At 42.1% G+C, this 72,089-nt stretch overlaps 5 protein-coding genes and 1 pseudogene across 6 annotated transcripts in view; 2 read left to right on the forward strand and 4 right to left on the reverse strand.

The window, feature by feature from the left end:
• Nucleotides 1–2,319, reverse strand: part of LOC139299399 (transmembrane protein 196) — a 6,019-nt gene extending 3,700 nt beyond the window's left edge. For both annotated transcript variants that reach the window (XM_070922298.1, XM_070922299.1), the window contains exon 1: nucleotides 2,155–2,319. In XM_070922298.1, the coding sequence (XP_070778399.1) occupies nucleotides 2,155–2,319 (165 nt within the window). The remainder of the gene's footprint in view (nucleotides 1–2,154) is intronic.
• A 2,482-nt stretch (nucleotides 2,320–4,801) lies between these two features.
• Nucleotides 4,802–5,623, reverse strand: LOC139299234 (4-galactosyl-N-acetylglucosaminide 3-alpha-L-fucosyltransferase 9-like; annotated as a pseudogene).
• Nucleotides 5,624–7,083: 1,460 nt separating this feature from the next.
• LOC139298821 (4-galactosyl-N-acetylglucosaminide 3-alpha-L-fucosyltransferase 9-like) lies at nucleotides 7,084–8,175 on the reverse strand. Its single transcript, XM_070921601.1, has one exon. It carries the CDS (start codon nucleotides 8,173–8,175, stop codon nucleotides 7,084–7,086), a length of 1,092 nt encoding a protein of 363 aa, XP_070777702.1.
• Nucleotides 8,176–31,295: 23,120 nt separating this feature from the next.
• itgb8 (integrin, beta 8) lies at nucleotides 31,296–46,002 on the forward strand. The gene is made up of 16 exons (XM_070922224.1): nucleotides 31,296–31,389; nucleotides 32,418–32,503; nucleotides 34,649–34,820; nucleotides 34,959–35,065; nucleotides 35,486–35,625; nucleotides 36,049–36,214; nucleotides 37,177–37,335; nucleotides 38,033–38,128; nucleotides 38,224–38,316; nucleotides 39,435–39,575; nucleotides 41,304–41,721; nucleotides 41,819–42,041; nucleotides 42,177–42,280; nucleotides 43,225–43,341; nucleotides 44,825–44,988; nucleotides 45,874–46,002. The coding sequence occupies exons 1-16, from the start codon at nucleotides 31,296–31,298 to the stop codon at nucleotides 46,000–46,002; spliced, it is 2,409 nt and encodes an 802-aa protein (XP_070778325.1).
• Nucleotides 46,003–48,961: 2,959 nt separating this feature from the next.
• Nucleotides 48,962–50,887, reverse strand: sp8a (sp8 transcription factor a). The gene is made up of 2 exons (XM_070922054.1): nucleotides 50,867–50,887; nucleotides 48,962–50,176 (listed from the first exon to the last, which is right to left on the reverse strand). Exons 1-2 carry the CDS (start codon nucleotides 50,885–50,887, stop codon nucleotides 48,962–48,964), a joined length of 1,236 nt encoding a protein of 411 aa, XP_070778155.1.
• Nucleotides 50,888–68,748: 17,861 nt separating this feature from the next.
• The window catches only part of sp4 (sp4 transcription factor), a 5,128-nt gene continuing 1,787 nt past the window's right edge, over nucleotides 68,749–72,089 (forward strand). The window contains exons 1-5 of the mRNA XM_070921940.1: nucleotides 68,749–68,848; nucleotides 69,117–69,187; nucleotides 70,179–70,544; nucleotides 70,623–71,829; nucleotides 72,087–72,089. The exon at nucleotides 72,087–72,089 is cut by the window's right edge and continues 196 nt beyond it. Of these exons, the coding sequence (XP_070778041.1) occupies nucleotides 68,842–68,848; nucleotides 69,117–69,187; nucleotides 70,179–70,544; nucleotides 70,623–71,829; nucleotides 72,087–72,089 (1,654 nt within the window). The 5' untranslated portion in view covers nucleotides 68,749–68,841. The remainder of the gene's footprint in view (nucleotides 68,849–69,116; nucleotides 69,188–70,178; nucleotides 70,545–70,622; nucleotides 71,830–72,086) is intronic.

Raw genomic sequence — 72,089 nt, forward strand, 5'->3', positions numbered from 1 at the left:
GGCGTCCAGCAGGAAGCCATGTTGTCCTGGATGTCAGCGATTCAGACTGAACTGGAACAGAACGTTGGTGTATTATTCTGGCAGAGTGGGACAGCACTATGAGCTGCGAGCTGCATTGTTTTGCTGAAAGTTGTTGGAAGCAGTAATCAGTGTGTGTGTGTGTGTGTGTGTGTGTGTAAAGGGAGGGTGTGATGTCACTCTTTGGCTTCCTCTCATTTTCAGTCTAAATTTCAGTTACAGTTCAGCTGTTGTAGTCTTAAATTCATTTATTGGTGTAATATGAAGTGGAAGCACCTTTAAATCTTTTTTTCAGTTAAGCTTGAAGGTTTATTCTTAACCTTTTCTTATTCATAACTCAAGGCGCACGGATTTCTTAATTTAAGCTACTTAAGTTAGTTTTCTTAATTGTATTGTTAGATACAAAATAACAGTTTAAATCTGTAGATATAATATATCACATAGTGTACCAAGTTTAAGACTCTATATGCCCTTAAAGGAAAACTGAAGGACTGACTGGTTTAAACAGAGACTGAGGTTTTGATTTAGATATTACACACTCAAAAAAATGGATCAATGAATGAATGTAACAGATGACCTTCCAGTTATCAAAAAGTTGCCCAGTAACTTGGAACAATAATAATAAAATAGTTAACTGGAGTAATCTCATGTGTAAGGAAACGAAATGTACTGACAAATAATCTGATATGAACTTTCCAGTTTCAGCAGGTTGGACATTCAATCTACTTCTAGGACAGCGGTCAGTCAGTCTTAATGACTCTCAGTCTCTGACAGGAGGTGTGAACCTTTGGGTAATCACGAGACTCGGGTGGCTGACTCAGCAGACAGCATTCAACAGCTGTGAGGTTGAACGCTCAGACGTCACGTTGCAGAACAGCTTTGCAGCAGCTTTATACACACTCTCTACATGCACTCACACTCAAATACACACCCTAATGTAAAAATCACTCATTGCTTTCTCCCTCTTTTAGAGTCTTTTAGATACTTCAAACTTTGCAATAATCTGACACAGATATGTTTCTTTATGACTCATATTGTCTGAGCTCCAGGCACTCACAGTAACTCTCAGCAATAAAAGACTGACTGTGTTTCTCCAGCTGGAGCAGCAGTCAAGTAGCTGATTCAAAATTATATATAGCTGCTAAAGATGTCCGAAACTCAACTTTTTATTGCTCAGCAGCAAAATCAAGACAATGAGGCAGAGAGTGGCACTGTACAAGGAAGGAGACATATGCAGAAGAGTGAGAGGATGATTGTGTGTAAAAGCTTTGACCCTCCCAAGACACAGAGCAACAATTCAAGCATGAATTAATGACAGCTATCTTAAGTTCCAGCACATCTAGAGGCCAAATGACTCTGTGTGTGTGTGTGTGTGTGTGTGTGTGTGTGTGTGTGCATGTGTATGTCTAACATCTAATGGACAAACACATGAAGTCCGATAAAGGACAAACTTAGCCAACATGTTTAATCCTCACCACCTCCCGGGGTGCTTCGCAGAGGGCTTTACACCATGCAACAAGCCACAACTTCCAGTTAGCGATTAATATCAGATAAAGAACCACCAGTATGAACAAAAATCAATGTATCTCAAACCAAAAGCTTTTACTGCGCCCTCATAAACAACAAAACATGTGATATGCATAACTTAACGCAGTCTTGGACCATATAAAAGCCCTTTATTAGGAAGACATTAGAACCCTTTAGAGGAAAAGCTGATTTTTAAGTGTTTTTAAATGATATTTGTCGAACCAAAAGGTTAGTTGAAGTTATAGCCTAGTCCTTATTAAGTATTAATATGAAGCATTTAGAAGAAAACATCCCAAAAAGAGATGAATTAGAACACAACTTCTACAGGTAGGTTCATATCTTCCAGTCAAATAGTCATAATAAAACAACAATGAACCTCTCTTCAAAGCAGGATAAATAAGGCCAGTTATATTCATAATACTTTCATACATGCAGCACACATACACTCTGAATGTATCTCAAAAACCTTCCTCACTGAGGTGGAAAAGTAAAAAGGCTGATAGTTGAGTTTTAGCTGTGTCTCTACCCTCCACAACATCCCTGGAGCTACTTATCCTCCCTGAAAGTAAATAAGGAAAAGTAAGGACAGAAGTTGTTGCCAGGACGTACACAGAGTCCGCTCCACACCGGGGACGCGTCGCCCTGCTGCGGCTTGTGTTGGCCCCGGACCCAGCTGATGCCCACCGCTCCCAGGACGATGCTCGCCACACCCAGGCCCACCTCCACCACGGACAACAGGAGCAGGCTCCACAGGATCTTGCGACTGGAGCACATCCTGCCCCGGGCATCTCTCCAGCTCCAGCAGGAGGAGGCGGCAGGAGGCGGGCAGAGGGAGGAGGAGGAGAGAGGAGTCCGCTTCTCGGTGCTCCGAGGGCGGCGCGGCTCTATACTGCTTCACACCCGGCTGGAAAACGGCGGCTATCCGAACAAGTAGGTCCAAGTGGAGTAGAGAGGTTAAAAGGAACCTGAGAGGCTCGCAAAGTACAAACAACTGGAGGAGGGAGACAGCTGGCTCTGCGGTCGGATGTTGTTTGTGAAGAGAGAGGCTCCGCTGAAGTTCCTCCGCTTGCTGAAGTGCGTGTGTGTCGCCTGGCGCTGTCCAAGGTACTTCAGCACCACTGCAAACACACACACACACACACACACACACACACACACACACACACACACAATGCACAAATTAACGCGCACGCACATGCGCCCAATCCAGGGCCGTAGCCAGGACACCAGCCTCCGCCCCCACGTGGAAACATTCAAACACCACAGGTATATACATTATGAGGAAGCAATCATTATTCAGTTGCTGATAAAGTGATAAATTGACTTACTCCCTGACTCTGGATCGGTTGAAGAAACTATGTGAGCTGCTGACGAAAGAACATGTAGGCAAGTTTATTTGTAAAGCACCTTTTAACAACAAGGTCATTCTTCTTCACATAAGACATAAAAAAGCTTGAAGTCTATTTATTTATAGGACTTTAAAAAATAAAAAAACGAACTTAAATGGAATAAAATACAATTACCAAAAGAATGAACAGTTACAGTGCAGCAGAGTGCAAGCAGTGACCAACAGAAAAACCTTTAAGTTTGAGAGTCAGAGCAGGTCTCAACTTCTCTGGGAGTTTGTTCCAGATACCGCAGTGCACAGAAACTGAACCCATTGATATTATCACTGCACTGAGATGATAAAACAAAGGGATTCACATGCAGATTTTAGGGATCAGGGCTTGGATTGCTTGGAGAGATGACAGATTCACAGATTGTTGTTATAGAAATGTGATTGTAATAAACATGTATTTCCAAAAGTGTCAATTGCAGCAACACATTTAGCCTTTCCTGGAAATGGAGGGATCCAAGCCTGATAGTCCAAATAATCTACAGCCTTTTATTGCTAAACAATGCATCATGTCATCCCACCCTGCCTCCTCCTATGAGCACATACAACCAGGAGCAAATTGCCAAAATAGAGCTCCACTGACTTGTGCATGTTTTCATTCATATTCATGTTCTTGTTTCAGGTGCTTGTGCCCTCCTTCCTCAACACTTACCTTTGAATCACATACTGACATAATTTCTGGCCCCTCTTTCCTGCTCTCACCTGGAGGGTGAAGTTTTGATATAATTATGTTAACTTGATGATGCTGAACACCAAATGAGATCCGGATGATGTGCTGATGTTTACTCTATATCACCTCGTAATAGTCGAGCCCACTGGGTCTTTATGAGTCATTGCTCTCATTCACAGTTGTGGTGTCACCAGGTAAAACAGGAAGCAGGTGACTTGAACTGTATGGCTGTAGATTAAACTTCAATTTGACAAAATATTGGACAAAACAAGTTTTATTAATCTCTGAAATGACCTCTGTTTGTATGTGAAAATGAAAAATAACACTAGCAGTATGGTTGAGGGTTACCATAATTAAATGCCTGTGTGGGTCTGCAGTATAAAATATATTTAGAAAAATCTAATTATCCAAGAAGCTACAAACTAAACATGAGGGGTACATCTAATGTACAGAATTCAATATTAATTAAAAAACAATAAAATATACAATAATATAAAAATACACACACTCACTTGTGAGCATGTATCATCTAGTAAGTTTAATAACATTTTAATTCAGTGACATATTGTGCTATAATAAGTATTTCTCATCATGCCAGCTATCAGTTACACATGAATGGAAACATCCTGATGTTTAACGGAGAGAATTCATTTAGTAAATCAGCTGTTCAGAAATGAGGCAGTATTAAAGGGTTTGTTCACTCAAAATATAAAACTTCTTCTAAAATTTCTTCTTTCTGCAAGTGATTAGAATACAATAGTCCAACGTTACAGAGAGTTCGTACAACATCACGATACAGATTCAATATCTATAGGTCATCACTTTCTTACACACCGATTGTCTCTGTCCAGTTGACACCGTATATCCTGAAATTTGGTGACTTTGATTTCTTATAGGTAAACTAAAGGATCAAGAGTTGATTTATGGGTTGAGAAAATGCTTCTACTTTGTAAGCAAAACAAACTATTTAGACAAATAAACCAAAAGATTTTTACAGGATTCTAATTCATCTTTTTAATAACTATATATACAGTAAATCAATAAAAGCATCACTGTAAAAACCACTTGTACAGATCAGGTACAACTCTGTACTCCTTGTTCATGCCCACATGATGACAGGCCTGGCAGATAGCGTGTGCAAACTCATGATTCTCCTCAGTAATATGACGTCTGGCAGTATAGAATCGCTGTCAATTAAAGTACCTCATATAAGCCTCATTATCCTTATCCAGCCTCAGGAGGAACTCAGCCAGTGTCGCGGCATCAGGAAGTCATTTACATGAATGAAGGAAGTACCCGGGGCAAAATCCTCATAGTTCCCTCTCGGTGGACCCAAAACTATTGGCACAGTGCCAGCTGTAAGAGGTCAGTTGAAAGTTTCTGTAATGTAATCTCTGTGAATTGAATTCTCGAAGGAAAGGTAGAATTTGCAGCTGCTGATAGTCTGGAAATAGTTTTCACCCTTCAAGAACTCGGTGGAGGAGCTGTTAAAGACGTCCACCTTGATGTGTTTTACAAGCTCTCTGTAGTAGTCGTATCCCACCCCTGATTTGTGGAGGTCTTTGCAATCCACAATCCAACAAAGCAGTTGTTTCTTCTTGGGCAGCACAAAGTCTTCATCTGTGTTCTTCTTGAGAGTCAGTTGCCAACGAATGTAAATGTCCGCATCCTTCCTGTAGCTCAAGGTTAAATTAAAAAGGCCTTGAATGCCTGCTATCCGCGTGAGTTGGTAGGTGAGTCCGTGTTAAACCAGATCCACCTCTGAAATCTGGCTCTAGGTGAGGTGGGAAGGTTGGAGAGGTCGTCCTGGATAGCTCTGTGAAATACCAAAACTGCATGAGCTCTGGAGTATAAAGATCTATCATCTGTGAGGTGGCAGCTGTCAATTTTGAAAAGCATCTTACAGTCTTGAAAATCAAACCTTTTGTTTTCCAGAACCACAGCAACATTGTAGGCTTGTCTGTTTGTTGGGTTGCCGCAGGGCTGTTTGGCTGTTTCCTAACCACTGACATGCTGTGAAAATTAGCCTGCTTTGCCAGCCGCCCTGAATGAGCCGGGGGAGGATGACATTTTGGAGATGGAAATGACTTATAGTACATTAAAGAGAGAACTATGATTCCAGCCAGGATAAAAATAACTGTCAGGGTGGCTCATAAAACACAAAAAATGGGAGCGGAAGCCATATTAAACCTGCAAGGAAAGAAGAATCCTGTTTCATGATCAGTGGCAACACAATCCCTCAGCAAGAGAGTTTGGTAACTACTAAATCAAAAGTAGCAGGGGAAAGTCATTTCAGAATTCATAATCTCAAGGTTGTCTAAAAATTCACTATAACCACATGTAGCATGAAAAACCAAACAGATGCTCATACAATGTTTGATTGGATCCAAAATGAGCATAATTTCTTCACTTTTGTCCCTCCACTAAAAAGTGGTGGCAATGATCATTTTCAAAGCAGCAAAGTGTGAAGCAGGTGGAAAATGAAGTCAAAATATTTGCTTGTCTCTTGGAGCTGAAAATGAAGTTGCTGCTTGGAAGGTGAGTGTGTTGATATTCTGCAGGATCCAAACTGAAACAGCAGGTCTGACGAGTGAACCTCAAGAACACGTACCAGCTTTTCTCTCATCCTTTGCAGGTTAGTCCCTTCAGGTGAGACTTTGACTGATGCCCCACCTACTCTTTAGCCCAACCAATACTGTGTCAGACTGGGCAGTCAAGCATATACAATTAGAAACAAAACAAAACTATTATTATCATTATTATTATTATTAGAGTAAAACAAATGTAAGATAATCACCTTGCCCCGATAAAATGAATAAAAGATATTGACATTATCAGCCAGTATCAGACATGCAAACTAATTTATTTATGTAGACATTACATGAGTAACTACACAGTCACAGTGACTCAGTCCGTTTGTATTAACCCATCTAAATAAATCATGTTTTAACCCGATATATTTGCATTCCCATCCATCTTCTTCAGCTGCAAAGCCAACCTTTTACCTACACGGGGGTGTGTTGATGAAATGCATAAAGAAAGCATGATGAATATATGACATGTCAGAAAACTGTCAAGAAGCTCCTTTGTCTCCAGGACAGGAAGACAGAGTAACCTGCGTGAGATGGACTTTCCTTCGGCAAACACTTCCGAACATTTGGTACAAAGAGTTCTTCTAAAAATATTGTTATATTATATTGTTACGAAGCAAACGCTGTGCTCCCTGCAGACCTTTTCACATAATAACAAATAAGACAAGAAGAAGACAAGACTACACAAATAGCAAATATTCACATTAGCAAAGTGGGAACCAATTCATTTTTGGTATTGACCTGTGGTGTGGTATTCCATTGACGCGGAAGATCGTCTTATCATGAGTATGTATACAGTATACAGTGTTCACATGTGCCAAGTTATAGGCAGAATATTCACACATTTTTTATCTGCACATGTGAGCCACCATCAAAGGTTTTCATGAAGAGTACCACTTATAAAGGTCATGAACTACGTGGAAATCCCTGTTTCTTGACATGTGGTCGCAAGCAAGGCAGATGGGCTGAATTAATTCATTGTTCATGGACAGGAGATGAGGAGTGGCTGTGAAGAACTTCCTCCACTCAAAGTAACACATGTATGCCTCATTATTCATGTCCAAGTAGAGCAGAAACTCTGCCAGTGACTTTGCATCAGGGAAATCATTTATGTGAATGAAGGCATCAGAGGGAAGGAATTGCTCGTAGTTTTCTCTTGGTGGACCCAAAACTACAGGGACCGTCTCTGCCACGAGGGGCCCGTTAACCTTCTCTGTGATGTAGTCTCTGTGGATCGAATTCTCGAATGAGAGGTAAAACTTACATCTAGAAATGGTTGAATAATAGTCTTCATATCTCAACTGGTGCTCAGCAAAAGCACCAAAGACGTGGATCTTAATGAGTTTGGACAGTTCATGATAATATCTTTCTCTCACTGCTGTTCCAGTGGCTGGGTTGTTGTTACTGACAATCCAACACACCAGTTTGTCTTTCTTGGGCAGAACAAAGCCACCTTTCATTTCCGTTTCCCTGATAGTGAGCTCATTCCTCACTGTGATGTCAGCGTCTCTTCTGTAGCTCAGTGTTAAGTTGAACAGGTGGTCCAGACCAGGTATCTTTGCCGTGTTAGTCGGGGATTCCACATTGAACCAAATCCACTTCTGAAAAGCTGGACGTGGACCCCGTGGCATGTTTCCCAAATGCCAGTCTATTTTTCTATGGAAGAAAATGACTCCCTGTGCTTTGCTGTAGAGGGATCTGTCATCTGTCAGGACACAGCTATCAATGTTGAAGTAGGTAGAGCACGCTTTGAAATCAAACTTCACACCAAGAGGCCAGAACCACAGCAGGACTATGGGCTTCTCATTTGAATCCATGCCTTCATAATGTTCCTCAACAGATAATGTAGATGTAGACGGGCAAACAGGAGAAGGGGGCTCAAAATATGGAAGGAATGCAAGAAGAGAGCAGATAAGGCCAAGAGCAGCTATCTTTACTAAGCACAGTGTTTTATTGGACGTTGTCGTGATCATCTGTGGAAGCAGAAAAAGAAACTGATGTGATCACTTTGATGAGTACATCATGAGTTGCAGCAAACAGAGTGGTGAAATGGGTGGAGTTTTTTTGGGCGCCCCTGGTTCCCGAAGGAGAAGTCCCATTCATTTTTCCCATAGACAATGTTACGTAACTCACAGCTGGAGCTTTTTTACAGCTTGGGTTATTAAACTAATGAAATCACTAGTCCAAGAGTAACAACTGCATAAGAAAATATCTGTTTCTTTGATTAGAAAGTCGAAGGTATAAGCTTGTGGACATAAAAACTTCATGGGTCTACTAACTACTCCCAAGGTGCATTTCGGCATGAAACATCCAATCACTGAGTTCATATCCAAGAACCTTTTACGGGTTCTCAGATGAAAATAATCACACAGGCACAGCATTTTCAAACAAGTCATGGAGCTAACATTCACTTTTTTAGCTTGCTAGCTATAGCTGATAAATCTGCCGTCAGTTCAGCCAGAAAAGTTGAGTGTCGTCAGATGAAAATAAGAACTGTTTGTCTCTGAAATCAAGGACCATAATTCAAAAACAAGAATATTGTACTGTGCGAGAGTGAAAAGCTTGACAGGCGTAAGAACAGTAACTATGGGGGGCGGAGCTTATCAAATGGTGAGTTATGTTGCATCTAAAATTATCCTTTAAAGAAATACATGAGATGTAATTATTGTAAGTAACATGCACAACAGCAGCTGCACATTATAATGCAATTCAATACAAGAGACTTTGTAATGCTAGAAACTTTACAATCAATATTCTTATTCTTTAGAGGAAATAAGATTATCACCACTGAAGAAAACATGCTGTTCTCATCTTTCCACAGAGTATAAGGCCTGGATGTTTCTTTCTGGTAGTCAGTAGACCAACTGTAGCGGGCTTTTGACACTTGAACACACATGTGAATACTGAGATATGGATGAGGCTAACCTCCGGAGCCCAACAGGAGAAACTTGTTGGGCTGTATTTGCTTACACTCCTAAACACGTTTTTTTAAGCTTAAGGCGGACCTGAAGATGGTGATCATTTTCTTTGTGTTGTACGCACAAATAAAATCAATGAACATACCAACATACAGTTTTCAAAATGAAAGGACAAACTTGTGGGAAACATAGCCATGATTTATGTTCACTGTTTTCCAATCTCCTCACTCTGCAGAAGCCACCCAACCCTGGTAAACAAACAACAGCCAACTCACAAAATCAATCAACCACAAGCTGGCACACACAAGCCAAACCCGAAGTATGAATGCATGCAAATGAAAGGACGTAAAGAAGAAAATGTTTACATTCTCTATTTTTGGACATTTGCAAGTCAAACCTGTAGTTCAAGGTGGAAGTCAAATGCACTTCATTGTCAGCTAAAGGAAGAAAAATGTTTCCATGACTTGTAGACAATGAAAGAGCAATGACATTAACACCGCACAGACCAAACAGGTCTCTCTCAAATATCCTATCCTGGTTAAATAATAATGAAAACTAATGAACAATGGAGGGTATCAAATCTGTGTTTGCATTTGATTTGAGCACTTGATAGGATGCTACACCACTGTCAGGGGTCCAAACAACTAAAATAAAGCTGGTATTGATTTTGTTTTCAATCACTTTCCATCATCTTGTCTGTTCTCGTTATTGTGGTACTAAATTCACTTTATTATATTATTATATATTATAACTTTCTCTGATGTACCATCTCTACCAGGAGCAGGATTTCCTCTCTGCTCCAATTAGAATTTCTTTTCCATTTCAGATAGTTTCTTATAATGTAATCTTTATTTATGAATCGTTACTTAAATAGTATAAATATATAACTTTTAATTAAATCCACATATATTTTACAGAATAACATATCACTGGATACCATATGAGAATTAAGAAAAAAGAAATGTAGAGTAAATCCTAGTCTCTGATTGGCTATTCCTGCTCTGAACATACCTGTGATTAATCATGTGATCACTTGAGAGTCGCTCTTAAAGGTCTCTCTTGCACTTTGCAGAAGTAGGAATGAGACTCTTGATGAATGTGTCTTATCCTTCACATTCAGTGAATAACTTTTTTACTCTTAAATTTGCTCTTTAGAGAATTCTGAAGTGTAATTCTTAGAGGTTGATAAATACAGTAATCATAGCTTCTTCTCTCCATGTGGACCCTTAGTTTCTTGAATAAAGCTCTCCACTGACAGCATGCCTTTCCCAGCCCTCACTAAAAAAAGGCTAAAAATAATCCAACATACGGTCTATTCCTCTCCTTTTCCTTTAATAAAATCAAAGCATTTGCACTGAGTGAACACAACCCACCAACATACACCAACTGATTCAGTGTGTGTGTGCATGAAGAGGTTTTTAACTGATCAATGATCAATCGACTTGCTGCAGAGTAAAAGCGGCTACTACAGGATACAAAATCATTGAGCTGTGTGTTACTATAAGCTTTACTGGTTCTTCAAGCTGCTGAAACCTTTTGGCTACAACAGAAACAAGGAGTGATGACCCACCAGATTAAAACCGACAAGAGTTTATTTGAACACACAGGTTAATGTGAGTTTTACCACTCTTTCACCTGTATGTATGATCAAGTAATGATCATATTAGACCAGTACACTAGTTGCTGAAAGCTCAAGTATGAGTTGTAGCACTGATCTCAACACAACATACAACATCAGCAGTGTTTACGTGCATGCAGTTATTCTACAAGGCATGTTTCAGCAAAGACATGCAACAACATTATGAAGGCAAGTTGTTCTGATTTGATTAAACTTAAACAAATGAGGGAAGTGAGGTAAAAATAAACACTAAATGAAATGTATTTCAACTCACCATCCATTGGGATCCTAATTTGACACCGTAAACAGATCAATCAGCAGCGGCTGCACCTGGAGATTCACATTATTATATATTTTTTTAATAATGTTTTTTATTTAACATTTTTGTTTTAAGCAGCCTTAAATGACACAATTTCCCACATTCCCGAGACCAGCATAGATGTTTTTGGACAGCATAGTTAGACATTAGATGTACAGTATAGTACGCTGTCGTTTCTGCTGACATGCTAACTGTAACTGTGTTATAGGATAAGGCTGGCATATTTTTCCTACTGTCAACGAATCCCATGAAAAGACCAAAACCAACAATGTGTTAGTCTGTCTCTCAATACTTTCTGACCTCCCTGTACTGACTGCAGCTCTCAGCTCCAAAGCCCATTTGTTCCTACTGAAGACATTAATCTTTAAAAGCAGGTCACAAATATATACTTAGTGCTTTCCTAAAACAGCTGGGCACTGTAGTTTTCAGCAAACGTTACACAAATAGGAGTAAATAATGCATTTGTTGGGGACTACGTTCGGCAGCGGATTACTATGTGTTAGCGAGTATTTCCAGCAGCAGGACGATGTATGTCTGGATGTATGGCACAGGGCAATAAGTTGTATCAGGGTTTAGACCCACAGACAATAATCGTTAGCTGGATCAAGTCATTGTTGATTCGAGTCTCTTTTACAGGATTCAAACATCACCAGACTTATCCTTAATATTTCTGTTTTTAATGGCCAAACTCAAGGCCGGCAGAAATGTTTTCTTAGATTAAAGCTAAAAAGTTGGAAAGATGAAACATTAGAAGTGAGTGTTGGTGGATTTCATGAATAAGGAAGAAACCAGCTGTTACAATATGACAACTTCACATGCTGCTGCATTGGTAAATCTTCATTGGAGATGGATATTCACATTCTGGGGCTTTCAATTTTCCAAGGTCAAGAATAACCGTCCTAAATTCATTGTTGTTTAATTCATGAAACATTAATATTCTAATAGCAAGAGCTGTAGTGGATACTCATTTATCTAGATGGACAGTAAACCCCAGAACATGTTTCACTTTGCTAGAAAACCTCAATGACAATCTGCCTGAAGTCATTTCTGGCCAGCCTGGATGTGGCGTCAGGAGATCTGCTCTTTATCATGTTTCTGGAACATTTGGTTACATAAGCATGTTTTATATCAGCAGCTTCAATAGAAAGTGGCTGTTCACTTGGCCCGACAGACTTTTATTAGTCTGGGATAAGATGCAGTCTTTGGCCCGTTGCCTGAACTGTACAGTGGCTTCTAATCAATGGCAGACTTGATGACACATTGGGTTTCTCTCTCTCTCTCTCTCTCTCTCTCTCTCAGCCTTTCAAACCAACAGACACCACCCATTCACCTCCTCCGTCTCCAGCATGTTAGCCCCTTTTTATTGTTTTAACCCTTAACAACAGAATTTTAAGTTATCTTCCATCATTGGCATTGTGGTAGGGCTGTAGCCTTCCTTTCCTGTAGACTGCAGTGAGTTAGAAATAAAAGTGCCTAATGTAAGGTCCTCTGCCCCCCCCCCCCCCCCCCCCCCTCGATGTCATTGGCGATAACTGCTCCACATAGCTGTGTGTGTGCGTGTGTATATTCGTCAGACAGGAACCCCCATGCTGAAACTAGAATATGTGAATAAAACTGTGCTGAGCTATTTTTCCCATCAGCCACTACTCTACAAAAAAAACCTCTTTGCATCCGCCTCAGTGTTTTTAGAGTGCATGTAAATTTCTGTATGTAGGTCTATCAATCTGCACTTAAAAAAGACCTGAGTTGACACCCAAAAGTTTTAAAAAATTTAAATATTGCAAAAAAGGTTTTTATGCTTGGTGAGGTGAAGACATTGTTGATAAAAGCAAAATATGTGTGGCGCGATGAGGATATTTTCAACATGTTTTCCACATGGTTTACCATTATTTCAGGTTTGACTGGTGCTCTTTTATGTCATCAGTTGCACCTTCTTCTTCTGCAATGGTTTAATGACACCCAACTGGAGAATGAATACGACCCGCTGTTTATCTCGATGAACTCACTCATATTTGCACAACAGTAGTGGATGGAAACATGTATTATTATGAATTCTCGACTCTAATTTGCACTACATTTGGATAGAAACCTGGCTAACCTGACTCTTGTGTCTGTCTGTTAAATATGAAGCCAGGAGACGGTTATCTTAGCTTAGCACAAAGACTGGAAACTGAAGAAAACAGCTAACCTGTCATTTTTACACTTTGGCTTTTGCAGAGATGAAACAAACAAGATATAATGTGTTAATCAGTGAGCTTGAGATGCTGGTTGGCCAATTGTGTTACCTTTGGACAGAGCCAGGCTAGCTGTTTCCCTTATTTCCAGTCTTTATGCTAAGCTAAGCTAACTGGCTGCTGACGGTAGCCTTATATTTGCTGTAAAGACATCAGAGTGGTTGTAAGATTAATAAAAAATTAATTAATTAATTCATAGAGAAGGGTTGACTTGAGTGTCTCTTGTCTTACTCTGCGTCTGTTTTAATAAATGAACAGACGGCAGAGCAGCATGGTTGTTTTGCTAATGTTATTCCCATTTTGGCTCAACACGTAAGGCAGTCTCCTGTCCCTCCTTCAGATGTGGTTATTATTGAAATAGAAGTAAGTGAAGAATAACAAAAGAACATTGCAAGATAGATAGATAGATAGATAGATAGATAGAAGGCAGCATTATGTATTATTTCACTCAGTGGTCTCTACATTCATCCTCTACTGGAGCTAATTTTGATAAATTAACTCCTATTAAAATCACTGACAGGACTGCAGTGTGTGTGTGTGTGCGTGTGTGTGTGTGTGTGTGTGTGTGTGTGTGTGTGTGTCTCACTGAATCACAGGGGAGGGCATCTTGCTCTTTATTGAGCCTCATGTACTATTTTTAGAGCCATAATGTTTTCTGTTTGGCTGTTGCCTTCTTCCTGAGCTCGAGGAGGTTGAAAGGAATGATTCAGATCTCAGACTCATTACAGCAGGTTTGTCATTTTAACTGTCGCAATCATTCCTTCATTTTACAGTATTGTATTATTACAATGAAGAAAAGATGAAACTCCTGGGAAAGAATGACACACAGCAGTCCTGCTCCTCCACACGTATCTCTGGCGTTGGCCCAAGGCGGCAGAGCAGCAATATATAGGATATATAAACTTTTATCCAGCTAAGTGGATAAAGAGAAGAGGAGGTGCCTGGGACTACGGTGTCCCCAGAGGCCCATTATAAGCTTCTCAGTGGTGCCATCCACTCTCAGCGTGGCTCTGAATCATTAGGGAGATATATGGCTGCAGTCGCACCGGGCAAACGTCAATCTGTCATCGCTCCCGGGAGGCGAGAGGAACGAGGGCAATCGAAGGCGCCGCGGGCCACTTGGAACTTGCCTTTGTATCGCAGATGCTTCAGTGCAGGTATGACAGCATTCAGGAACTTTTGAGATACACTCATACAGGCTAAATAATTGAAGGGCTTTGTCAGAATGTTTTCTGACGCCTGAGTGTTACATTTTTCAGTCTATTAGCAGATTGCACCAATTTCCCTTCGCTGTGCACAAAAAGGGGACAGAGACTAAACACCCACTCCTACAATAGTATTTCTACCACAGCGGTGTGTATTCCTGGTGATCAGCTCCAGGAGCTGATCCCAGCGTCTGCAGGGATGCTCAGGCTGACACCTGGGGCAGAGAAGACTGTTTTAAGACTTTTCATTTGAAAGAAGTTTTATTATGTAGTTAAAAGTGATTTGAATTTCACTCTGTCAACTTTAGATTCTTTTGTCAAACGTAATCCACCATTTAGTCATCTTAACATTGTCTATATCTCGTTCTGCTATCACTCTCTGCACTTTTTGAAACTTCGTGCACATCTATAAAATCTTTGTGCCGGTACCAATTTGTGCCAACGAAAAATGCCCACAGATTGCGATTTTGTTCCTGCTTCTACTTTTATTCTCCATGAACATGACAATGATTCAGTCATGACAGGTCTTCCTCTGTCACCATTCCTGGAAAATGTACTCATGTAAAATAAATACTGTTGAATGTTTCTGGAGAAAACAGAACTCCTCACTTTACTAATTTGTTCCCCTGCTCGTGTTGTCACCATCCTGACCTGCGGACAGGGAGCTTTTCCCTCCATGTCAGCTACATGTATAAAACTATGTGGTCATGTTATATTATTTTAGTCATCAGTCCACTTTGAGACTTGATTGAATGTACAATATATAAAAACATATTTGAGCGCAGTGGTGGAAAGTAAGTAATGTGCTGTGCTATGTACTATGTACTACATCTCAGCAGGAAATTTTGTACTTTTTACTCCACTACATTTATCTGCCATCTATAGTTTGCTTTCCAAAATTATTTCAGATAAAACTGAATAGGATCAGCTTCTAAAATTGGAGAAAAGTCCAAAAGTTGCTATAGACTTAAGTATAGCACATAAAGTTGTTCAAATTAGCTCCAAGTAAAATGCTGCCTACATCAAACTCTAAATAACACTCTGATCGTGTGTACTTTTACTTTTGATACATTAAGTACATTTTTTGATAGTAATTCTGTACTTTTACCCAAGTAAAATTTGAAATGCCAGACTATTGTATTGTAATTGTGGTATTGATACTTTTCTTAAGTAAAGGATCTGTGTATTTCTTCCACTACTGTTTGAGCATGGAAAAGTATGTGTTATAATCTAATAATCTAAGCTCAAAGACCCAGTCTCACAGTCTCCTTCAGCGGCTGTGAGATACAGCTTATAACTTATTGTGTGATAGTTGACTTTCAAAAAATAAAGGCACAAACACACATAGACACAGACACACACGCTTCAGTCAGTCATGTGAGAGGACCCTGTTACACATACGTCATTAACTCACAGTATCAAACACACACACACACACACACATACACACTCACACACACTCATGATCACACTGAGCAATTTTCAGGCCTTATTAACCATGCATTTGAGGTGCAGAATAAGACACACACACACACACTGTATATCTCAGAAAAGCCTGATAGTGTGTGTGTGTTGGTAAAAGTGTTTGAGTCCCACTTCTGTCCAGATGGTGTGTGGTCACGCCTCTTTCTGTTCCTCTGGAAATGGTTGAAGAGCATATGGCGAGCTGGTCATCCATCGCAATCCTGAGCTCCAGATGTTTCCGCGCACACACGTACACACACACACACACACACACACACACACACACACACACACACACACACACACACACACTGTAACTGCTTTGCTGTCCAACAGGAGTGTGTAGATTATTCATTGCATATTTCCTGTTGCATATTTAAAAAAACTAATTTGCTTCCTTTCTTCGGTGAAAGACTGAGAGTACGACAGGAGAGGTTGTATTTCACCTTCTACTGATGACTTGGGGAAAGTGCCTGAAGTGTGTGTCTATATGTGTGTGTGTGTGTGTGTGTGGAATAAGGTTGGGTTGGGTTGGCAGGAAAAGGAGGAGATGGGATGGGGAGAGTTGAAAAGCTACTCTGTACAGTAGAGAGGGATGGAAGGATGAGAGAGGACATGGGTACAGCAGAGGAATGAAGGAGAGAGGAGCTGAGGGATGGAAGAGGAGGTAGAGGAGGAAGAGATGAAGAGAGATTATGCAATCAATCAATAGCTTCTCACTGTGTGAGCTCTGACAAAGAATTCTAAAATCAATTCACCCTCTGGGGCTCACAGCAAAGAGGTGCTTCTCTCTCCCTCTTCCTCTGACTTTTTTTCAGTGTCTTCTTCTTTAAACTATATACAGTAGTAACACTCCAGCTCAAATCTCCACCCTGCTCTCCTCTCACCTCCCGACTCGGAGCTGCAGCCAGCACTCCCTCTGTCAGCTCTTGACAGGACGCCAAACTTGCTAAACACACGATGAGACAGTGTTGGTGATGGAAAGTCAAAGTTCACGTGACTGGCTCGCTTAATCAACGTCTTTGCAGTGAGAAAGGTTAACAAAAAGGACCAACTTGCTTGTAAGAAACCATGATGCCCCCCTCTGTATGACTAATTAGCGCTTGTGTGTGTCTGTAAGCGAGCGAAAAGCTGGAGAAGACAAGCGCTTCGTCCCTCCACCTTGAATGTAATGTGATGAGCTTTTAATCGCCTGTCACATCAAGAAGCACGAAGCAGAGCAATAATTTCCTGTTTCAGAACACAAAATCACCTACTCTGTGTGTGTGTGTGTGTGTGTGTGTGTGTGTGTGTGTGTGTGCTGGCTCCAAGCGATGAGCATGCAGCATGAAAATGTACATTTCTTCCGACTGCTGGGCATGTTGCTGTAGTCAGTGCCAAGAGACTGGTGGAGGAATGCCCTTGAACTCAGGACAAAAACCACACACACGCACGCACGCACGCACGCACGCACGCACACACACACACACACACACACACACACACACACACTAAACTACACATTACACAGCACATGGGCTGGCATCACTCCCAGTCTTCCAACAAACAATCTGAGTCAAAGAAAGAGAAAGAGAGGGAGAAAGCCGGTCAACAGTCGCTCTACATGGATAAACATGTGGGACTTTCGTTTTTGCCAAAACGTTTTCTCTCCTTATTTCTTGTTAGTGACCAAAGCACCGGGAGAGTGAAACAAAAAGACAGTGAGTGCATGACCAAGACAGAAACAGAAACTGAGAGAGGAAGAGGATATTGAAAAAGAAAGAAAAAGGACATAGATACAGTAAGAAAGAAAGTCTGACATTTTGGGAAACACTCATATTCATTGTCTTGCCAAAAGTTAGATGAGACGTTTGCCTCGTGTGTGTAGCACACACATGAGCAGCAGAGAGGCGGCTAGCTTAGTGGCTTAGCGTGTCTGTGTAGGCCTCTGTGTGTGTTTTGTATCTAATGATAGCATCTTTCCTCCCTGTGGACACACTTAGACAATGAGTTATGGATGAGGTCATTATAGCAGAAATCAATGTGGTGCCTTTCAGCACTGTATCATCCCACTAGTTAAGGTCAGATGTCAGAGATAAAAGGTGCTTGTAAGCAGTCAAATGTGTATTAAAAAGTCAAAGGTGGCGTCTAATGATGCTGCAGCGTCCTGCTGTGATCGATACTTGATGACAAAAAGTATTGTATCAGTATATGTTCTCTGTTCAGCACCCGGTTACGCTCATACTCTTATAGATCATCATTTTGTGATATTAAATGCATTCTAAATGTTTTTTAGTGATGAAGGACTGATTTGCCAGAGTATTATTTCCTTTGTTCCTTCACCAGAAATGTCTTTTGACAGCTCCACAGAATCAGAATGAATGTGTTTCCGTTAAGCCCACTTGAATAGAAGTGAAAACATCCCACACACATATCACTTTTGTACAAGTTCTGCTTTGTGTCATTCAGGTGTGCAAAGATACACATACAGTAGTATCTCAACCTCTAATCACAATTAAACGTAAGAAAATCCAACAATAACTGTGCAACATTCTGATAAATTCATGTCATAAAATTACAGTTTAATTTCCCTCATCAATGTAGACAACTTTAAATTAATTAGCCACCACCAAGGGAAATGCTTCTGCAAGAGATTTAAACAGCAGAGACATCATTTACCATGAAAAGTTCAGTGTTTCAATCCAGCTGCAGAGAGAAATATTAACAGCAGCAGCAGTAACGCATCAGCTGTCAGTTGGCTGTAAACCTTTTTTTTAATGCAGCTGAATCAGAGATACACAGTTCAACAAAGACCCAATTACAACTGAAGCCTCTTAAAACATTAGCATGTAGAATAGATGCAAAAGATAAAGACGGCTTCCATTATCATTACTCATAAGTAGATATTGTAATTACAGTAAAAGACAGCAGAATATATCGTTTGTCTACACTGAATTGTGAAGCTCTACACCAGCGCGTCTGTCTGCGAGCTTTTGTTCCTCACATTTTGTTTGTTTGTTTGGCTCCCTCTCTTCCATTCTCTCCCGACTCACCTGTCTGCAAGAGGTGGCTGTTTTGTCGTGGTCATGTTGTCACCTTTAAATTTTAAACGCCTATTCATGCGTTATCCATCTCTATAAAGCACACAGGAAAACAAACACACAGGGTGCCATGAGGCCATGGCTCTCACCTTATGCTTAAATGACCACACAGATGGCTTTCTGTGTTTTAGTACTTTTGCTATTGAACTGATCTTTATTTTGGTCTTTAAGTTATAAGAAATAAATAAAATGTTAAAAGACAGCTACAAAGTAATTAATATATTTAGTAATGACTGAAAGGATGACGGCTGAAGCCAGAATACGTTTTGTTTTTTTATTTGTTCAAGCTACACAGTACAATATTTATATTTGACTACAAATCAGATTTAGTTTTACATTACTGTTTTGTATTTTTGTGTTTTCCTCCCATTTGTTGTGTTTTCATCCCATCTGCATGAAATGAAAATCAAGTTGCAGACAACTGTAATGATATGTGCTTTGAGTCACAAGTTGATTTTCATAGCATAGTGAAATACATGAAATCATGTCACCAGTCAACCCATTGCAGCCTAAAAGGCAGAAAACACATTCAAATTGTGCATTGTGTGATTTGTACAGAAAATGGGCTGAAACATGCAAAACAAGTCAAGTCAATTTTATTTATTTAGCCCAAAATCACAAATCTCAGAGGGAGGGAGAGACAAGGACAACATGCACACAAGGGAGAAAGACAGAGAGACAAGAGGAGAGACTGAATCTCCTGGAGGATGAAGATCTAGATCCAAAACATCTGGAATGAGGCACCAACAGTCAGGAGAGTGAGAGAGGTCCCAGGACGGCCGATCATCCAGCACAGAGAGGCCTGACGAAGAGAGATAGGCACACAGCTGTGCTTGAGGGACACAAACAAACAGAGTGTTAGAGAGACGCAGAGAACGTCTACAGTATTCTCGTCTGCAGGACAAACACGGACTATCAGCACGAGGCTTAATAGATTCAAAATTCATTGAGAAAGAGATGCATGTTATCCAACATTTAGAAAAACCAAACAACAACATGAGGAAACAACAGTATGTGTATCTGAGTGCTTTTGTGCGTGTCTGTGTGTGTGTGTGTGTGTGTGTGTGTGTGTGTGTGTGTGTGTGATGACTAATGGAAGTGAATGGTAAGCCAGACAGCTGCAATGTGCTGTGTCTCCAGAGGAGATCCCCCGTGGGAGACATATTGATAAAGAGGCCAATTGATGAGGAGGATTCATTTTCTTGGTGTCAGGTTTGTTTGTTTGTTTGTAGCAAACTAAGACCATCCTGGTGAGAAACGGTGCCGTATATGTGCTGCTTTCATAGTTTAAATTTAATTCAAATGATGAGGTTGTGTTGGGAAAAGCCATCTTTCATTCTATTAAAATGCTTACACTGCACACACACATCTTTCTATCAGTCTTTCTAACATGTTCCCGCTCTAAGTTTTAAAAAACAACAATAATATTCTCTAAATTGTTCCAAACTCTCAAACAGTGAGCGTTAGACTTTGTGTTGACACTGCTAAAATATCCGAACTATGTTTTGTATCTATTTCCTGTATTTCCTAAGTTGTACCTCTCAGCATTTGAGCAGCATCTGCTGCGTGGGCAGCAGCCCTTCAAGTAAACAAGTATCTTATTAACTATTAAACACTTCACAGCAGGGACCACAAAACACTCACACACACACACACACACACACACACACACACACACATATACACACTACACACACGTATTAACACAAAGATGCACAAATGCAATTCGTTGGGGAAGTGTGAGAGTCCCACTGCAGAGTCAGTGGCCTCTTTTTTCCTCCAGTCACAGTGAAATTGGATCTCTCTCTCCATCCTCTGAAAGGAGGTTGTACACTTAAACACTAGCCGGTCCACGTCCCTCTTGGCCTCTAATGGATGGACAGATGAATGACTTGGTAAGCAGAGTGTGAGCCAACCTGATTCAGCCCCACTACAGACAGCTGAGACCTTGAAACATGCTCTCTCTAGTGTGTAAAGTAGCATCATTTGAGTGGTGACAGAAACCATCCTTTTTAGCTGAGTGTTCACTGCATCTCTACAAGCTACAAAAGTCCTGTACTCTGACCTTTGACCTGTATCTGTAAAGTCACAATACCTGCTATCACATTATCATTCATGCAAAATATACCTCTTCCTATGTGTGTGAGAAAAGCATGTGACATCTGGTGTATCTTATCATGACTTCTGTTTGCAACGTGGCACCACAAGAGGGCCCTGTCACACAGTCAGAGTCTGTCAATTAAGAATATTGATAAACCAGAGCAAAGAAGTAAAAGATTACAGTGTGGCGGAAGGCTGACTTTAAATCAATTTGTGCACATTTACAGGGATTATAAATTCATTCATTCATTAAATGCATACATTGGAAAGTGTTATCAAGCTGAATTGGATGTGATTGGATTGTGCTTTAAGGCTGCAAGCATGGATTACTTTCATTCAATAATCTGTTACTTATTTTGTATTAATTGATAAATCATTTAATCTATTAAATGTAAAAAAAAATGTAAAAAAGGAGCCCCAGATGACTTCTTAGAATGTCTTGTTTTGTTTGTCCAAAACAGTCCGAAATCAATTTATATTTAATATTCAATTTAAATGATAAAACTCACACAAGCAGCAAATCTTCCCATTTGAGAGTCTGAAATGCTTGATTAAATAACTAAAATGGCTAATCGATTGACAGATTGTTTCAGCTCTATTGTGTTTTATTGTCAGATTCTTCTGAAACTAGTTTGTCTGCACAATAAAAAGCAAATGAACAGAAGAACACAACATTACTAACAAAACTGGAGTGCTACAGTGTGTTTAATTTCATTGCTTGCTTTCCCAAATAGTGTCTCACACACACAACATACAATGCAGTAAGATTAAGTAACTGCATGTAAGAGGTGAAAAAGTACAGTCAGTGTTGTTTCAGATGTCTATGAGTTGTTGGCAGTTCCTTCAGAGTGACTTACTCTCTAAATGTCTCAGATGGTTCAGCTGAAATGAAAGATTACAAAACAATGTAAAATAATACACAATGTTGTACAGAAGTTGTTTCTTATTTCCTGCAACATTACTCCTCAGATTTATCTTGTTACCGCTTGGAAAGTGTTGAACATCGCAGCTGGACCAGGATACCTAACTGTATATAAAGTAGGAAAAACTAGTTCAGCCAGTAAAATACTTCGTACTCACTGATGCATCAGTATTAACAATCTAATAATGTCACATATAATAATATATCAGTCACGGGAGTCACTTTTCTGAGTAAGTACATATTACTGATAATACTTCTGTACTTTTTGCAAGTTGACAGCAGGACTTTTACTTGGAATAGAGTGTTTTTACGTTGCTGTACTGGTACTTTTGTACAGTATGAGGCAGATGGGAGGCTGATTTTGAGTGTGTGCGTCCACTCTGAAGGTGAAAAGTTTGCGTGATGTTTTCATTCTCCACCTCTCTCCTGGCTGAGCCCTGACCACAGGAGCAGCCCACTGAATGACACAGAAACTAGTTCACCCAGGAAGGAAACTCCCCGCTTTCCCAAAGGACGTCAGTCCAAAGTCCACTACAGCAGCTGTGTGTTTCTGTGTTTCTGAGAGAGACGGAGGACAGAGGGGGGCTGTGTCAATAGACACACATTAGCTGACTCCCTCAAGTGTACCGCAAAGCATCAAAGGCTGAGTTTCATACTGATACTCAAAGCAGTTTGTTTTGATAAAAACAATCCCCCCTCTCTTCCTTTCTCACAGCACATTTGAGCTTCTTCAGTATTTGCAGGTCCGGTATGAAGGAGATCAGAGAACTGCTGAAATGCAAACTATAGATGAGTAGTTCTGCTGAAGGATGACATATCCATGAATGACGCATAGGGAGGAGGAGGGACACACACACACACACACACACACACACACACACAACCTCACACCATCAACCCTACTTGGACAAATAAATTTACGGATCGACACACACACCCACACACAGTTGTAGAGGTGATGTAATAGCTTCCTGGAGCTGCTGTTTCCCAGAGTGAATAACTAAGTCAACTGTATGACAGTACATACAGTGGATACAGAGCAACAAAAGAAACATAGATATGTTTACACCACTCCCAGTACTCCCATTGTACTCCCAATACTCTGTCATCAGATCCACCTCTCTGACCTGCCTGTTTGAATACCAATATTCTGTCCTATATTCTCTGAATCTAACTTTTTAAAAATGTATGGTTCAAAATTTGCAATAATTCACCTTGTTTGCAGGCAGCTATGAGGTCACAAGGCATCGTGTCAACAGTTTGACATCCCTGTTATAATGGTGGTTTATGGGCGAAACTGTTTTTGGACTGCACAATATTTTTGTTGTAATACCGCAGTTGGCCACTGGGACAAATTGATCGCTCTTTAAACGCATCAAAGACAGAAACTTTGAAACCTTTCACTTCATTTGCACTGGAACAACAGTGCTCTCTACCTGGCTCGTCCTGCACTGCAATTTCCTGCCAAATCAAGGTTTCAAAGTTGAAAGCTGTGAAGACGCCTGTAGAACCGTCCGATTGCTTTGTTTGTGTACTTTTATGATAGGGTCTCAAAATGAATGGAATAGTTTATATATATATTATTACATTATTATTGTATTATTGTTATACATATTGTACCTTTAAAGTCATGGCATTTAAAAAGATCGAAATTGATTATCATAATAAAACTAGTAAAAAACTACAAACTGCAATCCAAAAGAACTTCAGGTGAGTATTGTAATTTGATTTAATTTAATTACTGTCAATCATTTTTGCTGTTAATTAATTTTTTTATGTATTCCTTTGGCTTTCTGCACAATGCGAGGATAAGGGGATTAGTAAAGTTAAAAGAGTAAATCAAATGAAGCTTAACATGAACACTAAATACCTAACTAAACCAAAATAAGTCACGTACAGATTTCTGCATTCAAAAAGCATGGAGTGAGTCAAGGTTGTGTTCCCGTTGTTTGAGGCACTCCTACTATAGGAACTATGTAATATGACCTGACATTTCATAACCTGCCAATTAGGCAGATGACCAATGCTTTTGAACTAAGTAATTTGTTTCTACTTTGCTAAAAATGTGAAACTCTGTATGGAATCTCTATCTTTCTCGATACTCAGGTTATTGTTTACCGTACTGACTCCTCCTTGTTATCAGGCAGCCACCATGTGAAGTGGCTGGTATCACTTTCTGGGAAGGAAGGAGGAAAAGAGCTGGGAGGTGAGGCAGAAAACTGATGCTGATGATAATTTGATGGATTTTCCCTGATAGGGACACTGCTTTCAAACTAGTAATACTAGTTCTATTATTTTAGCTTCAACAACACTCAAAAGCCTTTGTCCACTTCCTATTCATCTTTAACAAGGTCACAAAAATGTTTGTCCTCCTCTTCTGCCATCACTGCTCTCCGAGTGTTTGTCTTTGTCTCTGCTTTTGTTTCTTTTGTAGGTCAGACTGCTGCCTGTAAGCCAGCTACCTAGCCATTTAACACAGAAGGCTCTTTTGCCCTGTACTTTGTCTGACAGGAAATGAGGGGACATCCAAGAGTAGAAGCTTTAGTTTGTGTCCAAATGACCACAACACATACTGAAACCACATATTTCTGCTGGTTTCATCTGTATTTGTGTTGCCCTCAGGGGATACAACCTGTTACTCACCGACCCTGAGCTGGAAATGGATGTCATCTGCAGCAGAACTTTTGCTGCATTGATAGTGGGTGTGTTACCTGGAAATCAGAGCTGATTTCCACATGAGTGCTGGGTCTCTTCACATCCCACAGTTGCACAGTTGTGTCAGGGAAATATAACCTGGGTGGAGATTCAGAGGAGCTGGTGGTGAGCGTGGGTGTGTATGTGTGGACCGGACTGCAAACTGAACCACAGGATGGTATATCATTGTTACTCCTCCCTGCTGCAACCCTGCAGTCCAAAACGTGTTATTCCCCTGAATATAGACGCTGTGGCTGAAAGTCCTTGAGACCATGACCTCCCTCCCTCCCTGTCTGCCTCCCTCCCTCCCTCTTTTTCGCTCTCTCTCTCTCTTTCTCATGTCGAGGCTGGCACTGAGCCGGGGAGAGACTCTGTTGGCCTTGATAGAATTACAGTTACAAAGTGCACAGCAGCTGGCACCCAGGGTGTGGGTGAGAAAATCAGGGACTCTCCAAGACTCCCTGGTGAGCGGAAAAGGGCGCAATGAGGAGAATAGATAACCAGCCTCATCAGGCACACTCTGATTCACTTTCACATTTCAAGAACAATTGAGTGTGTGTTTCTGAAATGTGCCACAAAGACTCTAGTAACAGGTGGTCACCCTACACAGTTTCAATGGGATGAAATCAGAATGAAAGTGTTTAGGGAGATTTTACTGTTTTATTTAACTCTGTTTCATCAGTTGGTATTGCCAACATGTATTTATCAGATGTCTTCATGTCTTGTTTGCACTACGAGCTGACCAAAGTAGTTTCGTAACAATTTTTGTGGAAAGGCAATAAAGTCAAGACAAGTTTTGGCACAATAAAGCTGGTCATAACTGAACAATGTTAAAGTGGCACTCCACTGATTTTACACAGTCCAATCCTCATCCTCATCATGAGGGTACTGCTCAGCCCGTGAAAACACTTGTATAATGTCTTGGCTCTAGAAAAGCTTTGTCAAGTCTGAGAAAATAACCAGAGTGATGCCGTCAGGGTTATATCAGCTTAGGCTTGGAGAATACAAATATATAATGTAAAGCCCTCACTACAAACTAAAGGAAGTGGGCATTCATCAGCCATGGAGCATCTACTAAATGGCACTATTGAGTTGCTTGATGGGAAATGTAGGATCCAGTGTTGAATCCAGCTCAGTTGCCATCACATGACATAAATATGGTACTTCAGTCTTATCAGGCGATTATTACAGGGGAGATCGTAATGCATGTCTTTGGCCATCCACTGACTTCTGGTCCATGACCTTTCACCCCTCCCCAGTCGATGCTGTCTGTTCCCGGCGTTCATTCAGTCTCTTGTCCAGGGTCTATGCTGTTTCACCAAGGCCACCACTGTCATATGCGACCGGTGCTTTAGGGTGCACCAGCAGAGATCTCCCGGTGTTGAATGGTTTGTGCTAAAGACTGTGGCTAGATGTTCTGACAGCTTAGGTAATAACATGACGTGATGACTTCATGAGAGATTTCCAAGGTGCCAAGGATCAGTGACTTCCTGGAGTCTCTGCTTGCGGCCTGGCTACTGGTCTGGACCAGAAGAAAAAGTCTGGCACATAACCAAACCAAACCGTAAGCAGTGGTTTAAAGCTGCTTTACAGTTTGTTTTTTGTGCGGATTAAAGAAGCGACATACAAAGTGTCAATTTGTGAACTTTAGAGGTGATGTAGGAGGATTTGGTTACCTTTGGACAGAGCCAGACTAGCTGTTTCTAGTCTTTGTGCTAAACTAAGTTCATATTTAGACACAAGAGTGGTATCAATCTACTCATCAAGTTTTCTTTGTAATTTTATCAGATTCTAAAACTTAATTACGTAATTTGGGAGATTTAGTTTGTGCAATCACTCACTGATATTGAATTTCCTCAGTACAACAAGGCAGTAAAAACAAAAAAACATGGGTCACTGTGGTCTTAGAGTGTCTGTTATGTGCTGACAGTCATGCTGGTGGTTGAGTGAAGCGTTGGTGTCTGCATGCGTCTGTGCGTGTATGCATTTGACCACAAGGCCACTGATGGTCAACGTAAATGTCAGCATTGACATGGTAAGAACCACGGGGTTTCCTTGGTTATGTCCAAGAGGCAGTGAGCGGATGTTTTCTGAAATTCAAGTGCATGCCATTATTCCAACCATGAAACCGCAAAGGAAATATTTGATCCTGTTTGTTCCCACTCTGAGATATACACCTCAATTCATACACCTAAAAGTTATCTTCCAATAAACAAAATGATGTTCTTCAAGGGCAGAACTTAGAGTTTCCGAAGTTCCTCATAATGGAATTCTAATGAAATTTCTATGTAAAACATCAACTCTGACATGTTTGTAGTCTTGTGGAAGATGGAAGAAGAAGTTGGCCAAGTAGCACAAACGTTTCTGCTACAGTAAGCAACAGGGTTTATGGGTATTGTGGTCTCAATACAGAAAAACACTTGTGAAAACACTAGCACTGGTGTGAGAAGGTGGGGGATTTCTTTATTGCGACTGTATCAAACTATCTCTGACATTCTGTGCTGATATTTAGAGATGCTATTTAAAAAGAGGTTGCACTGCACTGTAGGAGGATATTTGTTGTTGTTCCACTGCTCTCGCTTGCACTACTGCTGCTGAAATGACTGAGTGTTTTTCAGTAAGCATAAAGAAATCTAATAGATTCAACATTGAGAGAGGACTGTCACATTTTTAGGTGATTAAAAACGTGTGCATGAATGTGTTCTAGGTCAACAAACGGTATTAATTAACACTTTCATCCTTTATGTAATTACAAAATACATCCTTTTCTCTTCAAGATTTCATTGCTAAAGAAGCTCCTTGCAGTATTTTGTACATTTTGCTCTCCCCTTTTAAGTTTTTCTGTGGACTCACCGTTCTGCACTGAAGGTCAACAAATGCATTATTCATGAGGAACAGAAGCACATTTATTTCCCAATAGACAAACAGAACAGCCACGCTGCTCTCACTTTATAAATTTCATATATCTTATATTGAATTGGAGAGAATCTCCACTGTTGGTATCGCTGCTGATTTCTCCACCAAAACAAAAAATCCACAGCTGTATATAAGGAGTTCATAATTGCACTGTTTAGAGAGGGTTGAATGGATAAAGGATCTCAACAAACGTGAAGTAATCCTACTGACAAGTTTAGTCTCTCTAGTCCAAAGCCTGATATAGCTTATTCTTCAGTGCCATAGATATTCATTGTTGTCCAGAAACAGAAAATCAATAAGCCACATCTTTGCACGCGATGACATGTTCCCTCATTACGATGAACATGAGCCCTGATGTTTCCCATATACAGCATTCTGGTACCATAAATACACGCTTGAAGGTGAAAATCCTCAATAAATGCATTATTTACTCCTGTTTGAGTGACATTTGCTAAAGTGCCCAGCTATTTTAGCAAATTATTTAGCTTTTAAAAAAGATGAAAGTATATTTTTGTGACCCATTTTTAAAGATTTACATCTTCAGTAACAAATGGCCTCGAGGCTGAGTGCCACAGAAGTTGGAATGCATCGAGAGGCCGACTAAAGTAGGTTGGTTTTGGTCTTTGAAATGCTTTGGACATCTTTGGATGACATACAATTGCTATTTATCCCCTGGTGACATCAACAATGACCTTAAAATGGTCTTCAAAATGTCAAAAACACAGAAATTAGACCACACGTGTAAACATACAGCATGATACACATTCTATTAATACATTATTTGGAGAATAAGGATCAAAAACAGATTAGCAGATTACTTCACTGGGCCTTCCTGTAGTCAAGAAATTGGGATCTAGTTCACACAACAACGTGCAGATTGTTCCCATTGTCACATTCAAAATAGTGAAGTGATTACAACAGAAACACGAGGACTCAGACCATACAATGTGACTGTCTGTACAAACAATCATGCCTTACTATCACCTCAAAGAATTTCAGTTCTACGTAGAGTTTCCATGGAGGGCACTCTTTGAGTAAATCAGTAGAAACACATAAATACGTATATGCATGAAAAACAGGAACACACAAGTTCCTCTGTGCTATTTTTAGACTTTCATGTTGTTGTAAAGTGAAATGCGTCTTTCAGTAGGAAGAGTCTGAATAATAGCAGTAGCCAAATTTAAAACTCTATTACCTCATTCCTGATTTGGGATGTGCAGTTTTGACAGAAGCGGGCATTTATGTCTAAACTCCACTTGATTTAAAAACAAACACGACTATACAGTGCGTGTGTGTATGGACCTATTCTCGTGTAGGTGGAGATAATACTTTGATAAGGGGAAATTCAGTTCACTAAATGCCAGATCTTGACATATACATGAGAGGGGATTTCAGATTGATGTGATTATAACTGAATCATGATGAAATGCACTTTTTTAGGAGAGAAAAGGCAAAATAATTCTACAATTGTGCAATTGTTTGGCTCTCAGCTACAGTAAATGACACAAACGCTGACATTCACACAAACAAATAAAGATTTTAGCCATCCAAAATCTCTTCTTTCCAAGTCATTTGCTGGTTAGGGTCTGTGCATAGGAATTCCCAAAAGAATGTGTGGCAGAAAGTGTGGGAGAGAGAAAATGAGCGAGATGATTCGACTTTTAAAGGAAAGAAAGTTAGGCAGGTGTCAGAAGGGGTTCAAAAGTGGACAAAGATGGTGTGTGTGTGTGTGTGTGTGTGTGTGTGTGTGTGTGTGTGTGTGTGTGTGTGGTTGGAGAGTGATGAGACCAGACCAGCGTGATGGAAAGCCCAGCCGACTGCTAACACAAACACACCAGGGGAAGAGAAGAGGGGGGTGGGCAGGGAGGTTAGAATGGTGGGGGTAGGAATGATAGAGAAGGAGAGTGTTTTGTGTCAGCTTTTTCTACGATGACAGCTGTCATTAAGATGCTGATGTTGACCAGTATTGACAGGGCTGAGGGAGTGTTTACACTGGAGTCCATTATCAAGTTTATCAGTGGAGAACAGATCCATATTTTGTCCTCCAGACCCCCCAACCTTCCCTGCTTGCTCAAGCCCAGAGATGAGAGACTTGGCCTGGGTAGAGAAGGGTCTATGAGTGGAGGAGCTTGGAATCTGGATTTTTTTTAGATGTTTCACACACTTAGAAAAGAGTGTGGTGTGTGTTTGCATTATTACCATAATTGAGAGTGACTGCTGAGAAGGCAGGGACGGGGAGGTGTTGGCACTCCCCCTCTAAAATCCCTGTTTGACAAAATATGTGAATGAATGAGAGTAGAGGCGTAGCTGGCTGGGCTCCAGGCTCCTGAGCGACAGATGGGGTCAGACAGAGTAGATAAGGGACTGGCGTGAGTGTGTGTGCTGGGTGAGCTTACTGCTGTGCATTGGTTTGGGACTGTTGGCATGCTCACAATCACTGTTTAGGCTCCGCGCCAAGCAAAACATGTCCACTTTATCTGGTAGACCTCTACCGGAGACAAGCGTAGGATCAAGCCAAAGATGGTCGACTATTGTGTCTTTTGTCCTTGCGTGGCTCTGTTTTCCTCCAGCTTAAAATGTTGAGTTGTTTAGTAAGTCTTTGGCTCCTGCCCAGCGGAGCAGCCGGCGAGGCGAGGTTACTCCATGTCATTGGAATCTGCGCACAATGGACCCAAACCCCCCTCCTCCTCCTTAGCACCAGCTTGTGAACCCCTCTGCAAGAGCTCTGGTTTTATTGACCCCCCCCCCCTCCCACACACACACACACACACACACACACACACACACACACACTCCTTTACCCCAACATCCATCGACACACAGTTTGGGTCCCCACACACACACACAAGAGCCCTCAGTGCTGTTAAATGGCTCCCTGAAGAAGCAATATAAACATGTTCAATTCAAGGCCATGGTTCACTTGGAATGCACCCCACCACAACTCGGAGTAGTAAGCACTTTATGTCTCTCTCTCTCTCTCTCTCTCTCTCCTTATTTGTCTCTCTCCCCTCCCTCTTCAACTCTCTCTCTCGCTCTCTCTCTGATACAGCGTCGTTGCCATGGCACCGCCTGCTTGAGTCAGTACAGCGGTTAAAACACGGTCCCTCTCCCGGCTTTAGTGTGGGATGTTCAGTCAGCATGTTGGTGCGCACCGGCTGAACGCAGCACTGGTTGGTACTCGTGTGTTTGTGCGTGACTGTGTGTATAACTCAGCTCCGCTCTGTCCCGGGATGAGACTTCACTGTCAGCTATGAGACGAGGTCCATCGTGGCAGCACGCGGGGGACACGTCGCACACCTGAGGCTGGATGGAAATAGATGGAGGAACTTGCGCCGCAGCCGCTGTCGACCGATTGCTTCACCCCCTCTCGTGGTCCACGGGGGAGCGCGCGTGTAAGCTGATTTAACCCGGGAGATGTGAATACCTCTCCGGGATTAGAAGGTTATTGGGTGAACGACAATGCCCCGCGGCTCGGTCCGGCTATTGTTCGTGCGGCGGAGGACGCGCGCTGCCCGGTCTCCCCGGGTTCATCTCCAGTAGCAGCCTCTGCTCCTGTGTCCCCCCCCCCCTCCTTCCCCATCGCTGCTTCGCTCAGGTCGCCCTCCCGGTGTGGATAGGATAATATGACTTCCTGGCTCCGCACATACGGCAGCGTCCCTCTGTGTCTCGTGCTCTGCTGCTTGATGGTCGCTGTCTGCGCAGGAGCGTCCGGTGCCGGTGAGTGAAGGCTCATTAGGGCCAATTACATCATATCCCAGCAATTAGCCTAGATCTTGTAACATCAGCTGCGGTCCAGTCGACCCACTGGAGAGATCAATGTTTCACTCCTCAGTGTTTCATGTAAAGGACCCCCCCCCCCCCATGAGATCTGTTTGCAAAGATGTTTTCTTTATGAGCATTTTAGGATTATATTCCCACACAGCTGTCATCGTGACATGTGAACTACTAGTCATTTTTGAAGGGGAACTACTGAAACCCACAATCAGGGGACCCACTGGAATAGCCTGTACCACATCAACCTCCTGTTTCAGCATGTATTGATCCGCTATAATTAGAAGTTAAATGCTTCACCTATTCAGGAGATTGCCAGAGGCTGGGAGTGCTAATTGGGTCATAGTGGCTTGTTAGTGGGCTGTTAGTGATGCTGGGACCTGCAGCCTTTTCTCTGTCCCACATTCCAACCCTGTAGCTCATTGAAATGGCTCTGAGGAATTGGATCCCAGCAGATAAATCACTTCAATGAATCATTAATCCCACTACAGTATAAGCCCAGGTCCATTTTGAGCCTTTTGTCACCCCCAGTAAAATCTTCAGTCTACGTCCCTGCTGCATTTTTCTGCTAACGCTGCATAAAAGTATCTTGCAGGAGTGATTTGTCACAGTGTCACTCCATTAATGCATTTGTGCACATTTAGTACTGATTGACTCATGATTAGACTTCCTCTGTGTGTGTGTGTGTGTGTGTGTGTGTGTGTGTGTGGGAAATGATCCATTGCACCACTCCAACAACTCAAGCACCTGCTCCCACACTCCCAGCCGTTTTCCCACTACACGGCTGGCTGATGTGTTCTGAATAGCCTCATACGAGATGCTAAGTGGTGCTTCCATCATCAAAAGTGTGCATGAGATCTCTACATGTCCACAGGGGCTCGGCTGCATGGCTAATGAGTGTTGACACTCACATTCTTTCATATGCTAATCACAGATTATTCTCCCCCCCCCCTCCCATCTCTCTCTCTCTGCAGGTGACAGTGCATGTTGGTCTCCTAGTATCACTTCCTGTACAGAGTGTCTCAGACGTGGACCGCAGTGTGCCTGGTGCTTCAAGGAGGTAGGAATGTGTATGAAAGTGTGTGTTTGTGTGTGACAGAGAGAGAGAGAAAAGAGAGAACGTGGCAGACATTCAGCAGCATTCCTCAGATGACACACACCAAAGCTTTGATGCCACCCACAGATGTGACTATAATGTGTATCTTCGAGCTCACTGGCCTGCTCTATGACCTGCGTGAGTGCGTGTGTGAATGTTTCCATGCATGCTTTCTCATGCAGCAGCAGAGACAGAGCCACTTTCTATTCATGTGTTTAGTCTAGTTGATCACACATATCACTGCATTTCTCTTAAAGTGTGCATCCGCCTGTGTGTTTGTCTGTATCTGTCTTTGCTTTCTGGGTGTCAGTCGGTCTCGTAAAGAGCCCAGCCCGGATCAGCCTTGAGAAGCTGTAAAGCCTCCCAGCGCCACACCAGTCACAACACACACACACACACACACAAACTGCACTGGCTAGACAAGACCGTCAACATGTGTGTGTTTACAGACTTCAGGTGCTTTCCCACCCTGTGAACCCTAACCTTATCTGACATCATTGGGGCCGGGCTCACTGGTGTGTGAAAGCATTCAAACACCACCTCTCTAACCTCCCACACACACACAAACACACACACACACACACACACACACACATAGAGTCACAGAACCATGCTTGGTACTGAAGTACTGAAAATGAAGCAGGTACAGTGCTTGTAAATATGCAGTGTTCACATTGACATTCAGTGTGAGGCGAAGGGGCAAACTCTGTAAGGAAAGTCCGGGGAAGTCACTGTGAAACTTTCTGGTATTCAGAGTTGTTGCAGGATAAATTATAGCCACAGGGACAGCCATAAATAAACCAAATTCAGGCTAGCTCTCAGGCTCAGGCCATGGCCACATATTCAGCTACAGTTCCTTCAGTTTTTATTGCAGACAGTTGCTTTGCTCTTGTGCTATTTCTGTTTTAAAAGTAGTAATAATCCCAGTGAATTGCACTATTTCATTCCCTATCTCTGTGATCTGGTTGCTCATGTCACACTCTGTAAATGGACTCATACCAATCAGGCCCGTGACATACTGTAAACACACACATTTCGTGGTTTCCAGTGCTAGTCACTGTGTTTCTCACAGACTGAAGTACCAAAGGTCACTAATCTACTACAAAGCTGCAAGGCATGACGCTGCATTGTTGGGGCAACTGGCTATTAGGTAACGGAGAGGTTAGTTACAGCAAGATTCATTCAAGGAAGTGATGATTAAATCATATCCTAGACAGGAAAAAGCCAATTGGACCATCTAATGTCTTTTCTGTCCATCAGAACTACTTTCATTTAGCTGTCCTTTCCTTTGATGAGTAAACACAAACAGGACGCTTCTTCCCTGACATATTAAACTGATGAGTAACTTCAGAATCACGTTCTGAAATGGTAATGGTTCTGATGTCAACTACATCGCAAATAGATACAAACGTCATAGAAATGAAATGACAGAAACTGAATATCAAAAACCAAAGTGAGTAATTGTGAAACTGGCTTCAATTTGCCTTGTTTTATCGTGTGAAATGGACCAGTGTGTTTTTAACTTTGTTACATGGCACTTTATAGGGAACAAAGATTAGAAAATAAAGTGTGACTCTGTACTCTGGAGTGTTTGTGTGTGTGCTCTTACATTTGTGAATGGATGTAGTGGGCAACATTAGAGCAGGAGTGGAGAGTGAATGGAGACGGGGAAGTAGGAAATGTATTCTTCTGACCTTGAAGTCTTCTGCTTCACACAGTTACTCAAGGAGATCTGATTATTATACAAATGGAAAGATTACAGCTGCATAAACCCAACAGAACAGATGTGACTGAGTACACGTTCATGACATGCATTCATGCATTTGGCAGCATTAGTGCGTCTTGCCTTGTGGGGTCGCAGAGGATAATGTGACGTTCAACTTGACCCACTTGTTTGTGTCACTTGTTCTCATACCTGAAATGCAATTATTGTGATAAAATCTTAAGCAGTTTTTCTTCTGTGTCTCGTTTAGTTTTCTACATTTTGTAAGGTTTTGTTATTGTAAAGTTGAAAATTGCAAATGAAATATAATTAAAGAAGATTAGAGGGAAGAAAGGGCAGTTTTTAAAAGTCACCATTTCCCCCTCCTGACCTTGTGTGACCTCCAGGACTTCCTGGATGGGGCGGGCCCGAGCCAGCGCTGCGACCTGCCAGTGAAGCTGCTCAGGAGAGGCTGTGGACCGGAGTTCATGGAGCAGTCGGAGATCAAGGTGGAGGTCAACGCCACCGTCAGCAGCACCCAAGTGTCCCCACAAGACATAAGCATCACCCTCAGACCAGGTGGAAGAAGGACACCTCATGATTTGTGCCTCGAATGCTACTTGCAACTTGAATACAGTTCAAGTATGAAATGGTGGATCTCCGATTTGCACTAAAGCAGCTGAAGTATTTATTTGTTTATTATGTGTGTGTCTGTAGGTTCAGAGGCCAGCATCGTAGTGGCTGTGAAGCAGCTGGAACGTTATCCTGTGGATCTGTACTACCTGGTTGATGTATCGGCATCTATGCAGGAAAACCTCGATCATGTAGGTGTTCATACACTCAGCTGAGTTAGTGCTGAAGTATTTCACTACTTTATCTTTAGGAAAAAGTGTGTTTCCAAGGTTTAAATTAAATTCTGAATCATCACAACTTTTTTACACAAACTCTCATGCTGTTTTTATCATGGCTGGAAAAAAAACAAGACTTCTAAACATAGATAACAGTTTGGTGTTATATCATTGGCTCTTATGAGCTACTGTCTTTATTATTTATTTATTCATTTGGCATGGAATAAACTGTAGACATTTTAGAGCTCAAACAAATCTATTTAAATAAGGAATCTCTTTCTTACCTTCTACCTCTCCTTCGTCCTTCTCTTCTTCTGCTTCTCCCTCTTCTCTTTCGTCTTCTCTCCCCGTGTACCGTCCTTCACCTGCCCTTGGATCTCCCATTGTGTGGTCCAGCTGAAGACGGTGGGTGTGGCTCTGTCCCTTCGTATGACGGAGCACTCCACAGACCTTTGGCTGGGTTTTGGCTCGTTTGTGGACAAGCCTGTCTCCCCTTACATCAACGTCCATCCCTCCAAGATCAACAACCCCTGCAGGTGAGAACCAGAATTTGCTGGTTGGATTATTGATTGCTGAGAACAGCAGGGTTCGCCCGCTCGAGATAGCACATTTTGTGAATTGTATTGCTACTGAAATCATTAACATCTTCCAAGTTTGCCATGTTACATTCCTCAGCTAACTTTTCCTTCTTTTAATGAGACGAGAAGAGTGCTGTGGTGATTTGAATGGTATTTAAAAATGAATCCAAGCAAGCTGCTCCCATTAGTTGCCCCCAACATTGTGTGACTCAGGGAGAGATTCGTCAGCCGTTGAGGGGGCAACATTGTTGATGATGAGACAGAAACAACAGACATGCTTTTGACATTCATTTGTTCTGGTGGTTGTTTCGGAGATCTATATTCCTGAATGTTGCAATTAAAATAACTCTCTGGACTGTTTCTGTCTCTGTCTCTCACCAGTGATTATGAGATCCGCTGTCGTCCAGCCCACGGCTTCCACCATGTCCTGAGCATGACAGGAAACATGAGCGAGTTCACGCGTGTGATCAAACGCCAGCGCATCTCCGGAAACATGGACACACCTGAGGGAGGACTGGATGCGATGCTGCAGGCTGCTGTCTGTCAGGTGTGTGTATATACAGATGCTGGAAAGTCAGGCTCACAAGAGCTGCGTGTGCGTGCGACAAAGAGATTACCAAATCATGTTGAGATAAATATAAGATTTTTTTGAGTTTCTTGAATATGTTCAGAAAAATAAAGGATAAAGCCAAATTTGGTAGTAAACCTATATGCCAGTGAAAGAGGCATTTATTCTGGAGAATGGTGGCACTCTGACTCAGCACTGGATATTATCACTGGAATCCCACTAAGTAATGACACCATTGCTGGAGTATGGCACACACACACACACACACACACACACACAAACACAGTTGCTTATACTATGGCTGCAGGAGGGCTGTGAGTCACGCCGTGCAGGGGGGCCCTGACTAACCAGTCTGCAGGGAGACACCATGGTGGTCATGACTCTAGAAATAGATTCTCCATTATGTCAGGCCTACTAATAAACTCTCTGGGTTTCCTTAAATACACACATGCACACACACACACACATTCACATAGACCCATTTTTCTCTCACACTGTCTATGACGACTCCCAGGCATAAAGAGTGAGACACTGCTGCTTTTCCTTTAATTGGGCATTGCAGAAAGAGCTGATCACTATGGGAACTAATGTAGTTCAGATGAGTCAAATATTTGAATTTGCAGATTCTTGCCACATGTGTAAACCTTTAAAATATAAAGCATGCACATATTTCCCACATCAGTCTGTGTAAATGTAGCTGACTAGTGATATAAATAAAATAAAATGAGAGTCTATAAAACTACTCCCCAGAAACAGAATACACATTAGCATCAGTAAACATGTTGTCACTTATCTCTGGTGAGGTGTAGTTCTAGTCCATAGATTTGTGATGGTTACTTGGTTTCTTTAAGAGATAATAGTCTGATAAATAGATAGTCATGATGATGAAAATGCCAAATGTGATTTACACATGTCCTGATTCCTCTCTGTCTCTCCTTCAGAGAGCGGTGGGTTGGCGACCAGAGGCCAAGCGTCTGTTGCTCCTGATGACCGACCAGCCGTCTCACCTGGCCCTGGACAGCCGGCTGGCAGGGATTGTCACGCCGCACGATGGCCTGTGTCACCTGGAAAACAATGTCTACACAGGGAGCACTAGGATGGTGAGAGGAGGAAACTTTCTGGGAAGTCAGGCTTAAAAGAGCTTTTAACTGGGCATTAAGTGCATCTTAAACATGGTCTCACATTAATGTGGACTGTGTAAATTACCACATGCGCTGCAGGTGAAATGAGTCTTCAATCTGACGATGCTGTACTCCAATCGTAGATTGATACATTAAGATCATATGAAAATTCATACTTAAAGAAATAGTTTGACTGAATTTTGGGAAATATGCTTATTCGCTTTCTTGCTGAGAGTTAGATGAGAAGTTCAATGCGGCCGGCTAAGAAATAGTCCCTGTAAAACCACAGATTAAACAAACGAGATATAATGTGTGTATTTGTGAGTTTTAGAGGTGCTGGTAGGTGGATTTTGTTACCTTTGGACTGAGCCAGTTTAGTGTTTCCCCCTGTTTCCAGCCTTTGTGCTAAGCTAAGCTAACTGGCGGTTGGTGGTAGCTTCATATTAGTAGTATTGATTTTCTTATCAAACGTCGAGCTGTTCCTTTAAAGACCATGTAGTCTCTAAAGTTTGACTGAAGATACATTTCAAAGCCACATTGACATTTTAAGATTATAAATAAAATCATACAACAGATAACTGTGCATTAATAATAGTAGACTTAAACTTGATATGGTACATCAGGGGGACACAGAAAAGCCTTTTTGTATTTAGTTTGTTGGTTGTCTCCTTTTCAGGACCATCCCAGTGTGGGTCAGTTGTCTGATAAGCTGCTGGAAAACAATATCTACTCCATCTTCGCTGTGGAGAAGCAGCAGTACCAGTGGTACGAGGTAATCTCTCCCACAGTGCACACAGCAGCATATGCCCACATCAATTTAAAATCATTAAAGTATTTCTATACCCTCGTCTCCCTTTGCTTCTCCAGGAGTTGGTACGCCTGCTGCCTGGCTCCTTCCTTGGAAAGTTAGGCCTCTTCCAGGCTCCAAACCTTATAGACCTGGTGGTGGATGCATACAAGGTACAGAGCACTCACCTACTTCCTCTGCAACTTTAAAGAATTACTTCTTTTTCATTTTCAGATCCCATTGTCTTCCCTCGGTGTATTATTCATCCTTTTGGCAACAAAGACAAGGACAGGGAAAAGTGAAAGGTTAGAGAGAAGAGAGCAGCAGCAGTATCAGTTCAGAAGTGTTGAGGCATTAGTCCGCTGATCTGCTCAGGCAACATGAACTCTGTTTTCTGTAAGCCTTGTTTAATCATGCAAGCTGACTGATAGCACATTCCTGTTTGCAGAAAGAAGGCCTTAGACTCAGTGATACTACAGTATGTTTCTGAAAGTGTGTACTGCTTTTATTGATCTGTTCTGCAGAGTGTAGAAAAAGGACAGACACTTAAATTCTGTAGTTGGAAAAACAGATGATTGGAGATGTTTTTGGTCGCTGAAGGCCTAATGAAACAGAAAAACACCAATGAGAACAGGAGGTTAAGGAGGGGTAAGGCATTATCTGTGTGTGCATATGTGTGTGTGTGTGTGTATATGTGTGTGTGTGTGTGTGTGTGTGTGTGTGTGTGAGGCTAGGGGTTCATTCAGCTGGCAGCAGCCTAGGCTATAATCTCGCCTCAGGCACAGCGCTCCATTGTTTGCTTCGAGAATCTGCCGAATCCACAGATCTGGGTGCACAGCCATGCATACGTGCAGACACACACACACATGCATACACAAGCAGCAGAGCCCGAACAGAAGCTGGCATTATAATAGCTATCAGATCCCCACGGAAACCATGTGTCCTAATCATGGACGGATACAAAGATGCTATTTTTGGCCCCACCTCCATGTTCCCATAAACCCCCCCTGTATTTCCGAAAGAGAGAGAGGCCGACAATGAGGGCTTTCTGGGGACATGTGACAACTTTAATTAATCACACTTGTCCCGTTCTGTCTCTCTTTCTCGCACATTACTTTTCCCTCGAACAGATCATATTCATTAAAATTTTAAACTGTCTCTGTTCTTCCCTCCCTCTTTTATTTTAATCTACATTCCCTTGCAACCAGAATAAAACATTGGCTTTAAAGAATTTCTTGATACCAGGTAGTAAACTTGATTTTTCATCTCTTTCCGGCCTCGCTCCTTCCAGAGGTTGTTGTCGGAGGTGGCAGTGTCAGTGTCAGTGGAGGACAAGGCAGTCAGCAGGTACTGGGTGTCTGTATCACCTCTCTGTCCTCCTGGATCCACTGCTAAGGGCCAGAGCTGCTCGGGGGTGCAGCCCGACCAGACGGTAAACTCAACACACCAAAGTACATCAAAGCACGCACACACACGGTTAATACAGTCTGAGAATTTTGCTAAATGTGTCCGTATTTATACAGACATCTTTGAATGAAGCCTCCGGAGATGTCACAGGATATTTATTGGTTGTATTGGATTACTTTGACAGATACAAACACACTCACACACACACATCACTGAGAGCTTTACGAGACTGAGAAGATTTGGTAAATAATCCGAGCTGAGCGGATTACAGGCTGTGTTTAACAGGAAAACATTTCCATGTGATTCCATGACCTTTTGTCCTAAAAGCCTTACCTTGCCTAATATGAGAGCCTTTTACGCAAACAAGTAGGACATTTATATTTAGAAATATGTCGTTGGACATCCACTGCTTTCATACCTGTTCCATTAATCCACAGAAGGAAAAGCCTTAAATAGTCTGCACCACTGCACAGAGCTCTTTTCTGCTGCAGTAGTAATGATTATACAAAAGGCTACTGTCAAAATATGTACAACCATAACAACCAAAGAGACCCCCTTTTGTTACTAATTTTCCATACTATTTTCATGAAATGTTCTTTCTGTTCACTCCCTAAACTGCTGGTGAGACTCCTCTCCTCAGTAACCTTTTGGGACTCTTAACTTTGTTGCACACCAAGATGTTTAATCACCGCTCTATAGTTACTCTATTGTCCAAAAAGACTGAAGTTCAGCCCTTTAATCCTTGGGTGGATTAAAGTAAAATTATGGAAAGTACCCACACTTACCAGAATGCTGATTAAAATCAAGCGAAAGGCCTGCCTGTCGATTCAAAGCTCTGGCGTTCACAATTTTCCAACCACATCAACAGGCTAATTATTCGTGTTAAGTCTCACTTAGAATCCAGTTGCTGGTTACTTATCCAACTATTTAAGTCTTATCAGAGATTATCAGAGATTGCTGTAATTATGCAATGAGATTTACAGCAGACGTTTCACAGGGAAAAATACATTCTTATGCAGTTCTGCGTTTTTCTGGAACTGTATAACAACAGCAACAACAACCTAAAACAACAGCAGAGTCTTCAGAAAGAAATGGTTCAGATGGTCAGATAGATTATTAATCTGTTTTCTTGGTATGTTTTTTAACCGGTCCTGCTTTACATGAACACCTGGCACTAACACAACAGGGACGACTGCGGAAATTAGCTTTATTTCCTTGTTTTGTATTTAATCCACAAGAAATGTAATTTTACTGTATGTCAGGACTGGGTGACTGTAGTTTTATATTTACCTTTAATATTGTTGAATAAATCTACCTATTTGAGTTAAATGATAACAATGACAATGCTAACATGCTGAGGTTTGGCAGGTATAGTCTTTACCATGTTCACCATGTTAGTTAAGTGTGTTAGCATGCTAACATTTGCTAATTAGCACTAAACACAAAGTACAGCTGAGGCTGATGGGAATGGGAATAGTTTTGCAGGTAACTGGTCACAAACCAAAGTGTTAGACAAAGTAAAATGTTGACCTGATGATGGTGCTAGAGAAAAAAGTCAGGGAATCACCAAAATCATATGGATTCATTTTCTGGACACTATGAATGTCTGTACAACATGGCAATCCATCCAGAAGTTGTTGAGATATTTCAGTCTGGACCAAAGCGGTGGACTGATCAACGCTGCTAGCATGGCTAAAAATCACTTAAACATCACTGAGTTGCTGCTTATTAACTTATTTGTCTTCCCACGCAGGTCTACTTCAATATCACCATCGGCCTGCGCTCTTGTCCTGACGATGGTGAAGATGAAGATGTAACAGTGCTGGTTCGCCCTGTGGGTTACAACGAGTCCACCGTTGTTAGGATACACTCTAAATGTCACTGCAGTTGTGGACCAACAAAGAGCTGCAATGACGACCAATCACCGTGCAGAGTCACACAAGACAGCCCCAATCAGGAGCAGAGGCCGGGTCACGGACTAATGAAGGACTCAGACAGAGATTCAAACTGGAATTGCAGAGCGGATGGGTCCGATGTGGACTGCAGTGGTCGGGGAGCGTGTGAGTGTGGGAGGTGTGTGTGTGAGCAGAGCAGGCTTGGGACAGTATATGGGAAATACTGCGAGATAGACGACTTCTCCTGCCCGTACGAAGGGGGACTTCTGTGTGGAGGTAAGTAAATTATAATGTACATTTAGTTCATAGATATCACAAGAAATCAAAACGTAATAAACATTTTGCTCCCGTCTCTGTTTGTCCTTGTCCTCAGGGCGTGGTGTGTGTGTGTCAGGTGAGTGTGTGTGCGAGGACGACTGGACAGGTGATAGCTGTGGCTGTCCCCTCTCCACTGCAACCTGCCAATCAGCCAACGGCTTGCTCTGCAGCGGGCGGGGCAGATGCGTGTGCGGCAAGTGTGTGTGTGACAACCCCCGACAATCTGGAGACTTCTGTGAGAGATGTCCTGCTTGCCAAAGCACCTGCCAATCATACTGGTATTTGTCACCTTCTGTTCTCTACCACAAAGCATGATGGGATTTCTTACACAAGTATTTGTAGCTGAAGCTGACACTGTTGTACTCTCTCTCTCTCTCTCTCTCTCTCTCTCTCTCTCTCTCACACACACACAGGGAGTGTGTGGACTGCCACCTGTCTCATGGTCTCACACAGAAAGAGGCAGGACACTGCAACAACACCTGTGCCCCATTGGTGGGCTACATGGATGATGTATCAGGTACAGCCAGTTTAGCCAATAGAATCTTCTCTGGTGGGCATGGGCATTGGAAAGTTGATTTTACATAGGCACAATGATGAGTTTTAATTGTGTTTAATTCAATATCTGGACTCCATGTGAACTTCCCTCTTGTCAAAGATTCAGCTTCTCGTTTGACTAAGAACTTAAAGAGCTACTTATCACCAGGTAATAAAGCAGCATTTCACTGCCCTCTGATGTCACTGTGTACTTACACACCCTGGAGTACACTTGCACATCACTTCAGCAAGGTGAGAAGTTAAACCACTGGAGGTCAGCAAAAACAAGATTTTCAGCTGGATTTTAGTTGCTCTTTAAAGCTGTATTAGTGGATTATTTTGGACGCTTGCCAGCAGTACAGCGAGCTGTAAACACATCACATATTTCTTATCACCTTAGCTAAGCTATTAAGCCGAACAAGTTAGCAAAGAGTTGCCTATTTAAATATCCAGCAGACACAGAATAACACCAGCATTGATTTCTGACCTCCCTTTTAGCTCTATTCTGGTTTCCACCCACTCCTGAACATCTGGCTCTTTAGCAACTGAATGCTCCACCATGTTCACCATCTAATCAATAACTTTATCTGTCTGCTGTTTGGTGCAATGAGCTGAAAAAAGGAATAAGGGCTCTGTAGTTCTAGAATAATGTTGTGGATTTGTCACTACTAGTGACACTTTTTTTCACATTACACATGGTAATTTGATCCACTATTACAGTAAAATATTGATTAGCGCAGTTTTAAGGTGAGAACAGAAAAACTGCAGAACACAGCAGCTCACTTGTAATGCTACTCTCATTGATTCTGTTGTTTTTAGAAGTCCTGGAGGATTTTCACTGGGGCTTGGAGCTTAACATGTCTGGACTGAAAAACATCCCACTTCAACTCTCTCTCTCTCTCTCTCTCTCTCTCTCTCTGTTTTCAGGTCAAGCGGGGGAGATGTGGGTTCAGTGTATGTACATCAGTAATGACAGCTGTCGCTATCGGTTTCAAACAAGCTCACAGTCCGGTCAGACCCAGCTTCACATTAGCACAAGAGCAGGTAAAATGTCAACACACACACACACGCATGCCTTCATTCGAGGTCACTTCCGTTGCTACCATTGCTGCACTACTGCACCCTAGTGTATTTGAGTCAGCAAGCCTGCTGTCAGTGTTACAGCTGTATTCTACATTTCCCCTCAGTTCCCAGTTCACTTTCTTGATTTTCACAGCCATACACACGCATACACACACAGACACACACACACACACACACACACACACACTCACACACATACATAATTTAAAACCCACTAGTTCACACATGCCCTGGGTTACACACACACACACATAATTGCACATCCAAGTATTACAGTTCATCCCCGCCTTCCCGATTTTTGGAACAGCACTGCTCATTGTGCGTCGTCCCCCCATCTCCCCCTATCCCCTCACCCCCCCTCCACCCAACGGGACACTCTCTTCCTGCTCACGCCCACTCCTCCCGGGTGCAGCAGGAGCCAGGTCTCCATGGTAACCCTGTTACAAAATGTCAGAGCACTCTTTGGGCTCTTTGTATTGAGCGATGAGCCCGTCATCCACACATGCTCCCCAGCAGACACACAGCCAGCTGACTATTCAGTACAGCACCACTGGCACAGCTGCCACGGACCGAGCTGTGTAGGTGTGTGTGTGTGTGTGTTTGTTTGTTTGTTTGCTTGTGTGGAAAGTAATTAAGTCTCTACTTTATACTTCCAATCCACTACATTACAGAGAGGAAAGTTTTATTAACTTTCTTATTAGACAGCTGTTGTTACTGGTTACAGTATATAATGTAGTTAAAACGAGGCCCACCTTGACCAGCTACACCACAAAAATGCTACTTACGTATTGATGTATCAAAATTAACAACCTTGATATTGTATAATGTATAACAATATATCACTGACAGGGGCCATTTTTCTGGACAGTGTACTTCAACATTTAATACTTAAAGTACATTTTGATGTGTATTTTGTGTACTTTTATGGAAGATTTTGCACAAAGGAGTTTTACTTGTGATTGAGTATCTTTTCATTGTTGTAACCCCTGCTGCTCTGGTACATCTATCTTTGTGAGGACCAGTTTGAGTTTCAGACCTGAGGACATTTTTGGAAATTGAGTTTGGTCTGTCCTTACTTCTTTAAAAGATTGGTTTTAGGATAAGGACTGGGGTTAAGTATGTAGTTAGGGGGCTAGTGCGCAAGGGTCCTCACAATTATAGAAGTACAAACGTGTTTTGTGTAGACAGGATCATGAAGAATCTCTGCACCTGCAACTATATGTCTTTCTGATTGCATATTTTAGTGTGTATTTGAGTGTACTTGAGTGTATGTGTGTAATGATTCCTTATTACTGCATTACTAAACTTAACTTTTTGCCTGTCACAGTGAAAGCCACCCTGTCCCAGTTCTCCTCAGTGAAACCTTGTGTGTGTGTGTGTGTGTGTGTGTGTGTGTGTGTGTGTGTGTGTGTGTGTGTGTGTGTGTGTGTGTGTGTGTTCACAGAGTGTGCCAGCAGCGGCCGACTGGTAGGAACATTCCTGGGTGTGTGTGCTTTGACAGTGCTGTGCGGGCTGGTGGTGGTGGCTGTGTCCCGGCTGCTGCTACAGAAGAGAAGCAGGCCACCAGGGGGCGCTGCTGAGGACTTAGGCTATCACTGCACTGGAAAGGTTAGCTCTCAAAAGTCAAGCACGCTGGAGCACGCTCATCAGCACAGCTGGGTTTTAATTGAGGGGAGGCCGAGGTGTCCCTGGAGCCCCCAGAAGCATTAGGAACACCTTTGTTCTTTAGTATATTTTTGTTAATGTGTACCGTCCACTCAAACCAGGAGTGAGAAATGTGAGCCTGTTAGAGGTACAGCTGTATTTTACATTTCCTCTCAACTCCCAGCTCACCATTTACAGTGTCCAGATTTGTGACCTTACAATGATGTACTGCACCTTTGAGAAGAAGGAAACGATGGAAATTTCAACAGGGGGGACTTTCTGGAGATATGTGCGCCTAAACCGGTCTGGATTGCTTATATGTGTTTGGAAACCCCTCATTTATCGTTCATCGTTCACCACAGGTCATCTTAATGACACTGCAGATTATAAACTGTGTAAACATTGATGCATCTGTTTGGGTAACATTTGAATTCTTACATGGGGTACAATTCCCATTTGATGATGCAGATGTAACATTATACTCTCAGGGGAAATCTAGCACATATTTATATTATCTGGGAGTTTTGCAAGTGTTGTAAAGCTGTACATACTTCCTCAAAGATTACATAACGTAACAAATGGTTACTCTCCACTTCTCAGGTTGATCATTCATGAAATCCACCTAAAAGGAGCTTCTGATATTAAAGGGGCACTCCACTGATTTTATAAGTAAATGTCAGTTTTCATTGAATTCTGATCTCTCCCCACATCTATAGAAATGCAACACTAAATCTAATGTTTTGGTTCGAGTGTGTATATCCATGGATGCATGCATATGTGTGTGTGTGTGTGTGTGTGTGTGTGTGTGTGTGAGGCTATTTCTGACTGCATATTTCTGTCACCATTCAGGACCTGTCATACATCCCTACAACCAATGAGAAGACAGTTACCTACAGGAGGGACCGTCCACTGGACCGCCCCGTGGAGCTGCACATCCAGGTTCCCAAGATGCCCCTCGGTGACCCCTGGCAGTGCTAGGCAGAGGTCAAAGGTCAAGGTCAGAAGGAAGTCAGTCGAGACATATAGAAGGCTTCTTTTCTGCCTCTTTACCATCATAAAACTTCAACCAGCTGTATGTGGAGACTCTGGTAATGGTAAACTAAACTATGAAACCTCCATGGGATCACATCACATTTGTAAAATGAACTGACCAAACTCTCATAGGCTGTGTGACTAATGTGGCCAGTATCCTGGGGATCAAGATGAAACAGAAAGCACAAAGTCCCCCACCTCCTCCTCCTCGATAGCAGCAGGGAGGCTGCTTCTTCCACAGGGTAAAGGGTGATCATTCCTCGCTTTTTAGCCATGCAGCAATTACTGCTCTAACTTATGGGTGTATGTGTGTGTGTGTGTGTGTGTGTGTGTGTGCAGGTAGATGCATTGTGCTCTATCTAGGCTTTCTATTTATGATTTTATAGTAAAAACACTACATGTTTAAGGTATATATCACATGTGAGACGCTCCAACTGTACAAACTCCCTGTCTTAGTCTGCCCCCTTGTGGCCAGCTTGAGGTACGACATTTTTATTTTCTCCAATAATACTGTCTATACACATTACTGACCTCAGCTGTATTTGCATGGGATTTAATACATGAAGCACTCCAATGACCACGTATGCCTTTTTATTTTTATAATTTGATTAGATTTTCAGTCATGTGCGGCGAACCTTGTCTTCTAGTGTTTTTCAACGATTCTTTGTTGCATTTTGTTTTTGTTAACTGATCAACTGCATTGCAATTTAGTGTTATTTTATGGCATTTTTCTACCATGATAAGTGAGAGTATAGTTTCATATGATTGTCATGTTTCCTATGATTGTCATTGTTGTTGATAATCTGGTTAGACTTGCACTAGAACAATTGTTTTGCATTATACTACTGAAAACGGTGGGGTCCCTGGGGGCAGGAGAGCTGTTATAGTGGGTTTGAAATGATTAGGTTTGCTATATGTTGGGCATTAGAGGGCATCTACGCATTATGTGCATTTGAATCTAATGTAACAAATCTACAACACTGGAATAACAAAGGATTGAAAATTCATATTTAAAAAAGCAACATACTGATGATTAATGGCAACCTTAAAAAGGAACATCTGCACATGTGGCTTCTGTAACAGAGACAGAACCAGAAGTGTGTCTGCACGCATCTGCTGATCATCCCAGAGCCATTACTATGAGACTGACAAGTTTAGACTTCGAGACCAACTCCTGGGCAAAGGTACTAATCAGCTCTGAAGATACTGACATCAGAGGTGGATCCAGAGTGACAGTTACATGGCAACTTGTGAAACTTTCGCTTGCCGAACCCTGTTCCTCATTGCATTTAACACAACAATGTTTACAGCAATACCTGCTCTATTTTACTGTAAGTCAGGAACACTAATTATTATTTATTGTGATTTTATTATTTTCTTCTTTTTATTTATGTTTATGTTGCTATAAGACTACCTGAGTTACAGGTAGTGAGTACTGTCTGTCTTTAACCATGAGAATAATTCAGCAATAAGGTAATAATCATCTCATCTAACCGAGCACTGAGTTCGGAGTAACAACAGCACTTTTCCGTGTAGTTTTGCTGTCAATTAATGTGACTAGTTGTGTAGCATGAATATTTTCATCAAAATAAAATGTGCAAGGTTATTTTTTTTTAATCATTTCTTGAGTTCTTCATCGTTTATGTACCAACAGGTCTACAGTTGTGTTTGAATTTGAACAGGAAAATGTGTTAGGCCTACCTCGTGTTAGTGTGGTGACACATTACTAAGGCAGTCCCAAATGAAGCAAGACCAGTGTCTCATTTAGCAAGCTAGCCTGTATTTCTTAATGAATAGTCAATGTTTTCAGTTCAGTGCAATGTAAAATTTTGTGTAAATCTGGCAAAGATTTTTTGTATTTTGTGACGCAAAACGGGTGACTATAAACTGAACACTAGGTGGAGATGCACACTAAGGCAAGTGTTACTGATCACTGTAAATATTTGAAGGAGTAGGCAGTTACAGAAAGTGTGCAAAATAGTGTTTGAGATATCAACCAACATGCAGGACAGAACTGAAATAATTTCAATACATTGTTCAGGGAGATTGGATTTTTACAAGCCTGCTAAAGGCCTCAGTTTTACTCCAACTTAAATATTACTTTAAATTGTAATTTATTTGATTCAATGGAGCATGTCTGTGCTGACAGTGTCTACTCCAATGCAGGCCTACATCTAGACTTACACCAAAAATCAATTAATCAAATCCTATCAGTCAATTTAGAAAAAATATGCTGAATGAATAAACTTCAGGTGCCTGATAAAGACATTTTCACTTAGAGAGTAATTCATTTTTCTGTTTTTCCTGGTTTTGTATATATAGATTTTAGATTTTAGTTAGGCTATATAATGTTTTATATTTGTAATTCTCAGAAAAAAATACTCTTTGGTCACAAATTATAATGCTATGGTTAAGTCAAACCCCTAATGGTCTAACGAGAAACGAAATATGTCTAAAAGGTTTTATTGATACCATTTATAATCATGACTTACAACCAGAGATAAATCACCAAACATATTTCAAAATAACCTATAACGATATGGCACAACCTTAAATTAAAATTTAGCGTGATGATGTCCAGGAACAACCCAGAGAACGATATAACAGGCTACTTGTTTAATGCTAAACAAGAATTAGTGTTTGCAGAATAAATTAGGCACAACATGTCTTCAAATAACACGTCTGGTAAAGTGTAGCGTAAGAATTTATTTTTTTAAAGGAGGCTACAGATAACATATGTGAGGTAAGGACACGGTGTTCATCCACAGCTGGAGTTTATCTTAAAGTGCCATTTCAGTTTTTAAGTGTCCAAAAAACACACACTCCGTACAGGCTGCTCGGCTGCAGTGTAATCAAATGCCCACGTGTTGTCCGTGTTTAGCTTTGTAAATTATTCCACCGCACTCTATCCCTCGGTGGTTTGGACAGTCTCACGCACGTGTAGCCCGGGAGACTGGCTCGGGCTACCGGAGAGGCTATTGTCCGTGTCGCTGCTCCCTTTGCCGAGTCCTGGTTCCCCGCCATCCACTGAGCCCTCCTCGTTGTGCGTCCTCGCGTGCTTGCTGAGGTGGTCGGAGCGCATGAACCGTTTGTGGCAAACGGAGCACTCGAATCGTTTCTCCCCGGTGTGAGTGCGCAAATGCCGCTGGAGCTCGTCGGAGCGCGTGAAGCGTTTTCCGCAGAAGAGCCAGTTGCAGACAAACGGCCTCTCCCCGGTGTGCCAGCGCAGGTGAGCCTTCAGGTGAGAGGTCTTGCCGTAAACTTTACCACAGCCCGGGATGTGGCAGCTGTGCAAGCCCCTCCGGCGGGGGCTCGTGCCCCCTTGGCCTAGGCTCTCCGCCTCCCGGCAGTTCGGGCAGTCGCACGTGGCTCTGCCGGAGTAGCGCCGGGAGGAGCGGGAAGATGCGGGCAGAGAAACGACGGGGGTTCCTGTCAGCGCAGGTGCCCCAGTCGCCGCGGAGTCTGTGTAGGGAGCCGGGACAGGTGGCCTAAAGCCGTCAAATAGGTGCTGTGTGGTGGGGAGCAGGTGCTGAGAGGCACCGGGGCTGAAGGCGGAGCTGTAGTCAGTGCTGTAGCCGCTCAGAGGAGAGGGTAACCCGGCCGGGCTCTGTGTGTCCACCCAGCTGGTTCCCATGTCCCACCACGCGGTAGATCCATTACTAACATCTCCCACGGGCTTGAACCATGACTCATAAGGATGCGAGGGCATCCTCGGATATATCCCCGCTATGCCATCCACCGAGGAGGGGAATTTGGTCAAAAACATAGACCGCTGCGCGTGAGTGGGATCGGGACCACTGTTGTCTGATGGCACAGCGGTCTGGTACATCGAAAAATCATTTCCAAAAGAAGAGTTGGCAGTGGTCACCGAGAACGCGCTGGAGGTCTCCGTCAGTCCGGTCCCGTTACTCCTGGAGGCTCCGGAGGGAACCCCGAGCGAGGTGAGACAAGCACCCAGGCTGCTGGTGCCTGGGGCGCCTCTCCTCCACGGGTGAAAGCCCTTGCAGAGTCCCGGAGCTCCATCGGAAAGAGCAGGGGAGCACGAGGGACCGGGGTCACCGATTCTGCTGCAGGTGGCTGCCAGCATGGCCAGCGGTGTGCTGCCTCTCCGGGGCTCCTCCTGTGGGGAGCACACAGACATTTAGGCCTGTCACTCCAGAGTCATGGCTAAACATGGTGTGCGTAAAAAGTTTTTCTTTATCCGAATCGAGGGTCTAAGGATAGAGGGTGTCGTATGCTGAACAGACTGTAAAGCCCCTTGAGATAAATTTGTGATTTGTGATATCGAGCTATATAATTAAAATGTACTTGACTTGTGTAAAGATTAGATAGGGGCCTCAGATTCACAAAAGGAGCGTAAGTGTTTAGTCAGCTAACAGCACTGACACCACAGCAGGTAAACTTTTTCATGTTATGAATAACAAATAAAATGGATGTCTGTATTAATGACACCAAACCTTACCTTCATTAGATTAATCACGCTACCGTGAGAGGGTTTCTAAAATCAAAAGCTCAACTGCGCGTCCTCAGTGAAAATAACAGAGGTAAGAAAACTGACGAGTTAAAACAACTGCAAAACGGTAAAAAATGTAAGCCGCAGACATGCATATTGTCAGTTAATTCTTATATTGTCTTATGAATATGATTGGTTAATACAGCGACACAACTGGAAATAAAATCCCTTAAAGTGCGAAGTTAACTGTGTTCCCTGAATACCACAGACACACTTATCGTAACCATATTAAACCAATATTTTTAGCAACTTCTTGGTAAAAGACGCTTCAGCAAATGTATAGAAATGTAAACTTACCCCTAGCAGTGTAGCCGCCATGGTGTGTGTGTGTGATATCTTCGGCTGACTGTGTGTGTGTGTGTTTGCTCGCAGTGACTGGTTGTGATGAGTCTGTGTTTCCTCTCTGACTGCTTTAGTAGTTGTAGCTTCTTCGTGGCTTTGAAGTGCCGCTGAGAGCCCGAGGACCAATCAGAGACCAGCTCAGACTGTCTCCAAACATTTGCGCTCGAGGTCGTCGTAAATTTTTAAAGTGAGGTCTCGCGAGGGGCGCGCTCCAAATTGCAACAAGTGGGAGACAAAATGAGGTTGAAGATAATAAACTCAGTGGAGATATTTGACCAGATATTTGACAGTGCTGGTCTAACTGGTCACACTTCCCACTAGAAGGCCAAATTTGTATTGTATACATGTATATTGGCTTCTCTCTTGCCCTCAGTTATGTGGCTGAGCATGTGAGTGTCATCATTTGGTTAATAAATAAGGTAGCCGTTTTATTAGCAGTTATTAGTAATTTGTTAATCTATGCTAGCAGTATTATCACTATATATTACAGAGCTCAAACACCTCAAGGCTCCATTAGGGACCAGGCAAAGGCAATGGCCCCTGGGGACCCCAAAAATCCAGATCACTGTGGTAATCAATTCAATTTGAATTTGTGTGAAAATATGCAGAATTTAACCAACAAAAAAAGATAATATTTGAAAAATTTCAAAAGCAACAGCACTTTCCAGACAGACGGGCACCTTGTGTACAGTTTAGACAAACGAGATTTAGTGTGTTTTTAGGTGAAGGTAAACACTTTAAGGTATTGAATGTTTAAAGAAACCGGGCCTGAGGAAAAGCTTTGTTTCAGCCTGATGTTGTGAAGCTATGCGGAGTGAGAGGCTGATGAATGAGAGGCTGGTCCAGTCCGTCCCATCCTGTCCCTGGGGCGTATCCAGTCAGCCCTGGGGGAGGGAGGGGAGGACAGCACCACTGCCTTTGCAATTTCATCTCATTCAACACAAAACAAATGTTTGCTTTCAAAAAAACACCTCTTCCTGTGCTTTTTTTCAGTTTTATAGATCATTAAATGCACTCAGACTCAGACTGTATACACTGTGAGGGAAAACTTGTAAACAGGTAAATAGGTAATCCTATTCTTAAATAATGGATGGTTAACCAATATAATGATGCACACCCTGGAAATGACCCAGACTGATCCTCAGCCTCTTAATATATGAGCAAAACCACAGAGGGAGCATTTCATTTGAATTTCAAATTTAATAAAACTGCAGGATTTAATCCATTTCCTTCATTTGTTTGGTATTAACTGCTTCCCTGCCCTTTCTTCATCTCTCTTGTTCTATGACCAGCCTGAATGAAGTCAGTCGGACACACATAGACAGAAAAGTTAATCACATTCCTCATCCACTCAACCCCGCCACACACACACACCCACCGTTTACACCTGGTGATTGATAGTGCGCAAGATTCATTTGGTGATGCTATTCAAAGACAAACAGTTCACTCCTTCAGAGAGCTTAATCACATTGTCTATTCTTTGAAATGTTTTACTAGATATTTTTTATATTTATATGTATATTATTCTACATTATTTTTAGTGGCTACATGAAGGCATACAGAGGTACCTTTAATGTCTGACATATACAGTTTCAATAAATGTTACACTTTTAGCTTTTATCTGTAAATGAAAAATATAAATGTTGATGAACTAACCACATAGCCAAATGAGGCAGTAGCTACATCATGTCATATTAAAAAAACCTAGCTAAACCCCTGCTAAAGCTAATTAGCTTAGCAAATCTCGGTATACATCTCAGCTTTAGACTTTGGAATGGAATTCATACAATTAGGTGTGGTTAAGCTGCCTTTAAATTGCATAATTGAATCTATAAAGTTGTAAATTAGTATTAGTACACTGATTTTGGGATAGACAGACATGTAGTAAAACAGAGATTAATTATAAATTATGGACTATGAATAATCAAAACAAATTTTCTGAAACAAGCTGAAAGAACATTTTGTTTGGAGATGCTCCATTTTCCACTTAATATTAGAGTGCAGTATCTGTATTTTGTAGTATTAGAGTATTATGTAGGTTTAAAGGCAGTGATTTTTTGGGTAAAATAATCAGCCTATAAAGGTTTAAAATAAAGGCACTACAACCTTTGTATCTGTCACACAGTTTGCCAGCCAGCTGGAGAACTTTAAACCCTTTCACTCAACTTTACTGCTTCTGTAGGCTAGTTAGTGCCAGTGCTGCCCACTGTAGTTATTATTAATCTTTAAATTTGGGTTTGGAGATTTTTAAAAGTCAGTCATGAGAATTCCTTATGATAAAATCAAATTAAAACGTGGCCTATTATGAATTTATTTGGGTGTCATTTTGGGAAGCCCCACAGTGGACCGGACAAAATCACAGGGTCCCACGCTGCTGGCCCCCACTCACCCCCACAGCCTGAGGCATGGCCGTGTGCACAGGTGGAGTTTACAGTAGGCCATCTTTCCATCCTCACGAGCCACCCAAACAGCTGTCCCTCTTTTAGATGCATTCTTTTCCCACACTGAAAGTGTGTGTGTGTGTGTGTGTGTGTGTGTGTGTGTGTTTGTATGAGCTTTAAAGGCCCCCAATGAAACCCTGTCTGAGCCCCAACCTGTTCCTTTAGCGATGATAATGACCACATTATCACGCGCCATCGAACGTTAACAAAAAAAGATTGTCGTGTGCTTTCCAATCGCTTTGTGGGCAGTGAGACAGAAAAAGCAGAGAGAAAAGAGTGAAATAAAGATCTGGCACTTCTCGGGGAGAGGGATGGGTGAAGTATTTTATTTCTCCTTGGTGTTTTCCTCAACTCCTCTTTTGTTGGGGGAGTATAGTCACAGTGATCCAGAGGGCAGGGCGGCCATCTTGGTCAGCTGCCCTGCTGAGACAATTAGCAGGAGATTCAGAGAGTCAAAAGACAAGCTGCTAAACATGACACAAAAAATATTCTTCGCAACCAGGGGGTTAGCCAATCAATTTGTGTAAAAGAAAGGAAAAAAAGCAAACCGTTTCCAGATTCTGCGCAGTCCTGTGGTGCATTTGTGACAATGATGTAGCTGCTTGGTGTCAACATTGATGCTTCCTCTTATTAGTTTTAATGCTCGAACTTCAAAAGTGACTGAAACATCCTGCCTGTCTGTCGTTGCCTTCTCATTTCTCTTTTCTATCTTTATTGTATTGTTAAATGAATGTTGTGAGGCCTCTCAGGCTATGTTCTCTCCCATTCTTATTTATGCTGTTGCCTGAAATTGTGGTGATCTAAGAATGCAAGAAAGTGAAAGTAGTTTAATAGCATGAAGTTATTATTAGTTATTTTAATTCTCATTAGTAGTTTTAACCTACTTCTGCAGACTGTATATTTGTATATCTCGAATATAAAAAGTATAAAAAGAGTGTTTTGGGGGTTTTTTTTCAAAAGGAGTGTTTGAATTTCTTGATGGTTGTGATGTCTCATTATAAATACTGCCTAGACATCATGGTTTAGCCATCTTTTCATTAACCACTACATCTCTTGCCACAGAGGAGTATCTCTGACAGACTCACCTGAATGTGTCTTTTAATGCCCTTTAAACTCAGCCCCGTCAACGAATTAGGAGTAAAAGAAAAGTCCTCCAGGTGAGCCGTGTGCCAGGATGTGCCTGGAGCAGCTCCTCCTTGGCTTCCTGTAATTACTGCGTGGAGAGGGCACGTCCGCCGTCTGTCAGCACGCGGCTGATGGACGACTGTGGCAGCAGAGCAGGGAAAACGTGTTCGGGTTGCTGTGATGAAAACTTTCAAATAAGCGATTTACAAGATCCCATTTCATCTGCACTTACAATAAAGGATCAATAACTACTAGAACCCCTCTTTTTCTCATGCACACACACACATACACATAAACTCTCTCCATCTCTTTGGTTGTGGCATGCAAATACATAGAGAGCTGTTTCGCCAACCTCTCCCAAAATCTATAGAAATGTACCTAATTTTTGTGTGTGTCCCTCTCACACACAGACATGCAGGGGTCACAAAGGGCATCTCTCATCAGTATATCTATGCCACAGACTGAGGGAATCCTGGCCAATGTAATCACACTATTGGAGTGCTTCATTCACATTCATGTATACAGCACATCTACATACACCAGTAGACACACTCATTCATGAAATGAGGGGAAGAGAGGTGGAGGAGGAGGATGAATTCACGGGTGAGGATTAGAGAGGTCTCCGCTGTGTGTGAGTTAGGCACAAGTTAGGGCTGAAGGTGAATTGAGATTGCAGTTTATGAATAGCATCTCTCTCTCTCTTTGTTCCACACACACACACACACACACACACTTAGGTTAGGGTTGATGGATGCCTGGGGTTTGTTAAGTCATACATCACAGAGGTCATTTAACCTGCCAACACATCTGCTGTCTCTGCCCTCAGAGAGAGAGGAAGAGGTGGAGAGAGAAGAAAGATTTATAAAGGCGAGAGGGTGAATTATGCAGGGTGAGAGAGAATGAGACTGTGATTAGTAACTGGAGTGGATGAAAAGCTTTCATTCGGTCTCTCCCTCACACACACACACACACACACACACACAAACACACGCACACACACACACGCTCGTGCTGCAAAGTGGCATCTTTTTAACAAGCGTCTTCACCAAAGCTGCTTGCGTTATGGGTTTCCCTGCTCCTCCATCAGCTTTCGCCTAGCCTCTGTTAACTACTGACAGTAAAGTTGCTGATTTACGCCGAGCAGCCGTTCTGCGCGCCAACATATTAATGAGATGCGCCTGAAGGAGGAGTCTTCATTGATTTCTTCAAATGCTGTTGATGTTTGTGAGGAGGCTTTATCTCAGCTGTTTCAAACAGGGCGTGTGTGTGTTGATTGCAGATCAATACCTTTTATCCACTCATGCTACACCCTGTTTACTTTCCGTAGGTGCCTCTCAGATAGCGTGGTCTCTCACCGAAATGAGGAATATTCTACTTTTGTTCAAGAAATAGATGCTGGCAGAAAGAGAGAACGTGAATCAAGACTCTAGCTTTAAATCTTACTCCAAAGTTTGAGTAAAGTTCTGTATTTGACCAAATCTGACCACAGAAATCTTTGTTTTGTATCTTCTGGCATTGAAATATGGGTACCCCACTGCTAAAGTCTGCCTCTGTGCTGTATATCTCTCCTGCCGTCACTGTGACGTCCCCTCTGTCACCTGCTGCAAATTTAATTCATCACATGTTGATCGGTGACAGGTTAGTTTGCAGAACATCACTTTTTTTTCATATTCATGTCCCTCCTCCTCCTTATACTCACCTTGCTCTCCTTGTTTACCTCTCTTACCTACTTTCTTGGTATCTTACGGTCAGTTAGCACGATTAATATCTGCTCTGGTCGACACAGCCAACACTTTCATTGCAACAGACCTGCATGACAACAAAAACAATATCAGGGTTTTAATGATCTTTTGGTCATTTATTACAAATCACACATATGTTACATCACAGCTAACCAGTTTTGCTGCTTTGTTTTAGAAATCTAAATATATATTTTTTACCATTCCACACAGGCACTGTTTCCATTATTTCTGTATAATTTGAAATTCAATTAGCAGACTCTTGAAATGTTTGACATCTTTGTCAGGTTGTATTATTATTTGAGGTAATGCAGCGTAGACTTTTCAAATCAATCTACACTTAAACTGCATCACCAAGCAATCATCATGTAACATTGACAAAAATGATTGCAGACTTGATGTGAAGTCTGACAGATTACACAACTCAAGTTTCCGCTGAGTTTTTATACCCAGCAGAGAGGAATGGAATGACTGCATGACGGTAAGAGAAGTACATCCGAAATTCTCAAATTGTACAACAAACATTTCAAAATGGTCCACAAGTACATACACAATGGTTGTTGTAGTTTTTTATGAATTAAACTACTGAGATACTGTATATAGAGCCAGGCTAGCTATTTCCCCTTGCTTTCAGTTTTTACGCTAAGCTAAGCTAACAGGCCGCTGGCAGTGGCTTTATATACAATATGTACAATATGACAGTGGTAGTAAGCATATTTTCCAAGACATCAAACCATTGCTTTAAACATTAATGTTGTGGTACATTTTCGGTGATAGCTAACCAACATTATTGGTGAGACAAATGACAATACTATGGACTAAATGACCAATAACTGATTAATATAATCATCATATATTGAGGAAATTATTGTTTCTTGTTGTCAAAATGAACATCCCACTTTGGAAGTTAACTCTTCAGTCCTTTGTTTTACTTGGAAAAAAGAGGCTCATGTTTGAACCAATGAGTTCTCCTTTACAACAGAGATGGACAGAGGAACCAGTGTTATGTAGCGTGTTGTGACTGCTGTAGGGGTTAACATGACAAATAGGAGCGGATGTGGCATTTAAAGTCTATTATTATGGCCTATTTGCCACAGCTGGCCCTGACTCACAAATGCAGACACACACATCACCATATCTGAACTGCACACACTCCAATAGCGCCAGGGAAGAAGGGAGACGAGAGGGAGAGAAGAAGAAGATGAGGCGCGGGGGATGAAGACATAAGAAGAGAAAGGCTGGTGATTCCACACGTGTCACACATGTTTTGATTTCTCTAATCTCTTTTAAAGCTTCTGTAGATTTTTTTTCCTGGACTGAAACTGGTGACGTTCCTCAGCATCAACCAGTGAAGAGCACTCAGATAAACCTCACTACACTCACTCTCACATACACAGACTTGCTCTCACTCTCTCCTTGATTAAATCCTGCTCTGACCGTGATCTCTGTTCTCCTCACCAATAACACTGTTCATCCCTCTTTTCACCGACACACACACACACACACACACACAGACACACAGACACACACTTCTCAGACAAGGAGATTAATTTACTCTTGTTCATTTTTCAAGTTCTGCGTCTTCTCTGTGTTTAATGTGTGGTTGAATGAGTGTGTGCGTGTCCGTTGATTGATGTGTAGAAGCCCAGGAGCATAATCATACACTTCCAGACGTCATTTTTCACTTTCAGTCTTGATGGATGGACTTGATGCATCTGATCACTGCTACCTCAGCATGGGGGGTCTAGGTCATCTTCGAGGTGTGTGTGTGTGTGTGTGTGTATATGTGTGTGCTTATATGACCAGCAGTCCATCTGTCTGTTTGAGGCAAGAAGTGATTAAGTAGACTCCCCCATCCCCACCAGAGGGCCTGTTGGTGGGGTCTCTTCTCCCTTCGCTACCCCGAGGACAACCAGCCATGGCAGCCAACTGTGTGTGGGATTTTTAAAGGGAAATTCCTCAATTTGTCAACCAGGGGTTTATTCTCATATTTCTGTTGATTATGACTATTGGTCATAATAACATTTTACTCACCACCTCTGTCATAGAGATTTGGGAAATGTGGTTTCCAGCAAGAACAATTAAGGTGACGTGTAAGTCATCAGTAAGACGTGTAAAGCTTTCCAAAAAAACTTTGATGCAACTCTTATCATTCCAAACATTTGTCTTTTAGTCCACCCCGAAAGTAAACAGAGAAAGTAGACCCCTGGAAATCCCTGTTGCTGTTGTTTTGACTCTTCAGCTGACAGTTCAACTACTTACACAATTACTAACATATCAACCGCTATCAGTGCTTACGTGTTAACTGACACAGCTGTTTTAAGTGTACACACAATTACGTCCAGTGCTTCCACTTCAACTACAATCTCAACTACTTTCAAAGCTTATACATCAACTGACAACTCAACAGCTTTCAGCACTTACAAGTTAACTGGCATTTCAAATAACACTGCAAGACTTCTTAGCGCTTTCAGTTGAAGTGAAATTTCAGTGATTAACACGTAACTGGCATATCAACAGTTTCATCACTAACACTTCAACTCCTTTCAGTGCTTACACTTCGATTGACACTTCAACTAAGTGCTTCAACTTCACCTCTTACATATGTTATTCTATATAATGATTATATATATATATATATATATGTATATATATATATATGTATAGCATATTTTAAAGTTATATATACATCTTTTCTTGTAATTCTGCTACTGCTACTACACTTCAATTTCCAGTGTGAGGTCAATACAGTTTATCTTACATTATTTCAAAAGCTTGAAAGAATCATAATTTTCTGACATTTAGGGGGGTTTAAATGTTTCCAGTGCAATTTGTCAGTGGGAAAGACCCCACATGAATTTCCTTGAAAAAACTGTTTGCCTTACTACTTAACTACGTGTACTTACTTTTTTATGTGTGCTGAGTGAAAATGGTTACATGACTTATTCTGTGTGAACCAAAGCACTTTTTAGCACTAACCCATGCAATAACACCAGGCCATGCACATACATATGCATGCAGATAGATACGCACACACACACACACTATTCATGCGATGTTCCTGGTTAACTAGTGCTCCTCCCACTCATTGCGCTTCACCTCGCCACAATGCCTGCCATAAAATTCGGGGGCTGAGGGAGCAGAAGAAGAGAGGGGGTTAAGAAAAGCACTGAGAGATGGCTTGATGTTAAATTGACTGGAAAAAAGCTGCTTGCTTTTTCATGCTAATTGCCGTGCAACAAATTGTTAATTTATTCCACAAAGACATGCAAAACACCCCCAGTTTTGGCTGAAAATGTGTGCACTTTATAAGGCGAGCTTAAATCCAACATATTACCTTTGCATGTGGCAATCACATATTTACACCCTCACCATCTCTCATACACAAATCCTGCTTTACGTGGTCATCAATCAGGGTAGGGTGGATGGAGGCGCGAAGCAGATTAGAAAAAAAGAACACAGGTCAATACACATCCTCTTCTTCAGTCTCTCCCTTGCTCTCACTCTTTCTCTCGCGCACACACACACACACACATTCCTACACACACTTTCTCGGACCAGGTTCAGGTGGTTTTGGGGTGATTCCATGGTTGCTGTTTTATTGATGGTTCCCGTCAAACATGAAACGCTTCTTTTCCCACCTAACCACACATGCACTGCCTCTGGGCTGTCATTCAGGACATACACAGACAGCCAGAAACAAGGGGTTGGCGTCAGCTCTACCAGGCCCGCAAGTCATGTCAGGTCCTGCACTCGACTACACACATACACATTTACACACTTATCTTGGATCTTTATGGCGTGCTGCACCCTTCACTTAGCACTGCTGTAAAGGTCTTCCTGAACTCATACAAGAGTACCATCTTCAAAGAGGTCCATGCTCGCACACACAAACACACACTGAAGAGCAACACAGACTTCTAAGCGGACTTAATCATTTCACATTTAGCTTCAAAGAGACTGTTTAAACACATGCTTGCTCACTGTCTGAAAGCACAGCATGGGTCCCGTCCTCTTTAATAGTCTTTCAATTCAGCTTAATTCTGCATCTTTGACTTCAGCTGCATTTGGGCTGTGAAATTGTAACGGTGAAACAACTGAGATAATGGAGAGCACATTTCCTTTTCAGTGCATTTCTCAATAACTTGTGTGCACACCCACCCCTCATAAACAAAGAGGGAAGGTTTCAGTGTCTTGAACTATGAAATGCATTACTAGGAATCTTGTTATTCTTGCAAAATACAGCTAACTGATGGAAATTTGTTTTTGCAACCTCCAATTTGAATCATTTCAAAGTCTAAATAAGTAGTTTACCAGCTTGTTTGCCAACAGCAGATCCAATCATTATACATCAATTCAGCTACATTTAAAACTTGAGCTTAACGCATGATTTATGGGGTCACAGTTCAACTCAAAGTTCAGTCTCAGTTCAAGGTTTTGCTCCTATCTCTCCCATAATGATGTTACATCTTAGAGCATCTCATCTCCTGTCCTCAGGAGCTCTTTGTTGTGACCTTTGAACCTCTGGGGTCATATACGTGGAGGCTGACCACAGGTTGACTTTTAGCCTCTCTTGGTGCACATGTAAAGTCTGCAATGTCATCTGTTTATGTGTGTGTGGAGAAGAGAAGAGAAGAGAAGAGGGAAGGTGCCTTACCTGCTGTACGAACACACAGATGTGCAAAATGCATAAGCACATGCACACAGCAGCACAGAAGAATGGAGACAAGCCCACAGTAGTCTGAGAGCATAATAGTAAATACCTGCAGTTGTTGCCAACGAACACATTCTGCACATTCTGGTCATTCAGGCTCTTTGAAGGTGTCTTCTGAGTTGCAGGACTTGTAATTACATTAAGCTCTCGACCTCACTGTTGGAACAAAGAGTTGTAGACAGAGCAGTAACAGTTTGTTAGTATTTGAAGTATTTTGAGAAGTGCTTGCACGCACACTAGTGAAAAGTAGCAGTTCAACATGTAACTATGTTATTCAAAGACATTACCTGTTGGAAGTCAGTATTTCACAGTCACTCATAACTGACAGCATATGTCAACAATAAAAGAGTTGCTTAGTGTCATATTTTCATTCATTACCTTGAATGCAAATAATGTGAATTGATTTAAGTATGGATGGTAGGGCTACAACTAACTAGTATTTTTATTATTGATGGAAAAAAGTCTCGATTGATTCATGGTTTGGTCCATAAAATGTATGCTCAGTGATGGTCATACTATACCCATAACGATAGAATAGGTACCTGATAGTTTAAAAAATACCTATCGTATAAAGTTCCCACATTGTTACTCCCTTATTCCCTGACTTCACATCTTATTTCCTTGCATCTACATGTATCAGTACATACTGTTCTGGCACACCCTTAGTACAAAGAATTACGCAGTAAATTGGGCGGAGTTATGCTGTGCATTGTGAGCCATAATCTAAAGCGTTACCTTAAATTGCTTGTTTAATGATAGTGAGTATAAATTAATCAAGTATTTGTTACAGCTTTAATGGACTGTAGCTTTAAGGGACATTAAGCAGTACATGTTCACAGGTAAGGGATGCGTTCAAATGGCAGAAACACTGATGAAGTACACTCATTAATGATATGGAAAAGCCATGTTGTTATCCTGTAAAGATGCTAATGTGGCAGCTCCAAGTCGGTTGTCTTCTCAACCAATGTAGTGTAAAATTTGATGTTCTATAATTTCATCAAATGCAGAAACGAAAAGCAACTGAGCACAAGCCTGTGTTTTCCTGTTTATGATTAGCTCTCTCTATCATATCTCTACTTGGATTTCCTGTTGTCCATTTACAAGTGCAGAATTTCTTCTCTTCATTATTAAAAAAGGCCTAACAACTCTACACCCTTTAGAACTCTTTAGTGTTATCTGATATTCACTTATATAACGGTATTACAATTCAGTAAGGCCTGACAAACTGAAATAGTTTTAAAGAAGTCACTATTTTTGCAAACTGTCATTTCCAATTAAAACTATCCTCCCCTTCAGAGATCTCCATTTCACTCATTACTCATTACTCATTGTCTCACAAGCGGGTAAATTATCTGAATACAACATACACATTAGACATGGTCCTTGGTGTTTGTCAAAGGAGTACTGCATGGATTTTGATCTGTTGGGATCTTTTGAGTGTTCAAATCTAATAAGTTGTAAGTTTTCTTGGAACTGAAGTGAACAAACTGCTCAAGATAGGTGGAAAAAAATGGATTTTCTCTACAAGAGTTTCATTTTAAGTCACAGTTGATGCTCAGCCTCTGTGACGCGGTGCTATCCAGCCACCGATTAGCTGTTTCTCTTGTCGCTACCATGACAACCGTGGTTAACATTCCGCTCTGCACTCTGGTGTTCTGGGTAATTGCGAAAGAATTCCTTCAGAAACACTTCATTTCAGAGTTTAGACTGGCACGCACCTCACAAACACACACACTCTGGACCAGCATTAAAGGATTATTATTATTATTATTCCGGACAGTAAATCATACTTGACAAATGTATTGGGCACTGACTGACAGAATCTGTCAAATTTGTATCTTGTTGACACACCCTAACCTGCAGAAAGCATTGTTATTCACTTTTACAGACACACACACCTGCTAGCCTTATGAGAGTCTTGTAACAATTCCAACAGAGATATAACACTATGGAGGGTGTGACAACCAGCATCTGATGTCATACAACAGTTTTCAATGTTTGGAAAATATCCGTCAGGACAGTTTATGACTTATTCTTCACGTCTGTGTTGTACAGTTTGGATGAGCCAAAACACTCCTTCATTTCTACCCAACACCCAGTTTAGATTTGCTGTTGTTTAAAGGTGATGGTAGATTTGACTTGTTCTGGGGGAAGTGTAGACGCCCATCAATCCCATCAACAGGAATAAATTCAATTAAATATCACCTGCTAAAGCTATCAACAACATTTAACAGTGAAGCAACTGGGTTAAGGCAAATATTATGTTTTCTCAATTTAGTTAAAGTGACGTACTTAATATGGATTTGCGAAAAAATAGTAAAATATTAGCTTGGGTACAAATTGAAATATGATTTCTTTGGAGTACTTTGCCATGTGTCGGACACTGACACTGACACCTTCCCTATTTATTTATGAAGGCAGTAGGGAACACAAGTTAATGAGAAATGAATTGAAAATAAAATGTGCTTGTAAGTGGATGTAGTTTTGTTTCAAGAGGTCACAAGCCACTCTGTTAGAACTATCACTCTTAAACTGGATCTTCTTTCAAAACAAAAACAAGTGAGACGCTGTGCTGAAAAATATAATCCAGCCAGAGAAAAAATAAACATCACCTTGACAAAGGTGTTTCTCATTGTGGGTTAGATGCATGTCCCGCCCACACCCTGAACTGGCACCGTGCCCACTGAGACACACCGGTTGTTTTCCACTTATTCCAGACATCAGGAAGCATCAATCATTCAACTATCATTAAAGTGAGACACTGCCAACTTTCACAGAGCTTCATGCAAGTCCGGTTCAGTGTAATGTGATGTGTCATGTTTCCAGGAATAAAAGAAAAAGATCTGTTATCACGCCAGGACACATCTCCTCAGGTTACTGTGTTCATACGTCATAGATACAAAGTGGAGAAATAATTAAAATCTACAGCTATAGTCTCCCAATCATCCATAAATTGTGTGTGTGTGTGCGTGTGCATCTGCTGTAGTGTAATACCAGTAGGAAGTTATGATGATGAGCCATAGAAACACAGTGAAATCAGCTGTTCTCATTCACATTTACTGGCATTGAAGGATGAGTACAGAATGACTATCTACTGTATCTATCAATCAATCAATCTATCTATCTATCTATAATCACAGCTTGTAACTTGTCACAGGAAAGTTATGTCTGTTATCACACACACGCACACACACAAAGATGGCATGAACAACAGAGGCATCTGCCAAAACATTAACTCATGTTAGAAGTCATAAATGTCTCTGTCTTTACAACCTAACCTTTAGGAAAGGGAGACATCCTGACGCCAAGGCCACGTGTGACAAATGCACACCTACGCATAAGTGTATATGTGTGTGTGCGCAGAAAGCTCGGGGATATCATGCAAAAAAAACATCACTGCACGCAAGCATGCACTGACTCACACATGCCAACAAGATCATGCATAGATGTACCATTTCAACCTGACATTCCTGTGCGCGCGCACACACACACACACACACACACACACACACACACACACGCCCTCGTGTTTTGTATTCACGAGACATCTGGAAGTGAGGTGGACAACGCAATCACCAAGCTACATATCAAATCCATCAGAGCTGTTTGTCGCTGAGAGGAGCAGCGTTATGTCTGAAGTGCCATGTTGATGTCTGGACAATTACTCTGATATCTGTTTGTCTTTGATTTGGGCTATTGACTGTGTACAAAACAAATTCCAGCTTTGATTAATCTTCAAGCCGAAATTGTAGAAGACGCAAAATACACACATCGGGTCATTTGCATGTTCAGTTTGAATTTTGTTCTCCAGCTTTTTTCTCCATCTGTATTTCAGCTGATTCTGGGCACTTTACGCATCAGGGTGACACTTAACTTTCACAGTCAAATCCAGGGCATTTTGCTCTGCTCTTAGTTGGAGATGCAAACTGCCACAGCTGGGAGTGCAAAGCTTTGAAGATAGCAAGTAAACCCTACCTCCTTGCCAAAATCTAGTCACACAATTTTTTCTTGTGGGCTCAAAATGTCTAAAATGCTCACAATCCTGGCTTCATTTTGCTCTCTCTTCATTTGTTTTTCATTTTCTTGAAGCATGGCCTGCTTATTTGTTTCCACACTAAGTTGTAGTTGTTTTGTGCTTGCTCAATAGTTTTGTCATTAATGTATTTCCAAACCTAACAGGGTGTATTGAAGACAAAATCCTTTTTGACTGTACATATATTTAATGTCATTGCAATGTTAGGCTAATTAAAAATGTTGTTTATCAGTTATCCATAGAGAAGCAGCTTAAACAGAGTAACGGCATGGTCATTTAAATATTAATTTCTTTTGAAAGATGCAGAAAGGTCAGTAGGTAAACTGACTAAAAGTACATTAACTCAAGTAGCCTTCTTATGTGCAATATTTAGGTACTTGTACTTTAGTTGAGTATATTCATTTAAAGCTACTTCATACTAGGGATTAATAATCGGGAAATATGGACACCAATAGTTACTTTACAACTTAAGACCTACATACAAAACCTATGATCAGCATATAAAATAAGATGCAGTTATAGATTTAACTACCTAAGAGTATATATAGTAGCAAGAATTAGTTCCACCTTGATCAGCTACGACATTAACATGCTGCTCGCATGCATGAATGCATTAGTAATATAAAATACATAATAAAAGGGCCATTCTGCATAACATTTTACTTTGAAACTTCAAGTGCATTTTGTTGCTCATACTTGCACTGCAGAACTTTTATTTGAAACAGAGCATTTTTACATTTCAATATTTCTACTTTTACACTATTAAAGATCTGAATACTTACTATACCACTGAATAAGGTACAGGTGTGAGTATAGGGTCTATAAAGCCCCATCTGGTATATGGCGCTATCTAGTGGCAGCAGCTGGAAAACAAGTATGACAACCACTTTCACTTCCTTCATATTGTAGGAATATTTATCTATTATATTTATGGCTATTTGTATTTCCCCTTTTGCTGGTCCTAAGTACATTTGTAGAACCCATCAAGGACTGTAATGTAACTTTATAGAGGGTTAATGCTGTTGTAAATTAATTCCTCACTACAACACACACTCTTACAGCACTGAATATTGGAAATGAGCTTTCTTATGAGCGGTATTAGTTATCTCTATGTAGTTCTCTCTACCACACCCTCTTCCATCACCACCACTACCACCATACATGCTCTCTCACACACAGACAACAACCTTGCTTCAGACCAGACCCCGTTGCCTAGCAACGCCCTGCCGAGTGGCCCAGGGGGCGGGCACAAGGCACTTGGCTTCCGCAGTAATTACAGTGTATTTGTGTGTGTGTATGTTTCTGGTCCACCCCAGGTGTGTGTGTGTGTGTGTGTGTGTGTGTGTAGTATGTGAGAACATGCTTAGAGTACTAGCAGCCTCATGACCAAAGAGAAACCACAGGAGCACAGTGTATTATCAGGCCTGTAGAAGCAGCCATGTTCAATACAGTTATTTCTCTTTAGGCCTCTGATGAGTCAGATTTTGAACTCATCAAATCTTGATCAGACCGATAACACTCGTCACTAAGGCCACATAAGAAATCCATACGTGTTGATATCCTATCATTTTTGTATCAAGTTCCATGTTGGACATAATCAAAATGTTGAAATCATAAATCAAATTTCCCATTTTCCTATCTCAAATCAATCTTAAAATCTATCAGTACTGAACAACTTTCTGTTTCATCCTGACTTAGTGTTAATGTGACTGGGTGCATCTTAGTGAGAGAGTTTTGGCTGACAGCCTATAAACCTAAATAATTCCCTTGTGTGCCAGGGGCATATCCTCAGTTGGCTGTCCGCTAATGATGTTTTCTGCTCAGTGAACCAGGGCTGTGACTCCACTTGGCTAAAGTCACTCCTCGCTCAGGGAGTGTTTCACTGAAGGCGAGGACTAACTGGGCAGAAGAAACCCCTGCCTGGGACCGTACAGGCCTACTACGTCAACATGTAGCTCTGTTTGCCGGGATGAATCTAACACACAATTTCCCTTTGGGCGACTGAAGGAGGTTTCGGTGTGTGGGTGGGAGACATGACTTCTGTTCCAGACTGGTACAGAAACAAGAAACTTCTCGTTGTGATTGGTGCTACAGTAACAAATGACTGTTATCAGCACTGTTCTCTGCTGCTCTTCTCCTGCTAAATGCTCCCATGATGCAACACTTTGCCTGAATCCTTTCCAAATGCATTTATTGAACAGTAACAGCAAAGCCATTTTATAGCCAATTATTGTGGGCAGGTTATTTTTTATATTTCATAAAAACTACATCTGAATTTTAGATTTAAAAAAGCTGGATTACTTGTATAATACTACTCTGAGTATAATAATAATAATGTAAGTAATATCATCTGTGAAGAATAAAACAGGTTGCTATGTTAAGGACAAGTGAAGGATTGCAAAATGATTTTGATTTTTATGATTAAAGATGATTAAAGTGTCTTTTCCATTAATCAGTTAATCATTTAGTAGTCCATCATCATCATGTGAAGTCCAAGACAATATTATCCAATGTCTTGTTTTGTCCCACCAAATGTCCAAAACCCAAAAGTTTAATATCATAGAAAACAAAGAAAACATTTGAGATGCTGGAACCAGTGATTTATTTATTTATTTATTTTTTGCATTTTTGCTTAAAAAAAACATCAAAATTGTTGTTAAGACCAGTCGGCCAACATTTGGCATTTGTGCTCGATAAATAACTTAAATGATGAATCTATTATCAAAATAGTTGGCAGTTGATCCTGTTGATCTTCTAATGATGATTTGTAGACCAATTGTTCCAACCCTGTACCAGTGTACTGTAAAGTAGTGCTGTTTTCTACCACATGAGCCTCAAAGTGGAACAGGGCAAATAAATTAAAGTATTTCAACATAGAGGCAACATGGTTACAATTGTTTACTATTTACAAATTGCATTCCATAGTAACTAAAACGAAATGACACTTCAGTTCCACTGCTTTCTCTTCTTCTTTATTTCATCAGGACTGTCTCCCTGTGACACCACAGCGCACAGGGGGTGGAAACAAACACACATATACACACACCAACACGCACACACACGCCTCCCTTTCCCGTTCGCCCAACCCCCCACAACACAGAAGTCACCGCCCTTCCCTCTCGCTCTCACACCAACATGACTACCAACACCGCCGCTCCAACCCGCCCGACGAGCCGGGGCATCATGGGAGTTGAAGTCCCCGCCGCCCAATACAGTTCGAGAAGGCGAGGCCTCACCAAAATACAACTCCCATCTCGACCCTCGCACGCCGAGCCCCGTCGTCCAATCTGAATATGTGGGAGGAGCGCGTCCGCCCACAAAAGCCACAGCTATCTCCCCGTATCTCCCCCTTAAAAAATCAATTGTGCACGAAAAAAAAGGGAATACGCGTAAAATACAAACACTGGTGACGGTTTGTTTTCGGTGCACGACGGACGGCGACGAGGAGTCCCCGCGTCGTGCGGTGAGAGAAACGGCGGCGACAGGCAAGAGCAGCGAAGAGGGTGTTGTCCTGATGCTTAAATGGAAGTGGGTGGGCCTCTACGGTCACACACTGCCAACTTCTCTGTGGATATCATTCTGACAAGCGCCAATTTGCTCGTTTATGGACTTTCTATCCGGTAAAAGAGACATACGACGGGGCTGCGAGGGGGCCGACGGGCCGGGGACGGTCACTGTGTTCTCCGTTATTTCCGTTATTTGGGGCTGCTTGATTGTGCCTGCGCTTGGCACCGCCCTTCCTGGCCGGTGGGTGGTTTCGTCAAACGGGCAGATCCGCCACGGCCCAGCGCCGAACATATAGGCCGTCCTCCGCCTCTGTACCCGGCCGGCCTTCTACCGTGAACTACACCCTCTCCCTCTCGGTATATTAATGCGTTATGAGTGGTAGGTACCCTCCCCCCTCTCCGTCTCCACCCCTCTCTCTCTCTGTCTGACAGATAGGAGGCTCCAAGCCCCTTTGATATTGATGATGAGGTTATTGGTTTCTCCTCTACCTTTATTGATCACCTCTGTTATGCTTATATCTGCATTATGATCAGATTTTATTTAGGCCACTTGGTGTCTACATAACTATCCCTTACTCTGCGACTTTATTCAGAATGTGATGATATTGTAACTGGAGACAATCTCACATTTGACTCTCTTTTCACAGACTCGAAGAAGGAATCATCTGGAACTGAAGGAGGGAAAGCATCTAAAAAGGGGAAAAGTTCTGGATCGCAGGTAAAAGAGGAGAAATAAGAGTTTATGTTAGTTCATTACTTTTGCCTTGGCTTGTAGGCCAAAAATGTACTCCCTCCCTCCCAGCCAGCCAGACACCTCTGGGGGCGTTTCTCTGGTGAATTCCACTTCCTGCTTCTGTGCAGCCCTGCTGAGAGCCAGCCCAGAGCCTCTTGAATAGGCTTATATGGCTGTCACACTTCAACCACTGTACTTTTGAGTTGTCTGTTTGAATTAGGGTCAAAATGATTTGATTCGGCATATGGATTTATTTTAAAGACCTGCAGCATTGGTATGTGGCTCTATGACTGTGCAACTTCTATTTTTAGCTGCTTTTTATAGGTTGTATATGTCTTGCAGATTAATTTCAGCCGCAGTTTACTCTTAAGTGCATATTTTGTTGTTAAACGCGCATGACAAGCGGTGCTGCTGTGTTATTCCACGCTTTTTGTATTTGTATGTATTTGGTACAGAATCAAGGCTGTTTCCGAGCAGTGTTGAGAGGTGTATAGCATTAAAAATGTGCCTGCGACCTAGTTCCTTTGAAAGGGAGGAGAGAGACAGAGAAGGCGGCATTTTCTTCCAGTGTTCTGAGAAAAGAGAAATGTGGTTCTCACACGCCCACCCACTCGCTTCCTGTAATACCGCCCACTTCCACTGACAGCTCTCTCTCTTTTGCTCAGCTTTTTGTGTTTCTTTTTTTCTGCACCATATTATTCCCCACCCCTCGCTCTTTTACTCTTTCTCTTCTTTGTTTCAAATTGTTCATTGTGTGAGTGTGATGCCTGCCCATCGCTTCCCTTTTGGCTTTTTTTACTTGCATGTTGTACTTTCCTGTTTGTGTGTATGAGCTCTCTACAGTAAGTGTGTTTCCGTCTCTCTCTAACCCGGACTCGCTTCTCCTCCTTCCCTCGTCACTCCTGTTTAACCGTTTCTCTCTCTGCCCCTCCCTTCCATCCCTCCTCCGCCCTCTCTCCTACCCCATCTCCTCCAGGATTCCTCTCAACCCTCTCCGTTGGCTCTGCTAGCGGCCACCTGCAGTAAGATCGGAGGGCAGGGGGGAACGGAGGGGGCCCAAGCCCACGTGGGGTCCCAGCAGATCCAGCTCCAGGCTGGTCAGATCCAGCTGCAGGCAGGTCAGCTCCAGGGTCAGATAGTGGTGGACACAGCTGGTGGTCAGGCCCTGGTGCCCCAGCAGCTGGAACTGGTCCCGGCTCAGTTCACGGGGAACGGCTGGCAGATCATTACAACAGCGCCTACTATGGCCAAGGAGAACACCAATCAGCCTGTTGCTGTGACGGTGGCCACCACCTTGGCTAATGACAGCTCACCTGGTGGACGCAAGGTGAAGGAGGAAGCAGTGGGTTTGAGCAAATCATTTTTTGTTGTCTGTCAGTGTTTGTCCTCTTAACTGTATCCCTCTATTCCTGTTGGGCAGGTGAAGTCAGTATGTGGGACCAACAGCGTCGCAGCCAATCAGCAACAGCAACAGTTCCAGATCATCCAGGTTCAGAACCTGCCCAGTGCCGGGGGCGGGGTCCAGTATCAGGTCATCCCTCACCTGCAGACTGCAGATGGACAGCAGATCCATATCAGCCCAGCTCAGACAGCCTCCATCGGAGCTCTGCCAGAGCAGGTCCAGTTTATCCAGACCCAGAGTCCAAGCCAGACCCAGGCTATCCTCCAGCCAGCCAACCAGCAGGCCATCCTGACAAGTACAGCCAATCAGACGGTGCCGCTGCAGATCCGCCCTGCGCAGTCTTTCCCACTGCAGCTGCAGACTCTGCAGGGCTCCCAGACTCCTGTTATGACCACTGTACCCATAAACCTGGGTGGCATGACCCTGGCTTTGCCTGTGATAAATAATGTTGGAGGGGGCGGGGCTGTGCAGCTTATCCAATCAGCAGATGGCACATTCTCTGTTGCCAATGGCAACCAGCTGGTGACAACAGCAGTGTCTGGGACAGCTCCTGCTACAACATCAACTGGCTCGACAGTGGCTGTAGCTGAAGGTGACAGCACGTCTGATGGAACACAAATGGTTTCCATTGGATCAGAGGGTGGACCAGCTGACACGCAAGTGCAGAGCAGTGAGGCAGACTCTCAAATCCAGAACCAGGCCAACGGGCTGCAAAACCAGACAGATACAGCAGGAACCATCCAGCAGGTGATCGTGGGCCAGGTGGGGCACCAGTTGGTGCAGCAGATCCAGCTGCAGCCTCAGGCTCAGAGTCAAGGTCAGGCCCAGGGCCAGCAGCAACCTCAGCACATTCAGACCCTCCAGCTGGCCCCAGGACAAACCCTGCAGCCCATCCAGGCCTTCCAGAACCCAGCACAGGTCCTTATTCGTACCCCGACCCTGTCCCCCTCTGGGCAGATCACCTGGCAAACACTGCAGCTGCCCGGTGGAGTCTCCCTGCAGGGCGGCCTCGGGACGGCCATGCCACAGCAGCTGACACTGGCCCCGGTGGCCGGTGGGACGTCAGTGGGGAGTGGAGGGCTGGTCTCCCTGAGTGGAGCCCCCCTGACGCTGAGCGCAGCCCAGATCAACCCCGGGTCTGGGGTACAGACGGTCAGCATCGCAGGGCTGGGCACTGCTGGGGTTCAGGTGCAGGGTGTTCCCCTCACCATCACTGGTCTACAGGGTAAGTGTGTAAACGTGTAGTGACTAATCCATTACTGACACATTTATTACCATAAACAGAAAACATGTTTAAAACAATGTGGTGGGCAGAGGAAGGATCATTAGTTATTGAAAAATGAAGCTCTAATGACTTTCCTGTTCCAGTCTCCAGTTGTGTGGTACACTACTTTCTTTTCATTGTCTTTCCCACAGACAATACAACACTTGTTTTTGATTAATACGTTTACACATTCAGTAATTTTTTCAATCACCTTTTAGGTC

The sequence above is a fragment of the Enoplosus armatus genome, chromosome 16 (genome assembly GCF_043641665.1).
Source record: "Enoplosus armatus isolate fEnoArm2 chromosome 16, fEnoArm2.hap1, whole genome shotgun sequence".
Classification (NCBI taxonomy): domain Eukaryota; kingdom Metazoa; phylum Chordata; class Actinopteri; order Centrarchiformes; family Enoplosidae; genus Enoplosus; species Enoplosus armatus.

Excerpts from the sequence above, each read along its gene's own strand:
- LOC139298821 (XM_070921601.1), bottom strand. The coding sequence starts at position 8,175 with ATGATCACGACAACGTCCAATAAAACACTGTGCTTAGTAAAGATAGCT.
- itgb8 (XM_070922224.1), top strand. The coding sequence starts at position 31,296 with ATGACTTCCTGGCTCCGCACATACGGCAGCGTCCCTCTGTGTCTCGTG. Across the intron at positions 38,317-39,434 it reads TGGTGGTGGATGCATACAAG|AGGTTGTTGTCGGAGGTGGC; the intron begins GTACAGAGCACT and ends CGCTCCTTCCAG. Across the intron at positions 44,989-45,873 it reads GCTATCACTGCACTGGAAAG|GACCTGTCATACATCCCTAC; the intron begins GTTAGCTCTCAA and ends GTCACCATTCAG.
- sp8a (XM_070922054.1), bottom strand. The coding sequence starts at position 50,887 with ATGGCGGCTACACTGCTAGGG. Across the intron at positions 50,177-50,866 it reads TGGCGGCTACACTGCTAGGG|GAGGAGCCCCGGAGAGGCAG; the intron begins GTAAGTTTACAT and ends TGCTCCCCACAG.